The following is a 72,089-nucleotide window of genomic DNA, read 5'->3' on the forward strand; positions in this document are numbered from 1 at the left end:
CCTCACGCATGGTCCTCTTGGGAATAGGTTTTCTCCCCGTGGTTCCTATCTCCAATGCATCCGTCCACCATCCTGTCGTTGTCCCAATGTGCTTTCTCGCTCCATGTCTATTTTTTTTTTTAAATCTCTTTCCTTTGATGTAATTTGAGGTACACGTTTGTCAAATATCAAAGTCGTTTTTGTGGTTATGAAACAATTGTGGGGGGAAATACAAAACTGAAAAGGGGAAGAAAAAAATGGCTGTTTAAAAGCTTTACTTTATTGAGTTGTTTCATCAACTGGTGAGAAAGCAAGTGAAGGGTAAACAGTTTGGTATAAAGGCGCCGCAGGCTCTCTGTCACTGTGTCTGTGTAGATGTTTCAGTACGATTTGTTGTCGCCTGTTTTGGGAAGGTCCATACACCCACTCCGGGAGTCTGTCAAACCCCCTCAAAGTGACAGTGGATCTCGTTGAAGAAAGTGGGCGTTGGAGAACCGAACCGGTAGAGTTTTTTTATGAGCTACAGCAACGAAGAACTCATCCTTTCTCTCTTTTTTTTCTTTCTCATTTGCTTGCACCAGAGAGTAGTCGGACTTGAAGATGAGTACATCATGGTTAGAAGTACATTTTTCCCATTGGACCATGTGAGGAAACGTCCGATCAATATTCCAACTCCTAACATTGGAGGACGTGATAACTGGTTACATTGAACTGCTAGACCGGGAATGCACTATTGATTGGTAAATGGGGACTATAAATAAAGTTTAAAAGGATAAATAATTGTGCCGCGTGATTGTCTTCGGGGGTTGTCTGAGTGCATGGTGCTACCTCACTGTGGGAGGTACTTAACGACACACAGCCAGACACACACACACACACACTTCTCTCTGCCCACCCCTCTCCCTCCCTCTTCTCTTCTCCCTCCAAAGGCAATAATCTGTCTATTACTACTGACTGCCCTGCTTAATGGCTCCCTGAGCTCCAGAGGGGGGGGGGGGGGGGGGGGGGGGGGGGGGGTGGAGGAGGAGGGAAGGAGAGAGAGAGGCTGAGAAACGCGTTGGAGGAAAGATGGAGGGGGGAGGAAAGAGGGATGGTGCGAAGAGATATCCCACTGGGCACACACTGGTTGAAGCAACGTTGGAATAGACGTTGAATGGACGTCTGTGCCCAGTGGGATAGACCTGCTGAGAGGTGCCAGGGGAAAGATGGAGGGAGAAAAGAGGAGGAGAGACATGCTGAGATATGCACAGCGAGAAAAGAGCAAGACATGGAGGAAGTAAGAAAGCACAAAGGAGGCAAAAAGACGACAGGAGAACAGGAATAGGAACAAACATAGACGCAATGGGTGTGTGAGTGCGAACGTGCATGTGTGCGTTGTGTCACTGGGTTTCAGACGGGGGAACAGAGAAGCACTGTGATGCAGCGACCTCAGCACTGGTGAAACCCGGAGGTGAATTGAGGATGTACATGATACCTTTATAAGCAGCGACCTCAGCACTGGTGAAACCCGGAGGTGAATTGAGGATGTACATGATACCTTTATAAGCAGCGACCTCAGCACTGGTGAAACCCGGAGGTGAATTGAGGATGTACATGAGACCTTTCTAAACAAATCCTTATTGAGTCAAAATTTCCTCCATCGCCCCTTTTCCTTTTTTCTTTGCTGTGGCTTTTAATAGCATTGCCATCGATGTGAAGAGCGGTTGCTAGGCAACTGGCTGGCGTCTGGAACGGTGTGTGATCGGCGCCTCTCGCACTGTCAGACAGACAGAGCAGTGAAATAGCCCAGGACTGTGAGTGTGTGTGTGTGCGTGAGTTGACTGACATTCCGCCTTGCATCAAAAACCTCTCATTTTCTTTTTCAGTTTCGATGAATATATTCATGAGTTCCATGTTTTTATTAACTCATGTCACAGATTAGCTGAACGAACAGCTGATGACGCTCTTTCACACTCCACACTGCTTGTTGCCACGAGCCCCGTTTATACCTGGCGCTAACACGCCATGTTCTAATCTTATCACATTTTGATTGTCGCCACGTTTTTAGACGGGTGTAGACAATTAAAATACTTATTGTGGTCTGATTGGGAACCAGTCTTTTCGGACCACCCCCCTGAGGTAGTCAGAGATGCGTTGTGTCTGGATATCTTACAAGTGTAGACGGACCGTGCTTCTACGTCTGTGTTTGGGGTTTTAGGCTGGGTTTCTGTGTAGCACTTTGTGACATCGGCTGATGTGAAAAGGGCTTTATAAATCGATTTGGACAGTGAAACTATTTAAATCATCAGTATCCATCCCTCTAAAACCATTGACTTATGGCATCAGTATTTAAAATAAATAAACGAATAGGTGTTATTTTGAAACAATATATGTTAAATGATTTGCCTACAGGGAAATCTGGTGACAATGCAGACACAGTGGACAGGTAAGGAGACACATTTTAATGCCATGAGTAGCTGCAATGGCTAATATGTGGGCCCAATCAGAATGTTGACAATATCAGGACAAATGACGCCCGTTAGCACCAGGTATAAACTGGGCTGTGAATGCATCTCTATTAGCCTGTTCGATTAAGTCAGGTGTCTGAGACGTAAAGTAAATATATCAGGTATGTTTCCTCGTCAACACGATGCTGGAGTCACACATTAGACAACATTCCTACAGGTCACCTTCACAATTCCGTCACAAAGGCAAGAAAAATCCTGCAGAGATCCCGTGGGACTTTTTAGTCAGGGTGGTCTCATGCTCAAGGGGGCACCATCTCGTAATACTCATAACAACAAGACAGATGATAATGTCGGAGGATACAACGCCACAGAAGAAAACCTGAAAGATACCTGTGAACAACTAAATGATTATCAAAAAGCACAACCTGTACCATACTTGTCCTTGTGTAAGTGTATTTGGCAAAGGAAATGACAATAGTGACATATCGTGATGAGCTTTGATGACATCTAGAGGAGGTTCACTGTTATTGCAGCCAGGCCTTTGTCCTGGTCACAGAGATCCAGTATAATGTGTGGTACTTGAAAATAAGTGCTGTAAATGTTCAGCTATTACAAACCCTAGAGCTTGTGGTAGAATAGAATGTATGTAAAAATGTAAAGAGAGTTAACCTTATGAATATAACTCCACACAGAGAGAGAGAGGGAGAGAGAGAGAGAGAGAGAGAGATAGAGAGGGAGAGAGAGTGAGTGAGAGAGAGAGAGACAGAGAGAGAGAGGGGGGAGAGAGAGAGAGAGGGGGGGGGGGGAGAGAGACAGAGAGGGAGGGGAGAGAGACAGAGAGAGAGGGGGGAGAGAGAGAGAGAGACAGAGAGGGGGGAGAGAGAGAGAGAGAGACAGGGGGGGAGAGAGACAGAGAGAGGGGGGGAGAGAGACATAGAGGGGGGAGAGAGAGAGACAGAGAAACAGAGAGAGAGGGGGGGAGACAGAGAGAGAGAGGGGGAGAGAGACAGAGAGAGAGAGGGGGAGAGAGACAGAGAGAGAGAGGGGGAGAGAGACAGAGAGAGGGGGGGAGAGAGACAGAGAGAGGGGGGAGAGAGACAGAGAGAGAGAGGGGGAGAGAGACAGAGAGAGGGGGGGAGAGAGACAGAGAGAGGGGGGAGAGAAAGAGAGAGAGACAGGAACAGCAGAAACAAAGCAAGCACTCCTCTTTTATTTTGTCATTCATTAAATCATTCATCATCACACCTCAACAGTCAACAACACGTCCCTCTCTCGTTCAGGTATCCCAGAACGTCACAGAGTGAGACAGATCGAAGACATCCGCCCGTCAGTCTGTAGTTTGCTCGGTTTTTCTTGGTTGGTCTGTGTTATATTAACAAATATATATATATATATATATATACAGATATTCCGTAAAGAGAATGATAATAACAATAATTAATCATTATTTCAATTATAACAATAATTTTAATAAATACTCTGAGCGTTCTTAACCACACAAGAAGAATAAGGATGAGATTGGCTCACCCCTCTACCTATGGGATTGACATCATCCCATACAAATAATAACACTAAACACACACACACACGCATACACACACATACCTACAAAACACTCCCAGACACAGCCAAGTAAATACTTGTATGTAGCCTTGATCAACTGTGCCATTAAAAAGGGGTGTTCTTCATCGTCTTTCAGCAACCAGACAGTACGGGTGCGCTCACGGGCCTGCGAGAGAATCCAGAGTTCTCTCGATTCGCCGTCCACATCCCAAGCACCCTTGTGTCAAGTCCTTCACAATCTGTACTCTTGTGACACGGACATGTCAATGACATGTCCATATCATGGCTCTTTAACCAAAGATTGTGCCCTTTTCCCCCTTCAATGATGCTGTATCACTATCCAGTAGGTAGAGAAAGGAAGTCAGGAGTACGGAATGTGGGAATTTGTTTTTTGTTGTTGTAGAAAATAGGTAGTATTCATTAACCATTTATTGCAAGTGGATTTACCCTCCTTTCCCATGGTCCTCCTCTGCTCTCAGAGGACCTGCTGCTGTTGTAGTAAACTATCCATATAGCAGAGTGTATAAGGGGCTCTATACAAACCAGTGATGATCGGTGAGAGAGAGGACATTTGCTGAGAAACTCCAGGTTAGGATGACATAGAGTTTCCCATTTACAGCAACTTTCCCCAAATTCCTTCGTTTTACAGAAATCCTGGTTCGAGGATTCTCGCATTTCCTGCTTTTTCCAGGAATTTTTCAACCAGGGTTTCTGGTAAAACCAGGGAATTTTACCGGACATTTTGCAACCCTATGAGGACGTAAGGTAAAGAATGAGGGGGAGAGAAGCGTGTTTCGGCTCTCTTACTAGGGATTTGCTAGTTCTACAGTACATCCTTCACGCTAAAATAACATGCGGTCACAAAACACAAGCACGCGTGCGCGCGCACACAGAGTGCACCCACACACACCCACAATTCGACCAAACCAATAGAAAATGCTGTGCTAAACAGGTTATGGCTGGAATGGTTCAAGCGTGGAGAAGAATCAAACTCATTCGCCTACACAGGGCTGAGGAAGCAAAGTCCTGTCCATTGTGCTGTGGAGCTTAAAATGGCTTCCCTGTTCCTGTCACGGCCTTTGGGGAGAGGGGGCAGGACAGAGACCATCCATATACAGCAAGATGCTATGTGGAGGTGAGGGAGGTGGACATTAGTTCTATAGAAGGGGACGCTCAATAAGAGGGCAACTTACGCACTGATTTGGAAGTCGCTCAGGATTGGAGCGTCGACCTGCCATTGACTACATGTAAATACGAAGGAGGGGCAGCAGGGTTCACATGGCACCCAGAGGTGCTCTCGTAACAAATCAGGGCACCCCCCCCCCCACCCCCCCACAAAACAACTATTAACATGGACACTTCAAGGGCACTCCCAAGAGTCAGCGTACAATGATTCCAACCCCGATGAGAGGTGTGAAGTGTCGGCCACTGGCGAAGCTTCAGCCCTAGTCTTTGGGGAAGGAGAGAGCAGAGACAGACGTGACACCTGTGTCGAGAGAGGCAGAGAGTCCACGGAGTGGTGAAGCAGAACGAGTCCCTACTACAGGAAATGATGGATAGGGATGAGCACTTAGAAGTGTCTGCCTAGAAGCGTAATGGCTTACATGTTCCTTTTTGAGGACGGGTAATATATACGGAAGGTTAGGAGGGCACACTGGTCACTAGGGCACTAAAGGTTTGGACTCTAGAGGCTGCGGAGTGGTCACTTAGAGGAATGTTGTCCCACACTGGGCGGCTTTGGAAGGGACACTAAGACAAGTTCTGTCCCGGATGCTTGGGTGTGTACTAGGAGCACTATGAGACTAGGAGGGCACAAGGATTAGGAGTGACCACCAGGAGAGAGGTACAGCCCGCACAAGTGGGCTTCAGAGTGGACACTAGGAGAAGTACTGTTCGCAAAGGGATTGGCTACCAGGAATAAAGTGGGCGTACTAAGGAGTCTTTGAAGTGTGCACTAGGAGTAGTGTTGCCCATATACGGTAATGTTGCAGAGTGTGGCTTAGCCGTAGTTCTGTCCACAGAGCTGTGCAGCCTGGTCCTGTTCACACAGGGGCACGGTGCCGTCCAGATCCTGTCCATCCACGTCCATGTCCATGAGGTTGGGCCTGACCGCGCCGGTGCTGGCACTGCTGTCTCCAGAGCCCAGGGGACTGTCACAGCTGCTGCCCGGGGATGAGCTCAGGGTCCTGGACAGGGAGCCCAGCTTCCAGGGGTCCGGTCGCACCCTGGCTGGGGTGGGCCGAGGCCGGGGGGCGAACTCCAGGGTCTTGGGCCTCTCCAAGGGGCTGATGATGGTCAGGGGCTCCAGGACCGGGACAGGGACAGGCGGAGCGGGGGCCTTGCGGCGGAGGACCCTTGGGAAGAGGCTGGAGGGGTCAGAGAGTCGGGGGATGTCCAGGGTCTCCCTGTAACCTGAGAGAAGAGAGAGAAATACAGATACCAGAGGGAGAGAATAGGAAGAGAACAGGGGAGAACAATATGAACACTTGGTTAACAGGGATGGGCCATGACAGGCCATGTCTTATTTTAGGTTAAATTGTAACCCCCTTCCCCCCAGTTGGGTCATGGATGTCCTTTGGGAGGGTGGACCATTCTTGATTCACACGTGAAACTGTTGAGCGTGAAAAACCCCACAGCGATGCAGTTCTTGACACAAACCGGTGCGCCTGGCACCTACTACCATACCCCGTTCAAGGCACTTAAATATTTTGTCCTGCCCATTCACCCTCTCAATGGCACATATACACAATCCATGTCTCAATTGTACCAAGGCTTAAAAATCCTTCTTTAACCTGTCTCCTCCCCTTCATCTACACTGATTTGAAGTGGATTTAACAAGTGACATCAATAAGGGATCATAGCTTTCACCTGGGTTCACCTGGTCAGTCTCTGTCATGGAAAGAACAGGTGAGCAGCCTAATGTTTTGTATACAGTGTATTGCTTCCTTTTCTTCAATTCAATTAAATTAAAGCTCATAGTGACATCATGCTTTCCCAACACACTCACCTGCATGTAGGGGGAGGGTGGGTGGCCCTGGCGGGGGCGGCATGGGCATGCTGCCGTCCGAGGGGGTCCTGCGGTGCCCTAGGGTTTGGGCGCGGGGGCGTATCGCCCCGTCAGAGGGGGTGCGTCTGTGCCCCCTGTTCATGTTTGCAGACACGTGGGTGGGCGTGAGGGACTGGTTGGGCTCCCTCTTGAAGCTCTCTGCCCTCAGATCCAGGAGGGGGTTAACCGAGGGGACGGGAGGCGCCACGGGGAGGGAGACGCCCACTCCAGGGGTCAACGCCAAGTCCTCAAGGTCCGAGGGAAGGAGGGATTTGGTGGAGTTGCAGTCTGAGAGGGAGGAGAGGGAGAGGAGGGTGACGGAGGGAGAGGGGTCCGTGCAGGGGAGAGTAGAGTCGCGGCGACGGGACAGCGAGAGGGACAGGGCGCGGCTCGGGGGAGAGGTGCTGCGACGGAAGCGACCCGTTCGCTGGAAAATGCTGTCCTTTTTCTTGCGCTGCTCCTCTCTAAGGTCCTGCTCGTCCTGTTGGACCTAGACACACACACACATGGAAACGGGTCAGTTCTTACTGGCATCTACCTTACAATCTACGGTTGCATCTTGCCAACTGACACACACTAGACCTTGTAAACTCCCTGGTGTCGAGTGTAAACCCTTATTCAGTGTATAAAGATCATCTCTACAGCAGATGGCAGGATTCAGGATCTCTTCCCATGGTTTGGGTCATTTTGTCCTTCTGGGTGTGTTACAGACCCATTTCCCTCCCTACAGTACCTGTAGTCTCCCCAGCTGTAGCAGGTCCAGCCCCAGACCTACAGAGGCCAGTAGGGAGGCACAGCCAAGCAGCAGCAGGTCACTCTTCTTCCTCTGGCTGCAGCGCCGCACAGAGTCCTGGTAACCCACCCCGCTCCCCATCCCGGGCCCCGCCCCGCCCAACGAGGGGCCTCCCTCCTCCACAGACCCGTTACTGCTGGGCTCTGGGGGCATCAGAGACCCGGGCGACTCCTCCAGCTCACAGTGCTCCTCTGTCAGAGAGAGAGAGAGAGAGAGACAGAAAGATAGAGAAAGAGAGAGAGACAGAAAGATAGAGAAAGCGAGAGAGATAGAGAGAGAGAGAGAGAGAGACAGAAAGATAGAGAAAGAGAGAGTGTGAGAAGGAGAACAAAGCATTTCAATCAGTCACGAATCCGACGGATTTTGTATCCACGGTAGGTTTCGCAACCTCTTTTCTGTTGCAGAAATGGTGATACACGAAGAGACCCACCCATTTCATTGAGGCTAGAGAAGCCGGCGGTCATGGGGGCGTGTTTGGGAGACTTGCCCAGATTCGGGGCACTAGAGGACCACACCTTGCATCCGTCGCCCAGCGACTTCAACCTGCAAGACGAAGAAGATTGGGTCAATACTATTAACTGGTACCATACACCAAACACTCGCCAGAATAATGTTCAGAGATGATTCTGACGTGCAAATGAAACAAATCTGAAAGGGTAGCAGGCAGGTGAGGGAATGGGGCTATCAAGGGGCTGTTTTTGGACCATGACTGTTACCTGTCCTCTCCGCCCAGTCTATCTCTCTGGAGGGTGGAGCTGGGGCCCCAGGTGCGTCCCTTCTTTTTGCTAGCTGCCAGGTCCTCCTTCTTACACACAGCACTGCGGCCCCACGTTTTACTGCCATCGCTGGGCGTCACTGAGGGGCTCAATAACACAGTTATTGTCATTACAACACCACACATCATCAACAAACTCCCGCTGTGCCGTGAGCATAACAAAATGCAGTTCTATCCACTTGAATACCAGATCTAGGGAGGGAATCCACAACATTGGTTCGGATTATATTGAGACAATGGCATCCCCCACAATTGAATAACCGGTGTTAACTTTTTGGTGTGTCCTCGGTCCTCCAGTCCCCCTCAACCCCTGACCCTGTCTCCCCCGCAGACCAACTCACGTCGTATGGCCCTGAGGCGGGGTATGACCCCTGGGCTGGCTGGAGGTGTGGTGCTCTCACTGCCCTGGGGCTTCCTCTTATCCACGCTCGGAGACGCCTGCACTGTGATCTTATGCTCAAAACCTGTGTACATACACAACAGGGAGGGATTACAGTCAAATGATTGGCAGCAAGAATTCCGGTAACTTTCCACCAAATTGCTTGGTTTCACAGAAATCCTGGTTAGAAGATTCCCGGAATCCGTGAACCCTCCAACCGGTCTTTCTTAAAAACCTGTGAATTTTGGGAAAGTTACTGGAATTTTGCAATCCTAATAAGGATAGAAAGAAAAAAGAATGATGCCCTCCCTATTCAAGTAATAGGATAAGTGCTTGGGTGCAATACCCTCTATCACACACCAGAGGGCAGACTGATGCTGTTGCTATCTCTGCCCAGCTTGAGCAGTCTGCTCTTCTTGAAGTGGCCCTTGCGCTTCTTGACCCTGGGCTTCTCCTGGTACATCTGGTGGATGATGATGTTGAGTTCACGCTCCACGATATCGATCTCTCTCTCAGCCAGCTCCTGCTCTCTCCTCCTCAGCTGCTCCTCCTGCTCCCTCTGCTCCTCGGCCGCACGAGCCAACGCCTCCTCCCAGGAACGCAACTCCTACAGGAGAGGAGAGGGGCATATAAAACAAAAAAAATGTAGATGTGGTGTTACAGCAACATAACACCCTGTCGAGGATCATTCACGTTGCCAAGGCAACGGCACTTTCCCACTTGCACTTTGTGGGGGATGTTGACAACATGCCCACGTGACCGTGGGGGCTCTTCTCACCTTCTCCTTGGCCCTGAGCTCGTCAAACATCTGCTGGATCTCCAGCCTCCAGTCCTCCTGCAGAGAGTGGAAGGACTCCAGGGGCATCTGAAACATGGCCGACTGTTCGATGGCCAGCAGCCGCATGAGGATACTAGTGAAGGACGGGCGACTGTGGGGGTTAGGGCTCCAGCACTCTGGGGATGGGGAGAGGAGTCAATATGGCTTAAATGTACACTACCGTTCAAAAGTTTTTGGGTCACTTAGAAATGTCCTTGTTTTTGAAAGAAAAGCAAATATTCTGTCCATTAAAATAACATCAAATTGATCAGCAATACAGTATAGACATTGCTAATGTTGTAAATTACTATTGTGGCTAAAAACGGCAGATTTTTTATGGATTATCTACATAGGTGTACAGAGGCCCATTATCAGCAACCATCACTTCTGTGTTCCAATGGCACGTTGTGTTAGATAATCCAAGTTTATCATTTTAAAAGGCTAATTGATCATTAGAAAACCCTTTTGCAATTATGTTAGCACAGCTGAAAACTGTTGTGATGATTAAAGAGACAATAAAACTGGCCTTCTTTAGGTTAGTGAGTATCTGGAACATAAGCATTTGTGGGTTCGATTACGGGCTCAAAATGACCAGAAACAAAGACCTTTCTTCTGAAACTCATCAGTCTATACTTGTTCTGAGAAATGAAGGCTATTCCATGTGAGAAATTGCCAAGAAACTGAAGATCTCGTACCGAGCTGTGTACTACCCCTTCACAGAACAGCGCAAACACGCTCTAACCAGAATAGAAGGAGGAGTGGGAGGCCCCGGTGCACAACTGAGCAAGAGGACAAATTAAGCTGCTAGTTGAGGACTTGTGAGGCGTCTGTTTCTCAAACTAAACACTCTAATGAACCTGTCCTCTTGCTCAATTGTGCACCGCGGCCTCCCACTCCTCTTTCTACTCTGGTTAGAGACAGTTTGCGCTGTTCTGTGAAGGGGTAGTACACAGCGTTGTTTCGAGATCTTCAGTTTCTTGGCAATTTCTTGCATGGAATAGCCTTCATTTCTCAGAACAAGAATAAACTGACGAGTGTCAGTAGAAAGGTTTTTGTTTCTGGCCATTTTGAGCCTGTAATCGAACCCACAAATGCTGATGCTCCAGATACTCACTAACCTAAAGAAGGCCCGTTTTATTGTCTCTTTAATCATCACAACAGTTTTCAGCTGTGCTAACATAATTGCAAAAGGGTTTTCTAATGATCAATTAGCCTTTTAAAATTAATAACTTGGATTAGCTAACAGAACGTGCCATTGGAACACAGGCGTGATGGTTGCTGATAATGGGCCTCTGGTATGTAGATATTCCATTAAAAAGCAGCCGTTTCCAGCTACAACAGTCATTTACAACATTAACAATGTCCACACTGTATTTATGATCAATTTGAAGTCCTTTTAATGGACAGAAAATGTGCTTCTCTTTCAAAAAACAAGAACATTTCTAAGTGGCCCCAAACTTTTGAACGGTAGTGTAAATTCTCAAAATAACCAAGTACAGTGGTTGTCTTCTAGATGTACACGTCTCCCCACCACCTACACCACTGAACAGACCCCATTGCTCTGTAGCACCAATTGCCCTCAGATCCCAAACCATTGTTTATAGACAGACAGATGATATTTCAAGTCCAAGGATGGGCTGAAGTAAAAGAGAGAGGAGATGAAAGAGGGGAGAGAGAGCAGTAAAACAGAGAGTGGACACGGTAGAGGGGTGACAAAGGAGAGATTAAAGGATGAACGGGGATAAGACAAAGGAGAGGGAGAGAGGGATGAAGCGAGAAAGAGCATTAGGAATAGTGGAGAGAGAAGTGGAGCAAGAGCCTATGAAATCGCCAGTTGGCTGACTGGGAGGGGAACCTACAGTAGTCTCACTCTGACCACCAACAATAATAGACTGACAGGCTGACAGGAAGCCATCTTGGTTCTAATCAATAGGTGAAATTGGGCTGACAGGAAGCCATCTTGGTTCTTACCCGCCAGCAGGAGTGCGAAGGGCTCGGGGCAGGTGGAGGGGACGGGCAGGGTCAGTTTGTTCATGGCCACTCCGTACGCCACGGCCAGCGCATCTATCTCACGGTACGGAACCTCTCCTGTTAGCAGCTCCCATAGCAGCACCCCGAAACTGAGAGGGGGGGTACAGCTTCAAATCACTGGCACTGGTCATGATTGTACAGGCTATTAATATATTAACTTAACACAAACTTTATGTTACCTACTAAACTCAGCAAAAAAAGAAACATCCCTTTTTCAGGACCCTCTTTCCAAGATAATTCGTAAAAATACAAATAACTTCACAGATCTTCATTGTAAAGGGTTTGAACTCTGTTTCTCATGCTTGTTCAATGAACCATAAACAATTAATAAATATGCACCTGTGGAAAGGTCGTTAAGACACAAACAGCTTACAGACGGTAGGCAACTAAGGTCACAGTTCTGAAACTTTTTACTGCCTTAGGCATGCTGTAAGGAGGCATGAGGACTGCAGATGTGGCCAGGGCAATAAATTGCAATGTCTGTACTGTGAGACGCCTAAGACAGCGCTACAGGGAGACAGGACAGACAGCTGATTGTCCTCGCAGTGGCAGACCACATGTAACAACACCTGCACAGGATCGGTACAGCCGAACATCACACCTGCGGGACAGGTACAGGATGACAACAACAACTGCCTGAGTTACACCAGGAACGCACAATCCCTCCATCAGTGCTCAGACTTTCCTCAATAGGCTGAGAGAGGCTGAAATGAGCGCTTGTAGGCCTGGTGTAAGGCAGGTCCTCACCAGACATCACAGGCAACAATGGGCACAAACACACCGTCGCTGGACCAGACAGGACTGGCAAAAAGTGCTCTTCAATGACAAGTCGCGGTTTTGTCTCACCAGAGGTGTTGGATCGGAGGGTGAAGGCTAGGGCCATTCCCCACAAGATATGTCCGGGAACTTGCAGGTGCCTTGGTGGAAGAGTGGGGTAACATCTCACAGTAAGAACTGGCAAATCTGTTGCAGTTCATGAGGAGGAGATGCACTACAGTACTTAATGCAGCTGGTGGCCACACCAGATACGGACTGTTACTTTTGATTTTGACCCCCCCTTTGTTCAGGGACACATTATTCCATTTCTGTTAGTCACATGTCTGTGGAACTCGTTCAGTTTTTATGTCTCGGTTGTTGAATCTTGTTATGTTCATGGAAATATTTACACATGTTAAGTTTGCGGAAAATAAATGCAGTTGACAGTGAGAGGACGTTTCTTTTTCTTTTTTTTTGCTGAGTTTATATATTGAGGAAGTAAATTTCCCTGAGGGTATGAATAGTTGAATTATTGAAAGAACAAGGACACTAGCCACTGACTGTGGGTGTTGCACGTGCACCGTGCTGTGTGTACGACATGTCCCACAGTAACAACAAACGGTACAGTTTACATGAGTGTTGTACCTCCAGACGTCGCTGCTCTTGGAGAACAGGGAGAGTTTGATGACCTCGGGGGCCATCCAGGCGTAGGTGCCCGCCGCGCTCATCTTGGTGGTCTGGTGCCACTCCCGTGCCAGGCCAAAATCTGTGATCTTCAGGGTCCTGCCACCCAGATCCTCCCTCTCAATGGGCTCCAGGATCAAGACTGAAGAGAAAGAGGGAGGAAGGTGGCGAGGAGAGAAGAGCGAGGGGGAAGGGGTGAGGGGGAAAGAGCGACGGAGAGACGGGAGAGAGGAACAGAAAGAGAGAGATGGGTCGAGTTTGATTGGAGGAGTAAAGGTACAGTGTACGTCATGCATACCACGAGCTGTACTACAACCTGTCCTTCAGCAGAGGCCCTTATCCAAAGCACTTTAAACAGCACACCCTACCATCACATACATAGATAGAAGGTGTGGTTATTGACAAAAGCAATTCAGGTTAAGTGTGTGGTTCAAGGGCAGTGCAACCTGGGGATTATCAGCCAGTATCTGACCCTAGTCACCTGGCCATATTCCTCTAATAGGCTGTAGGCCATATCTGTCATCAACCTGTATTTTCCTCAGGTCTACACTCAATATATAGCACTATTGGCTAAAGGTATGGTCACATCAGTGTTCAGGTCTCTGCCTCACCGACGTTATGCACTATACCCAGCACCTCCGTTTTGAGAATTTCCACACAGCGAAGCAATCATTCCAAAGTCTCTAGGTGACTTGGGTGAGTCGCTTTTCCCCCTGTTGGACTCCCAGCGTTGGCCTATCAACAATCTCCTGTCCTCTCTTCTCCCTGCACTTCCTCCTCCATTTCCGCGTGAGGGCTGGCTATGGAAATATCTGGAGTGTACACTGTCCACAGTGCTGGGAGGGAGGGAGGGAGGGAGGGAGGAGGGGGTTTGTACTTGCTTATCTACAGGCGTATGCAAAGGGAGGCGGAGAGAGGCACAGCACACAGCGAAGTCTTTGTTTAGACGCACGCACACACACACACACACACACACACAGAGAAAGAGAGAGAGAGAGACCTGGCTCACGTGACACAGGTGTGCCTCTAAGATTCATTATTATGCTGACAGGCAGCTAATGTCCAAACACACACAACTAAAAGGTCATGTCAAGTACAGTACATACAGTCTATATTGAGTCTTCAACTGTTCATGGCATGACTATATAATGTGCTTTTGTTAATCTCCTGATGGCTCCACTCTTCATCAAATACCATTCTCACATTTTATTTCAGGTCAATCAACAATGTTCTGGGTTCAATGGCATGATAACATACTGTATATGTCACAAGAGCACTTAGGCAATATTGCCTGTCTGTCGGTCAACATGCACATTGGTGTTTGTGCGTTTGTGCGAGTGTGTGTGTGTATGTGTGTGCATGTGTTCTTCATGTGCTTGTTATGTTTCACATGCGTGTGTGTGTGTGTAGCCTCCACCCAAGTCTCATCTGAGGGACAGGGAATAGGGGATGGCTGCTGACATTGATAATAAGCCATTGTCATCCCCCAGCTCTCTTTTTCTATTTCAATACCAACTGTCTCTCTCCCTGTGAGGGACAGTTGTCTTCCCATTGCTGGATGGGCCTTGTGTGTTTGTGTGTGCGTGTGTGTGCGTGTGCGTGTGTGTGTATGTGTGTGTGTGTGTGCGTGCGTGTGTGCGTGCGTGCTTGCGTACGTGCGTGTGCGTGTGTGTGTGTGCGTGCGTGTGCGTGTGTGTGTGTGTGTGTGCCTATGAAAGATGGAGAGAGAGTAAGAGAGAAAGAGAGAGAGAAAGAGAGTGAATGAGTGAGTGAGAGAGAGAGAGAGAGAGAGAGAGAGAGAGGGAGGGAGAGGGAGAGGGAGAGAGAGAGAGAGAGAGAGAGAGAGAGAGAGAGAGAGGGAGAGAGAGAGAGCGAGAGGGAGAGAGGCACGAATGTGTGTCTGTTTGCATGTGAAACTGAGGGTGTGTCTGTGTCTGTCAGAGTCCATAAATGTGTGTGTTTGACTTAACACAGCATTGCTTTTGGTGTCTGACTACAGTATGTGCGCTGTACGTCACAGTATGTGCGCTGTACGTCACAGTGTGCACACAGGTGGGGCGTGCTAGTGTTTGTGTCTGTGTATCTCAGTGGAGCTTGAGAGAGAGAGAGAGACAGAGAGAGAGAGAGAGAGAGAGAGAGAGAGAGAGAGAGAGAGAGAGAGAGAGATCATGTTTACAGATATCTATGATCAAAGCAGAGGCACCTGCTCTCCACTAGCTCTCATGTTGTCCCCATGTCTTCCGCTCCAGCACAACTCTTCACAGCGTAAGCATACTAACAGCTTATACAAATACTGAAATATTTACACTTCTACTGTAGCGAAACTTGAAAAACAACACAGCGCTGTTCCTGTTCATACATATTATTCACTAAGTGGTAAAGTATTCACGTCCTGCATGGCAATAATGTCGACATCAGTTACTGGCACCCAGAAAAAGACTAAGTGCCATCAACATTTTTCTAGTGCCCATTACCTTCCTCCGCCACAGCCCAGACCTGAACCACCCCTTTGTTCTTTCCCTTGATCCCTCCTTCCCTCCACCCCCCCCCATCCCCAGCCACTGGACCCTGACCCTCATCAGAGAGCAGAGGAATGCTGTGAGTCAATCTTTACACAGAGGCCTGATAAAGGCTAACCGTGGAGACTTAACCTTAGTGATCAGCCTTTAAAGGGGGCCATCTGCCATTTCTACATGGAGGGTCATTCTTTGCATCCATAGCTCTGTCTATGAATTTGAGAGTGGTTACATTTCTCCAGCCCCGTCCCTCAGCTGTTTACCAAAACGGAGAGAGTGCTTTGTTAAGGTTAGTCATGACAACAGGTTATGTTAAGTACAGGTGGCTGATACACATTGGAGGTGGAAGGGCGTTTGAGAAAAGTCCAAACGTTTAATGCTGTACTATTATTATGTAGCAGTGTTTTTTATTTTATATTTATTTCACCTTTATTTAACCTGGTGGGCTATTTGAGAACAAGCTCTCATTTGCAACTGCGACCTGGCCAAGATAAAGCAAAGCAGTTCGACACGTACAACAACAGTTACACATGGAATAAACAAAGATACAATCAATAATACAGTAGAATAATCTATATACAGCATGTGCAAATGAGGTAGGATAAGAGAGGTAAGGCAATAAATAGGCCATGGTGGCGAAGTAATTACAATATAGCAATTAAACACTGGAATGGTAGGGTGTGCAGAAGATGAATGTGCAAGTAGAGATACTGGGGTGCAAAGCAGCAAGATAAATAAATAAATACAGTATGGGGATGAGGTAGATTGGATGGGCTATTTACAGATGAGCTATGTACAGGTGCAGTGATCTGTGTACTTGGTACTGTCTGTTATATTAAATTTATATACAGTTGAAGTCGGAAGTTAACATACACTTAGGTTGGAGTCATTAAAACTCGTTTTTCAAACACTCCACAAATTACTTGTTAACAAACTATTGTTTTGGCAGGTCGGTTAGGACATCTACTTTGTGCATGACACAAGTCATTTTTCCAACAATTATTTACAGACAGATTATTTCACTTATAATTCACTGTATCACAATTCCACTGGGTCAGAAGTTTACATACACTAAGTTGACTTTGCCTTTAAACAGCTTGGAAAATTCCAGACATTGATGTCATGGCTTTAGAAGCTTCTGATAGGCTAATTGACATCATTTGAGTCAATTGGAAGTGTAGCTGTGGATGTATTTCAAGGCTTACCTTCAAACTCAGTGCCTCTTTGCTTGACATCATGGTCAAATCAAAAGATATCAGCCAAGACCTCAGAAAAAAAATGTAGACCTCAACAAGTCTGGTTCATCCTCGGGAGCAACTTCCAAATGCCTGAAGGGACCACGCTCATCTGTACAAACAATAGTACGCAAGTATAAACACCATGGGACCACACAGCCGTCATACTGCTCAGAAAGGAGACGTGTTCTGTCTCCTAGAGATGAACATACTTTGGTGCGAAAAGTGCAAATCAATCCCAGAACAACAGCAAAGGACCTTGTGAAGATGCTGGAGGTAACAGGTACAAAAGTATCTATATCCAAACTAAGACAAGTCCTATATCAACGGAAGGAAGAAGTCACTGCTCCAAAACCGCCATAAAAAAATGCAGGCTACGGTTTGCAACTGAAAATGGGGACAAAGATTGTACTTTTTGGAGAAATGTCCTCTGGTCTGATGAAACAAAAATAGAACTGTTTGGCCATAATGACCATCGTTATGTTTGGAGGAAAAAGGGGGAGGCTTGCAAGCCAAAGAACACCATCCCAATCGTGAAGCACAGGGGTGGCAGCATCATGTTGTGGGGGTGCTTTGCTGCAGGAGGGGCTGGTGGACTTCACAAAATAGATGGCATCATGAGGAAGGAAAATTATGTGGATTTATTGAAGCAACATCTCAAGACATCAGTCAGAAAGTTAAAGCTTGATCGCAAATGGGTCTTCCAAATGGACAATGACCACAAGCATACTTCCAAAGTTGTGGAAAAATGGCTTAAGGACAACTAAGTCAAGGTATTGGAGTGGCCATCACAAAGCCCTGACCTCAATCCCATAGACAATTTGTGTGCAGAACTGAAAAAGCGTGTGCGAGCAAGGAGGCCTACAAACCTGACTCAGTTACACCAGCTCTGTCAGGACGAATGGGCCACAAATTCACCCAACTTATTGTGGGAAGCTTGTGGAAGGCTACCCTAAATGTTTGACCTAAGTTAAACTATTTAAAGGCAATGCTACGAAACAGTGTATGTGTATGTTGAGTGTATGTAAACTTCTGACCCACTGGGAATGTGATGAAAGAAAATAAAAGCTGAAATAAATCATTCTCTCTACTATTATTCTGACATTTCACATTCTTAAAATAAAGTGGTGATCCTATCTGACCTAAAACAGAGACGTTTTACTATGATTAAATGTCAGGAATTGTGAAAAACTGAGTTTAAATGTATTTGGCTAAAGTAAACTTCCAACTTCAACTGTATGAGTAACTATTAAATGGGATTGACAGTTGTGAGTGCTACACAGCTTAACCAGTTAGTCTACTTGACTTTAGTGTGGAGTAACTTTAATGTGCAGTGTCATCAACCTCAGTTGTTATGGTAACCAGGGCAGAGGTCGTGCTCTGTCAGACAGGAAGCTAAGGAGCTGAGACTGAGACAGAGAGATGACCCTGGGAGAACTAGGCAGAGTTGACAACCCAGTTAGCAACAAGCATAGTGGCCTCACTGACCTGGACACCCCTATGCTCCTCTTCCCCCTCTTACTCTGTCATCATCCCTCCATTACTCTCTTTCTATCATTCCCTACCCTCACTTTCTTTTCCTCCAACCTTTCGTTCACTTCTACCTTCGTCCCCATCCCTTCCTGTCCTTGTTACTGACAAGGAGCGTATGGCTGAGCTCTTTGAACCACCACTTCATTAAGTCAGGATTCCTATTTAGGTCAGCCATGTCTCCTTTTAATTTTTTTTTTGTTGCAAATAGTAGATCAGCTTTAATATTGCAGATAGATTATGGCTTCTATCCATGGAATTGTCTGCATCATTCCCATAATTTCACTATTTTTCCCCTGCCCTGCTACACAGCTTCTCCCTGCAGGCGGTCACTGAGTCTGAGGTGCTAAAGGAGCTCCTTAGACTTTGACCCCCCCCAAAAAAACATCTGGGTCAGATGGTTTAGTTCCTTTCTTCTTTAAGGTTGCAGCCTCTATCATCGCCAAGCCTATCTCTGACCTTTTAACCCGGTCTCTCCTCTCTGGGGAGGTTCCCAGGAATTGGAAGGCAGCCACGTTGCATCCTTTGTTTAAAGGGGGAGTTCAAGCTGATCCTAACTGTTATAGGCCAATTCCTATCTTGCCCTGTTTATCAAAAGTGTTGGAAAAATGTGTAAATAATCAACTGACTGGCTTTCTTGATGTCTATAGTATTCCGTCTGGTATGCAATCTGGTTTCCGCTCAGATTATGGATGTACACCTTAAAGGTCCTAGATGATGTCACCATTGCCCTCAATTCTAAGCAATGTTGTGCTGCTATTTTTATTTACTTAGGCAAAGCTTTTACTACGATAGACCTTGTGGCTTGGCTAAGGAGTATTGGTGTCTCTGAGGGGTCTTTGGCCTGGCAGTGTGTAAAGTCAGAACATCTGCTGTCTCAGCCACTGCCTGTCACCAAGGGAGTACCCATAGGCTCGATCCAAGACCCCACACTCTTCTCAATTTACATCACCAATATACACTACATGACTAAAAGTATGTGGACATCTACTCATAGAAAATCATAAAAATAAAGAAAAACCCTTGAATGCGTAGGTGTGTCCAAACTTTTGACTGGTACTGTACAGGTACACTACCGGCTAAAAGTTTTAGAACACCTTCTCATTCAAGGTTTTTCTTTATTTGTACTATTTTCTACATTGTAGATTAATAGTGAAGACATCAAAACTATGAAATAACACATATGGAATCATGTAGTAACCAAAAAAGTGTTAAACAAATCAAAATATATTTGATATTCTTGAAATAGCCACCCTTTGCCTTGAAGACAGTTCTTGGCATTCTCTCAATCAGCTTGACCTGGAATGCTTTTCCAAAGGTCTTGAAGGAATTCCCACATATGCTGAGCACTTGTAGGCTGCTTTTCCTTCACTCTGCGGTCTGACTTATCCCAAAACATCTCAATTTGTTTGAGGTCGGGGATTGTGGAGGCTAGGTCATCTGAGGCAGCACTCCATCACTCTCCTTATTGGTAAAATAGCCCTTACACAGCCTGGAGATGTGTTGGGTCATTGTCCTGTTGAAAAACAAATGATAGTCCCACTAAGCACAAACCAGATGGGATGGCGTATCGCTGTAGAATGCCGTGGTAGCCATGCTGGTCAAGTATGCCTTGAATACTAAATAAATCACAGACAGTGTCACCAGCAAACCACCCCCACACCATAATACCTCCTCCTCCATGCTTTACGGTGAGAAATATACACGCAGAGATCATCTGTTCAGCCACAGCGGTTGGAACCAAAAATCTCAAATTTCGACTCCAGACCAAAGGACACATTTCCACCGGTTTGATGTCCACTGCTCGTGTTTCTTGACCCAAGCAAGTCTCTTCTTCTTATTGGTGTCCTTTAGTAGTGGTTTCTTTGCATAAATTTGACCATGAAGGCCTGATTCACACAGTCTCCTCTGAACAGTTGATGTTGAGATGTGTCTGTTACTTGAACTCTGTGAAGCATTTACTTGGGCTGCAATTTCTGAGGCTGGTAACTCTAATGAACTTATCCTCTGCAGCAGAGGTAGCTCTGGGTCTTCCATTCCTGTGACGGTCCTCATGAGAGCCAGTTTCATCTAGCGCTTAATTGTTTTTGTGACTGTGTTCCATATTGACTGACCTTCATGTCTTATAGTAATGATGGACTGTCGTTTCTCTTTGTTTATTTGAGCTGTTCCTGGACTTTGTCTTTTACTAAATAGGGCTATCTTCTGTATATATGCCCCCCCCCCTCCCCCCCCAACTTGTCACAACACAACTAACTGGCTCAAACACATTAAGAAGGAAAGAAATTCCACAAATTAACTTTTAAGAAGGCACACCTGTTAATTGAAATGCATTCCAGGTGTCTACCACATGAAGCTGGTTGAGAGAATGCCAAGAGTGTTTAAAGATGTCATCAAGGCAAAGGGTGGCTATTTGAAGAACCTCAGATACAAAATAGATTTTGTTTTGTTTAACACTTTTTAGTTTACTACATGATTCCATATGTGTTATTTCATAGTTTTGACGTCTTCACTATTATTCTACAATGTAGAAAATAGTCCAAACAAAGATAAAGTAGGGGATCTGAAACTTTTGACCGGTAGTGTAGGTGGGGGTAAAGTGACTATGCATAGATAATAAATATTGAGTAGCAACAGCGTAAAATAAGGGGGGGGGGGGGGGGTCAATGGAAATAGTCCTGGTAGCCATTTGATTAACTGGTCAGCGGTCTTATGGCTTGGCAGTAGCAGCGGTTATGGAGTCTTTTGGATCTAGACTTGGTGCTCCAGTACCGCTTGCCGTGCAGTAGCAGAGAGAACAGTCTATGACTTTTTGTAAAAATGTTACCCCTTTTTTCTCCCCAATTTCGTAGTGTAAAATTGTTGTAGTAGCTACTATCTTGTCTCATCGCTACAACTCCCGTACGGGCTCGGGAGAAACGAAGGTTGAAAGTCATGCGTCCTCCGATACACAACTCAACCAAGCCGCACTGCTTCTTAACACAGCGCGCATCCAACCCGGAAGCCAGCCGCACCAATGTGTCGGAGGAAACACCGTGCACCTGGCAACCTTGGCGCACTGAGCCCGGCCCGCCACAGGAGTCGCTGGTGTGCGATGAGACAAGGACATCCCTACCGACCTACGACGCTAGGCCAATTGTGCGTCGCCCAACGGACCTCCCGGTCGCGGCCGGTTACAACAGAGCCTGGGCGCGAACCCAGGGTCTCTGATGGCACAGCTGGCGCTGCAGTACAGCACCCTTAACCACTGCGCCACCCGGGAGGCCGTGGCTGGAGTCTATGACAATTTATAGGGCATTCCTCTTTCAATTCATCCCAAAGTTGTTTGATGGGGTTGAAGTCGGGGCTCTGTACAGGCCAGTCAAGTTCTTCCACACTGATCTCGACAAACCATTTCTGTAATGACCTCACTTTGTGCACGGGGGCATTGTCGTGCTGAAACAGTAAAGGGCCTTCCCCAAACTCTTGCCACAAAGTTGGAAGCCCAGAATCGTCTAGAATGTAGTATGTATGTAGTATGTTGTACCGTTAACTTCTTGGTGACAGGGGGGCAGTATTGAGTAGCTTGGATGAATAAGGTGCCCAGAGTAAACTGCCTGCTACTCTGTCCCAGATGCTAATATATGCATATTATAAGTAGTATTGGATAGAAAACACTCTGAAGTTTCTAAAACTGTTTGAATGATGTCTGTGAGTATAACAGAACTCATATGGCAGGCAGAAACCTGAGAAAAATCCAAACAGGAAGTGGTAAATCTGAGGGTTGTAGTTTTTAAACTCAGCCCCTATTGTAGATACAGTGGGATATTGGTTATGTTGCACTTCCTAAGGCTTCCACTAGATGTCAACAGTCTTTAGAACGTTGTTTCAGGCGTTTACTGTGAAGTGGGACCGAATGAGAGAGGAATGAGTCAGGTGTCTGGCAGAGTGCCACAGGCTCTGAGGCGCGGTCACGAGAGAGTTAGCTCTCATTCCATTGCTTTTCTATAGACATAGGAATTCTCCGGTTGGAGAAGATTTATGATAAAAACATCCTAAAGATTGATTCTATACTTAGTTTAGCATGTTTCTACAGGCTGTAACGGAACTTTTTGAACTTTTCGTACGACGTTCGGCTGGACCTGAATGAGCTTTTGGATTTGTTTACCAAACGCCCTAACAAAAGAAGCTATTTAGACATAAATGATGGACATTATCGAACAAAACAAACATTTATTGTGGATCTGCGATTCCTGGGAGTGCATTCTGATGAAGATCATCAAAAGTAAGTAAATATTTATAATGCTATTTCTGACTAATGTTGACTACCCAATATGGCGGATATCTTTTTTGGCTGCTTTGTTGTCTGAACGCTGTACTCAGATTATTGCATGGTTTGCTTTTTACGCAAAGTTTTTTTGAAATCTGACACAGCGGTTGCATTAAGGAGAAGTATATCTCTAATTCCATGTATAACACTTGAATTTTCGTCAACATTTATAATGAGTATTTCTGTAAATAGATGTGGCTCTCTGTACAATCACCACATGTTTTAGAACTACTGAACGTAACATAAATATGCACTTTATTGAACAAAACATACATGTATTGTGTAACATGAAGTCCTATGAGTGTCATCTGATGAAGATCATCAAAGGTTAGTGATTAATTTTATCTCTATTTGTGCTTTTTGTGACTCCTCTCTTTGGCTGGAAAAATGGCTGTGTTTTCCTGTGAGTTGGTGGTGATCTAACATAATCGTTTGTGGTGCTTTCGCTGTAAAGCATTTTTGAAATCCGACACTGTGGCTGGATTAACGAGAATTCTATCTTTAAAATGGTGTAAAATACTTGTATGCTTGAGGAATTTTAATTATGAGATTTCTGTTGTTTTGAATTTGGCGCCCTGCACTTTCACTGGCTGTTGGCGAGGTGGGACGCTACCGTCCCACATATCCCAGAGAGTTAAGATTTCCCTTCACTAGAACTAACGGCCTAGCCCAAACCATGAAAAACAGCCACAGACCATTATTGCTCCACCAAATTTTACAGTTGGTACTATTCATTGGGGCAGGTAGAGTTCTCCTGGCATCTGCCAAACCCAGATTCGTCCGTCGGACTGCCAGAGGTGAAGCATGATTCATCCCTCCAGAAAATTTCCACTGCTCCAGAGTCCAATGGCGGTGAGCTTTACACCCCTCCTGCCGACTCTTGGCATTGTGCATGGTTATCTTAGGCCTGTGTGCGGCTGCTCGGCCATGGAAACTAATTTCATGAAGCTCCCAACGAACAGTTATTGTGCTGACGTTGCTTCCAGAGGCAGTTTGGAACTTGGTAATGAGTGTTGCAACCCGAGAACAGATGACGCGCTACGTGCTTCATCACTTGGTGGTCCTGTTCTTTGAGCTTGTGTGGCCTACCACTTCGCGGTTGTTGCTCCTAGACGTTTCCACTTCACAATAACAGCACTTACAGTGTACCGGGGCAGCTCTAGCAGGGCAGAAATTTGACTAACTGATGTGTTGGAAAGTTACTGAGTTCTTCAGTAAGGCCATTCTACTGCTAATGTTTGTCTATGGAGATTGCATGGCGGTGTGTTCGATGTTATACACCTGTCAGCAATGAGTGTGGCTGACATAGCCGAATCCACCAATTTGATGAGGTGTCCACATACTTTTGTATATATAGTGTAGCTCAGGCAGTAGGAAGCTCTCACATCCATTTATATGCAGATGATTGTCTTAAAAGCTCTACAACAAAGCTTTCTTAGTGTCCAACAAGCTTTCTCTGCCCTTAACTCTGTTCTGATACCTACTGCAACCCTCATCCTCCACATACGACACCCATTCTGCCAGTCACATTCTGTTAAAGGTCCCCAAAGCACACATTCCTGGGTCTCTCTTCTTTTCAGTTTGCTGCAGCTAGTGACTGGAACGAACTGCAAAGATTCACTCAAACTGGACAGTTTTATGTAGTTTTGTGGTGTCTCTCTTTGTCGTGATGTTTTTTTTTGGCCTACATTTTTTATTTTAATGGTAGGCCGTCATTGTAAATAATAATTTGTTAATTGACTTCCCTAGTTAAATAAAGGTTCAATACAAATTCAATAAAAAGTCTCTCCCTCTCCTTCTCTTAGTTAATCTCTCCACCCCCTCTTTCCCTTTCCCTTTCTCTCAGCCCTCCCTCCCTCCCTCCCTCCCTCCCTCCCTCCCTCCCTCCCTCCCACTCCTTCTCTCTCTCTTTCTCTCCACAGAGGAACAGGTGTAGCCTGCAGGGTGGAACAGCTGTTGCCTCCAACGAATCAACCCCCCCCCCCACCCCCACCACTATACAGCCCCCCACAGTCCACTGCTCCCCGACATCCCTCCCAGCTCCCCACACTGCTACCTGCTGGTTCTACAAGTCTAACAGTGCAGAACACTGAAGCATATTTTACCTGCGATTGCCCACCTCAGTTGAATTTCCAGATCGAAAAACATTCTTCAAGAAATAGGGTGCCAGATTTTCTCTGTTGGAATTTCTATATGGTGGGAAGGGGGATTTCTGAGCCAAGGGTTTTGGACTAGCTAAAAGTGTAGGTGAAAGACGGGGCTGTGAGCCAACCAGGTAGAATGATTGGCATGGCTGTGAGCCAATGTGAGAGTGCGAAGGGCTCTATTATCCTTGTACTCCAATAGAGGTCTTTGATACAGTCACTGCCCCCGCCCCTCAGGGCCAGTTTGTGGGACTCCGTTTCCACTTCACTGCAGATCACAGCACTGCTGACAAAGCCCCCCACCCCACCACCCCTTGTAACCACCCAGCCATCCCCTAGTCACCCCCTTATCTCCACCCCTCACCCCTCGCTCCTCCCTGCCCCTCCCATGTCTGTCTGCCATTCCAGCTGTCGCCGCCTAGGATCAACTCAGACTACCCACACTGGGGAGGTTTGATGGAGAGAAAAAAAGAGAGATGGAGTGAGAGCACGAGAGAGAGTGAGAGAGGGATGGGTATGGGTATGGGAGGGAGAGTAAAGGCTTCCACATGCCTCGCATCTGAAACAGTCTGTGCATATATGATGAAGACATTTTGCAACGTTTTTGTTCGTTTTGGTCTATGGCAAGGTTTTTTTCGGCTTTTCGTGCACATTAAAGCCAGTATACACTTCCTCAAAATAGTCCGAATGAATCTAAGATAACTCAAGAAATCTGTAATTAATGTAGATGTTTTTGCAGAGGATGTATTAGTCGCTCAAAATCTATCAAAGCTTTTTGGTGCAGTATTTCTCAAGTCAAAAAAGTGGCATGAAAACAAAACGTCTCTCGTTGAATGACAACAAACACTTCCTTGAAGAATTCCTACTGTTGACCAATCGCTGACGAAGGGGCATAGACTTCGGTTACAGAGCTTCGGCTTGCCTCAGGAAAAAAAAAGTGTGTGCCTGAACAGCCGAAAGAAATATTGCCGAAGAACAAAAAGTCAATTTTTTGGGGGGGTCATAATTTATGCACACACTGTTTAGGATGGGAAGCATACGGAGGTCTTTAAGGGAGAGGGACAGAAGAAAGGGACAGAGAGGAGGAGGAGATGTGGGGGAGGGGATGGAGATAAGAGGGAAGGAAGGAAGGAGGCAAGAAAGAGAAAAAATGACAAGAGCGAGACAGGAATGAGGGCAAGGGCAGAGGGATGGGAATAAACTAGCAGACAGGATAGTGGGGGAAAGGAGGATTGAGAGAGTGAGGGCAATAAAAGGGGAAGATGGCGAGGAAAATGGAGTGAGACGGGCAGAGGATTAATGGCGTGAGAAAGAGAGAAGTAAAGTCGACGAAAAGGGTGAAGGAGTGAAAGAGATGACTGGGAGAAGAAGCTCTTTTGTTGTTGTTATCTTGCTGGTAGGATATTCTTCATGTCTTGATGTCCCTCGTGGGTCTTTCTTTCTGTCACATATTCCTGTTCTGACACTCTAAAGAGAAACCATACGTCAGTCAAGAACACGAACCCATCTCACAAAACACTACACTGCGATACAAGTACAGTATACAGCCCTGCTCTTAATTGTGTATGGTACCATAGCCCGCGGGTCCAGTAGGCTAGGGGAAGCTTTCCCTAAAGTAAATTGAATTAAATTGCCAAAAGTATATCGTCTAATTAGCCCACTACTGTCTATACAGAAATACATTTAAGGATTCAAAATAGGCTTCTAATGCATGATTTGGACACAGAGGCTCAATAGCTTCTTTAAAAAAAAAAAAGTGGATTGTTTTCTATCGCATTGCCTACAGTCGGAAGGAAAGACGACAGCGTGCACATTTTGGGCAGCGTGCGAGGCAAGTACCAAGCATACGATTAACGAGATACGACAGTCAAGCGAAAGGTACATAGGCCCAGCCAGTCATATCGCAATATTTCCAAAAAAATACAATCGCGGGAAACGATAGTTGGAATGCAAATGGCTATGGCGGTAAATAAGGCGCCAATGATAAGACTCTAATCTGGGTTTTTAGTTGATCTGTTTGTCAGTGTCAGCAGAGTAGTGCAGGCTACCATGTCATTTGTAGTATTTCAAAAAGGTTTTGCCCGTGTCTCCAGTTGTAATAGCGTAGAGTAGGCCTCACAGGGATAAACTGCAGTACAGTGTAGAAAAATGCAAAACCTTGAAATGTGTTTATAAAAGAAAGCAAAGAAAGGAGAAATGTATCTGATATACACTATAGCCGAGGCCTACTCTATACGGTTATACGCACTCAGCCACGCATCTTTTTTTTGTTGCCTAACAGGGATTGAGTTATATTTTTAGCCTAAATTATGACTACAGAATCTACTCATCACATTACATAAGTCTTCAAATGCGTTGATGCGCGGTACACCTTATTATAAAGGTGCATTTTTTGGGGGGAGGGGCGAAAATTTTGCCCCCCCAAACTTGAAACTCACCCGCCGCCTATGGATGGTAATTTACAGAACGCCAGTAACAACATCAGCAAAATTGCTGCACTTTGCCTGCTTGGATATGCAGGTTGTACCTAGTCTGCTCCCATGTCATTGATACCCCTGGTTGGCTCCAGTCGTATAACCAGAGGCCATTTGGGTTCTAATCCTGAGCCATGCTGCGGCACAGTTTCACCCTGGAGGCATTCACTTTGTCTCCACACAAATGCAACTGCCAAATTCGTTTTGACCCAGGCAGCCTGGCTCTCATGAAGGATGGGGGCATTGAGACTGCTTTCCCCCCAGTATGTGGAGTAGGACTGCATCAATATTTGTACAATCGGGTTTCGAATTCAAGTCGTATTTCACTCACCACCTCAAACATATCGAGGTGAAAATGACATGGTTTAACCAAAGACAAGAGATCTCTTAGCATTTGAGCGATCCATTTGAACCTCCCTGTGCCGTCTATTGGAGACACAAACCATCGACACCAGGAAATCCATATACATGTTGCCTGGACTGAGAGGCTAGTCTTAGGTCCGCCAAGCTCTGCAACGGAGCAGGGTCAACGCACAAACACGCTGACATACAAACACAGTCCAATGTTCATTCCACACAGTTATATTAGCCTTTATTCTGTAACAGCCTGTCGTTTTCGACCTTTTCGTAGGGTCGACATGTCGTTCGAGGGCTCGGTCCCCGTGCGGCTCAGCTGGTAGCGAATGGTGTTAGCAACGCCAGGGTTGTGGGTTTGATTCCCACGGGGGACCAGTATGAAAAAAAACATTGAAAATGTCTGCACTCAGTACTGTAAGTCGCTCTGGATAACAGTGTCTGCTAAACGATTAAAACGTAGCTCTACACTACATTGCCGTTTATCCCTGTGAGGCCTCCTCTAGCTGCAGTGTTTATCCCTGTGAGGCCTACTCTAGCTGCAGCGTTTATCCCTGTGAGGCCTCCTCTAGCTGCAGTGTTTGTCCCTGTGAGGCCTACTCTAGCTGCAGCGTTTATCCCTGTGAGGCCTCCTCTAGCTGCAGTGTTTATCCCTGTGAGGCCTACTCTAGCTGCAGCGTTTATCCCTGTGAGGCCTACTCTAGCTGCAGCGTTTATCCCTGTGAGGCCTACTCTAGCTGCAGCGTTTATCCCTGTGAGGCCTACTCTAGCTGCAGCGTTTATCCCTGTGAGGCCTACTCTAGCTGCAGCGTTTATCCCTGTGAGGCCTCCTCTAGCTGCAGTGTTTGTCCCTGTGAGGCCTACTCTAGCTGCAGTGTTTATCCCTGTGAGGCCTCCTCTAGCTGCAGTGTTTATCCCTGTGAGGCCTACTCTAGCTGCAGTGTTTATCCCTGTGAGGCCTCCTCTAGCTGCAGTGTTTATCCCTGTGAGGCCTACTCTAGCTGCAGTGTTTATCCCTGTGAGGCCTCCTCTAGCTGCAGTGTTTATCCCTGTGAGGCCTCCTCTAGCTGCAGTGTTTATCCCTGTGAGGCCTACTCTAGCTGCAGTGTTTATCCCTGTGAGGCCTACTCTAGCTGCAGTGTTTATCCCTGTGAGGCCTCCTCTAGCTGCAGTGTTTATCCCTGTGAGGCCTACTCTAGCTGCAGTGTTTATCCCTGTGAGGCCTACTCTAAATGCAGTGTTTATCCCTGTGAGGCCTACTCTAGCTGCAGCGTTTATCCCTGTGAGGCCTACTCTAGCTGCAGTGTTTATCCCTGTGAGGCCTCCTCTAGCTGCAGTGTTTGTCCCCTGCTCATGACCTTTCCATGGGGCCTGGAGTCGCTTGGCCCGTCCGTCAATATTCACGTGCACCCTCTCAAGCCTCGCCAGGCCACTGTCTCACGGGACACACGGGCAACAAAAAAACCATGAACAGGACATCGTATCCGAACCAGTAGTCCAAGCGAAACACAGGATGATAACATTCTCCTTTGTTTTCAAAGAGGACACCCAGTGTCCAACCTACTGTACTACGGTTGGTCAAGAACTCTGGCTCAGGGGACACACAGTGCAAGGCCCCCTGTGTTTGGCCTGCCTTCTCTCAGTCCCCCCGCCAGTCCCCGGGAGTCCTAGGCCCAGTGCTAGACTGGCCAGCAACAATGCCCTTCTAACAGCAGTCGCCACACACAGCCTGGCCAATGTGCATTGTGCCAGCTTTCTGGCACGAGCGTGCGAGCGTCTGTATGTGTGCGTGCATTCGTACGTGCGCGTCCGTCTGTGTGCAGCGTGCGCTCTCTGTTGTTGCTCTGTTGTCGCGTGAGGCTGGCAGAGGGAGGCTGGGTGCCATGGTTGCCCTGTTAACTGGGTACTGTACAGTATGTACGTTGGCATTCTGGGAATGTTATGAATGCAGGGAAATGAGCAACTAGGATGTACCTGAATACATGCCAAATTCCTCAAATCATTGAATGAGCGGAAACTGTAGAGAAGGCCATGGGGTTGGGAAGCTGTGTAGTGTGACCTGTGTCCTCACTAGTTTACTGGTAGCCATTGGCCTCATCTCTTATCTGTTTATTGACCTGTGTAGACAGTACCAGTGTGTGTGTGTGTGTGTGTGTGTTGCAATCTGACTGACCATTGATCGGTGTCATTTCAGACACACTGAGCTATTCTACTTTCCCCTGCTATCCCTCTTCCACTCTCTATCCCTCTCCCATTCTCTATCCCTCTCCCATTCTCTATCCCTCTCCCATTCTCTATCCCTCTCCCATTCTCTATCCCTCTCCCACTCTCTATCCCTCTCCCATTCTCTATCCCTCTCCCATTCTCTATCCCTCTCCCATTCTCTATCCCTCTCCCATTCTCTATCACTCTATCCCTCTCCCATTCTCTATCACTCTATCCCCCTCCCATTCTCTATCCCTCTCCCATTCTCTATCCCTCCCCCATTCTCTTTCCCTCTCCCATTCTCTATCCCTCCCCCATTCTCTATCACTCTATCCCTCTTCCACTCTCTATCCCTCTTCCACTCTCTGTCCCTCTTCCACTCTCTGTCCCTCTCCCACTCTCTATCCCTCTTCCACTCTCTATCCCTCTCCCACTCTCTATCCCTCTTCCACTCTATATCCCTCTATCTCTCTCCCACTCTCTATCCCTCTTCCACTCTCTATCCCTCTCCCACTCTCTATCCCTCTTCCACTCTATATCCCTCTATCCCTCTCCCACTCTATATCCCTCTATCCCTCTCTATCCCTCTCCCACTCTCTATCCCTCTTCCACTCTATATCCCTCTATCCCTCTCCCACTCTCTATCCCTCTTCCACTCTATATCCATCTATCCCTATCCCACTCTCTATCCCTCTTCCACTCTATATCCCTCTATCCCTCTTCCACTCTATATCCCTCTATCCCTCTCCCACTCTCTATCCCTCTCCACAACTCTATACCTCTATCCCTCTCCCACTCTCTATCCCTCTCCCACTCTCTATCCCTCTCCCACTCTCTATCCCTCTTCCACTCTATATCCCTCTCCCACTCTCTATCCCTCTCCCACTCTCTATCCCTCTCCCACTCTCTATCCCTCTCTATCCCTCTCCCACTCTCCATCCCTCTTCCACTCTATATCCCTCTATCCCTCTCCCACTCTCTATCCCTCTCCCACTCTATATCCCTCTATCCCTCTCCCAATCTCTATACCTCTATCCCTCTCCCAATCTATATCCCTCTATCCCTCTCCCAATCTCTATACCTCTATCCCTCTCCCACTCTATATCCCTCTATCCCTCTCCCAATCTCTATACCTCTATCCCTCTCCCACTCTATATCCCTCTATCCCTCTCCCACTCTCCATCCCTCTTCAAATCTATATCCCTCTATCCCTCTCCCACTCTCTATCCCTCTCCCACTCTATATCCCTCTATCCCTCTCCCACTCTCTATCCCTCTCCCACTCGATATCCCTCTATCCCTCTCCCAATCTCTATACCTCTATCCCTCTCCCACTCTATATCCCTCTATCCCTCTCCCAATCTCTATACCTCTATCCCTCTCCCACTCTCTATCCCTCTTCCACTCTATATCCCTCTATCCCTCTCTCACTCTCTATCCCTTTCCCACTCTCTATCCCTCTTCCACTCTCTGTCCCTCTATCCCTCTCCCACTCTCTATACCTCTATCCCTCTCCCACTCTCTATCCCTCTTCCACTCTCTATCCCTCTCCCACTCTCTGTCCCTCTCCCACTCTCTATCCCTCTCCCACTCTCTGTCCCTCTCCCACTCTCTATCCCTCTCCCACTCTCTATCCCTCTCCCATTATCTATCCCTCTCCCACTCTCTATCCCTCTCCCATTATCTATCCCTCTATCCCTCTCCCACTCTCTATCCCTCTCCGATTATCTATCCCTCTCCCACTCTCTATCCCTCTCCCACTCTCTATCCCTCTATCTCTCTCCCACTCTCTATCCCTCTATCACTCTCTATCCCTCTCCCATTATCTATCCCTCTACCCATCTCCCCTGTTCTCTCTGTGTGGCGCTTTCATCATGTTTATCAACTCAAGGGCTCTAACTGAGCTTAACAGAGAGGGAATACAAACATCTGTTTGCAGTATTCCCCTGTTCTCACGGTGCCTGTGCTGAGTCCAAGGCCTTACTCCGAGCCAAAACAGTAGTAAGACAGGACACACTGACACGACTACTCACAGGATAGGCCTCATTTGACCTTGTTCATTCGTCTGTCAGCTAGTTCTCTTTACAACCATTTGCTATGTTCAACGAATTAGTCCACCACCATTGGTTGATTGGTGAGGCGTTTTGGTTGGGAACATACAGATGTGTGGAGTAGAGAGAGAGGTACTAGAGGAACTGTATGACCTTGATTCTGTAGAACACTCTGACCCCATCCCCACCACTTTCTCCATCCCTGTATCCCTCCCTCCCTCCATCCCTCCCCCAACCTTGCCCGCAGGGCAAGCACATTCTTTATCCTTTTCTCTACCCATCCATCCCTCCGTCCTGTCATTCAAGGTCTACAGTCGACCTCACTCCCTCCGTCTCTGCGTCGTCCGTCCTCTCCGCGCCCCCTTCCCCTCAGTGACTCCTGTCATTGTGAGCCCAGCTCTGCCTTGGCTTGTTGTGTGAGAATGGGGTCATTGTTGCTGCACTCCCAGTGAGTGTTCCCTGCCCTAGCTAGCGAGCACCACCGTGTCCCTCTGTCCCACCTCCATACACACACACGCGCGCACACACACGCACGCACACACACGCACACGCACATACACATACACACACACACTCAATCATCAAGTTTGCAGAAGACACTACAGTGGTAGGCTTGATTACCAACAACGACGAGACGGCCTACAGGGAGGAGGTGAGGGCCCTCAGAGTGTGGTGTTAGTAAAATAACCTCACACTCAATGTCAACCAAACAAAGGAGATGATCGTGGACTTCAGGAAACAGCAGAGGGAGCACCCCCCTATCCACATCGACGGGACAGTAGTGGAGAGGGTAATAAGTTCCTCGGCATACACATCGGCGTACACATCACGGACAAACTGAATTGGTCCACACACAGACAGAGTGGTGAAGAAGGCGCAACAGCGCCTCTTCAACCTCAGGAGGCTGAAGAAATTTGGCTTGTCACCAAAACCACTCACAAACTTCGTATCACCGCCTGGTACGGCAACTGCTCCACCCAGAACCGTAAGGCTCTCCAGATGGTAGTGAGGTCTGCACAACGCATCACCGGGGGCAAACTACCTGCCCTCCAGGACACCTACACCACCCGATGTCACAGGAAGGCCATAAAGATCATCAAGGACAACAACCACCCGAGCCACTGCCTGTTCACCCCGCTATCATCCAGAAGGCGAGGTCAGTACAGGTGCATCAAAGCAGGGACCGAGAGACTGAAAAACAGCTTCTATCTCAAGGCCATCAGACTGGTAAACAGCCATCCCTAACATTGAGTGGCTGCTAACATTGAGTGGCTGCTGCCAACATACTGACTCAACTCCAGGAAAAATGTATGTAATAAATGTATCACTAGCCACTTTAAACAATGCACTTTTATATGTTTACATACCCTACATTACTCATCTCATATGTATATACTGTACTCGATACCATCTACGGCACATATGTCAGAGTCAAGGCCCGCGGGCCACATCCGGCCCGCAAGAAGGTTTTTTACGGCCCCTGGGATGATCTTGATTTATTATTAGAACCGGCCCGCAGCAAGCCGGCAGCCCGCAGATCTTTTACACGCACCAATACTACATTTCCCACAATGCAAAGGTGACGCACCGAGCAGTAGGCTGCTTCATTTCAATATTTATTGGCACAGCAGTCGTCAGCATCACAGTAAAATTAACTTTCAGATACCCATCAAAAATGGCAAAACGGAAGGTGGATACTGAGAACCGGGGGTTTCAAACAAGGTGGGAGTCGGAGTATATGTTCACGAAGGTAGCTGGAAAACCTGTGTGTCTTCTGTGTGGAGAAAGTGTGGCGGTACTGAAAGAGTATAATCTGAGACGACATTATGAAACGAAACACGCGGACAAAAACAAGAATATGGACATGGAACAAAGGCTACAAAAGGCAGAGGAATTAAAACGAGGCCTCAAATCTCGACAGGCTCTGTTCAAAAAAGCCAAATCACAAGGCCAGGCTGCTGTCAAGGCCAGTTTTATTTTGGCAGAAGAGATCGCTAAATCAGCCCGGCCATTTACGGAGGGGGATTTCATCAAAAACTGCATGATTAAAGTTTGTGACGAAGTTTGCCCAGAAAAAAGGCAACTCTTTTTAAATGTGAGTCTGAGCAGAAACACCATTGCCGAGAGAGTAGACCAGTTGTCCATCAATCTAAAAGAGCAGCTTGTGAAAAAGGGAAAAGATTTTATTGCATATTCCTTGGCTGTGGATGAGAGCACCGACATTTCTGACATTGCCCAGTTGTCAATTTTCATCCGCGGAGTGGACTCCAACCTAAGCGTGACAGAGGAGTTTTTGGCTTTACGTCCTATGCATGGCACAACTACGGGGCATGATTTGTATGAAGAGGTGTCAAGATGTGTAAATGAGATGGAGCTGCCTTGGGAAAAACTTGTGGGTTTGACAACCGACGGAGCACCTGCGATGTGTGGACACAGGAGCGGACTGGTGGCGAAGATACGGGAAAAGATGCAAGAGGAAAACGCGACAGGTGAGCTGACAGCTTATCATTGTATCATACACCAGGAAGCGTTGTGCGGTAAAGCCTTGAAAATGGAGCATGTAATGAGCATCATCACGCGCACAGTTAACTTTATCAGAGCCAAAGGTTTGAATCACCGCCAGTTCAAGGCATTTCTGACGGAGTTAGAAACGGAGCATGGTGATTTGCCTTATCACACAGAGGTGCGATGGCTAAGCCAGGGAAAGGTGCTTCAAAGATGTTTCGAGCTTCGTGAGGAGATTTGTCTGTTCTTGGACAGCAAAGGGAAAGACACAACACAACTCCGAGACGAAATGTTTCTGTGTGAAATGGCTTTTCTGTGTGACATTACGAGTCATCTGAATGCAATAAACTTGCAGCTGCAGGGTCGGGATCGTGTCATCTCTGATATGTACAGTACAGTGAAGGCATTTAAAACCAAACTGACTCTGTGGGAGACGCAGATGCGGAAAGAAAATTTGAGCCACTTTCCCAGCTGCCAGACCATGAAAGAGAAGCTCTCTACCAGTGCGTTCCCGAGCACACAGTTGGCTGATAAAATAGGTATGCTTGCCGCTGACTTTCGACGCCGATTTGCTGACTTTGAAGCACAAAAAAGCAGGTTGGAACTGCTCGGTAACCCATTTGCTGTTGACGTGGAAAGCTCACCACCAAACCTCCAAATGGAGTTGATTGACCTCCAATGCAATGATGTACTGAGGGCAAAATATGCGGCAGTGGGTGCTGCGGAGTTCGCCCGTTTCCTCCCCGGCACAATGCCCCAGCTGCGCATCCAGGCTGCTCAAACGTTGTCTATGTTTGGCAGCACATACCTGTGTGAACAACTGTTTTCTTTGATGAACCTGAACAAAACATCACACAGAAGTCGACTTACTGCTGAACCCCTCCACTCAATTCTGAGGATTTCTTCAGCTCAGAGCCTTACCCCGAACATTGATGAACTTGTGGAAAAGATGGGACACCACCAAGTATCACCCTCAACCTCAAACAAGTGAACATTACTGTGCAATCACATATTTAGAGTTTTTACTCAGTTCAAGTTTAAAAGTTAAAATTTAATATTTGTTTTCACTGCATGTTACTTCTCCTTAAACAAAGTGTTGTTTTTGATTAATAGATTTTTGCACTTTATTTTTTTGTATTTCAATCCAATTATATTTTTAAAATATTTCAGTTGAGTGGATGATAGAAAATTGCTATTATTGTTTTTTCTTTGAAGTAAATTTAGCCCACTTTTGCTAAAATAGAAAATATAGTCTACTGATGGTGCCTTGAATACCGGTTTCTTTCATTTAATGTTCATGTTATGGGGATATTTATATAAAGGAAATTTGTCTTTTGTGTCTGTTGAAAATTAAAGATTACTGACAGAGCCATAAGAAAATATTGCTTTATTTATCTGATCATATTGTAATATATTTGTTAGGTTTTCAGTAGGTTCAATTAGGTTCACTAGACTATATGCGTCATTTAAAAATTTTTCAATGAACATTCGAACAGTCCGGCCCTCGTCTTGTAGCTGATTTTTTTATTTGGCCCTCCGTCCATTTGACTTTGACACCCCTGATCTACTGCATCTTACCTATGCCGTTCTGTACCACTCATTCATATATTTTCATGTACACATTCTTCATTCCTTTACACTTGTGTGTATAAGGTAGTTGTTGTGAAATTGTTAGGTTAGATTACTCATTGGTTATTACTGCATTGTCAGAACTAGAAGCCCAAGCATTTAGCTACACTCGCATTAACATCTGCTAACCATGTGACAAATATAATTTGATTTGATTTGACACACACACACACACGCATGTAACACGTGTACATCCAAAGACATGCGTGCGAAAGCATTCAGACAGGGCCCTTGATTCATTCATTCATTCAATTGAATAAGGTGTTCTGGTGCTGGACAATATTTTCCTACTCCTGCCACGACGATGAATCAAGTCACGGCTCTTCTAGCGGCAACATCCCTCTTTCTGTTGTGCGGGAGAAGACAGAGAAGACAGGCTACTCAGAGAGAGTCCAGCCCAGTCATCCACCGACCGTCAGCCAGGCTAGTCTATCTCTGATAGGGATTAGCAGCTACTGCTAGCCATAACGCTAATCCTTCTCTCAACAAACACACATTCAAACGCTTTTCAGTGGCACGCCATGCACTAATCCCATGAGTAGCCATTAGGGAACACGTATTCATATCATAGCGGAAGAGATACCGAAATGTAAGATGATGACGCTCGACATTTCGGTCCAACTCCATCTAACCAAGTAATATCCAAGTTACGGGTTCCCGTAATAAATGCTGAATTATCAAGTGGAGGGAAGAAACGACGGCAAACTGGACATGCCAGCTTGCAGACTCAAGGCCCCACTATTCAGGTGACTGTTGAACGTGTCAACTTGCTCTCCGTTTGAAGTGACAGCGCTCAAAACAGCAGCAGGTACCGTCAACCACTCACCCCCATCTTTATGATGCCTATATACAGTGTAGCAGCCTCTCTCGTTCAGTATCTTAATTGTCAAACAGCTTTCACAAAAACTCCCAAACAGAGGCTACAAACATGGGTTTTTAAATGGCATTTCCTTGGTTCCTTTCCTTCTTATCGACTTATCGACAAAAGGACTTGATTGGTGAATCCTCAGAGATGGGTATCTCCATCTCTAATCTCTAATCTAATCTAAATCCAGTCCTTTCACCTTTCTGTGGTTGCGCAGGAAACTGGGTCACGGCACAGAAGCAACCATACAGTTCAAGTCGGAAGTTTACATACACCTTAGCCAAATACATTTAAACTCAGTTTTTCACAATTCTTGACATTTAATCCTAGTAAAAATTCCCTGTTTTAGGTCAGTTAGGATCACCACTTTTTTTTAAGAATGTGAAATGTCAGAATAATAGTAGAGAGAATGATTTATTTTGAGCTTTTATTTCTTTCATCACATTCCCAGTGGGTCAGAAGTTTACATACACTCAATTAGTATTTTGTAGCATTGCCTTTAAATTGTTTAACTTGGGTCAAACGTTTTGGGTAGCCTTCCACAAGCTTCCAACAATAAATTGGGTGAATTTTGGCCCATTCTTCCTGACAGAGCTGGTGTAACTGAGTCAGGTTTGTAGGCCTCCTTGCTCGCACACGCTTTTTCAATTCTGCCCACAAATGTTCTATAGGATTGAGGTCAGGGATTTGTGATGGCCACCTCAATACCATGACTTTGTTGTCCTTAAGCCATTTTGCCACAACTTTGGAAGTATGCTTAGGGTCATTGTCCATTTGGAAGACCCATTTGCGACCAAGCTTTAACTTCCTGACTGATGTCTTGAGATGTTGCTTCAATATATCCACATAATTTTCCTCCCTCATGATTTCATCTATTTTGTGAAGTGCACCAGCCCCTCTTGTAGCAAAGCACCCCCACAACATGATGCTGCCACCCCCGTGCTTCACAGTTGGGATGGTGTTCTTCGGCTTGCAAGCATCCCCTTTTTCCTCCAAACATAACGATGGTCATTATGGCCAAACAGTTCCATTTCTGTTTCATCAGACTAGAGGATATTTCACCAAAAAGTGCGATCTTTGTCTCCATGTGCAGTTGCAAACAGTAGTCTGGCTTTTTTTATGGCGGTTTTGGAGCAGTGTCTTCTTCTTTGCTGAGCGGCCTTTCAGGTTATGTCGATATACGACATGTTTGACTGTGGATATAGATACTTTTGTATCTGTTTCCTCCAGTATCTTCACAAGGTCCTTTGTTGTTGTTCTGGGATTAATTTGCACTTTTCGCACCAAAGTACGTCCATCTCTAGGAGACAGAACGCGTCTCCATCCTGAGCAGTATGACGGCTGCGTGGTCCCATGGTGTTTATACTTGCGTACTATTGTTTGTACAGATGAACGTGGTCCCTTCAGGCGTTTGGAAATTGCTCCCAAGGATGAACCGGACTTGTGGAGGTCTACATCAGAGGTCTTGGCTGATTTCTTTAGATTTTCCCATGATGTCAAGCAAAGAGGCACTGAGTTTGAAGGTAGGCCTTGAAATACATCCACAGGTACACCTCTAATTGACTCAAATTATGTCAGTTAGCCTATCAGAAGCTTCTAAAGTCATGACATCAATTTCTGGAATTTTCCAAGCTGTTTAAAGGCACAGTCTACTTAGTGTATGTAAACTTCTGACCCAGTGGAATTGTGATACAGTGAATTATAAGTGAAATAATCTGTCTGTAAACAACTGTAAACAACAACTTCCAACTTCAACTGTATGTATCTGTATACAGTAAGCTCATTGGGACACAGTCATGTAGGTTGTAGTGTCTTAGCTCTTACTACTCATGTCTATAATAAGAAAGACTCCCGATACAAGGGGGAGTGAACTGGAGATTCACATTTAATGAAGCTAGTTAGTACAAGAATAACTTAGAGCAACACTGCACATGACCAAGGGTTCTTCATTATGAAAGGGGACATCAGTAATTAACAGAACAGAACATAGGTATATATAACGTATACCTACCTCTGCAGTATAGAGGGGTCTGTCTGACCCGTGTGTGTCCATAGAAACATAATCTATAGAAAGGGCTTAGAACCTCTAACCCGCTGCTAGTCCACCCATTATAGCATCATTGACTTGAATGGGGAGGTCTGTTCTATAGATTATATTTCTACGTGAGTTACAGTAGCCAGGTGATCAGTAGTACAGTATTTCGTGACCGGATGCTGAGTCATGCCCATATACTGTACAACTCAATGCAGTGGCAGCAGACACGTTAGCCATGACAGGGTAGAGTTTCCAAGACCTCTTTCTGAAGACCCATTAACTAGGGCAGGTTGAATTTCAACTTGGTCAAATCCCCTGATCAGTAATGTTTTGAATTGAATGGCTATCAACTAGGGCCATGTTTTTGAGAAATGTGTGGTTAATGACGCGATTGTTCACATGACCACATTCTTAGGGCTTCTCTCGAGTCAGCCTACTATATGTGCTTATAAACTGTTATAACAGTTATATTCGTATTTATTTAGATTTTGCTGCTGGCATGAGAGCCAGCACACGCTTGCCCTGAATCATATGACCCAAGGAGGATTGTGCGCCACTGAGAGAGTGGGCTGACTCTGGATCAGTGTGACAGGTACGGCTAAAGGGACCACGGGACAGCGACCTGCCAACCCACAAACACCGCTGTCACATCACTCTAAGGAGGTCACCGTAATCAGATTATCCCAGTTAGACAGTCAGGCTCACTACTCTAGCCTCAGCCAGGCAAACAACAACACAGAGAGAAAGGCAGAAACACACACCAACACACACACTACAAATACAGTGAGTGGGAAGAGGAGAGGTTTGAGGGCCGGCCAGATAGGTGGGGAAGAAACAGAGAAGAAGCTGTGGGGCCTAAAGCTTCTCCATAACCGCAGTGATGCCAAACGGGCGGCGGTTTGAAGCGGATATCTGAGACCTGTACACCTGGACAATGAGCTGAGGTGTAACCCTAAACTAAGATGAACCACTGTTTATCTCTCTCTCTCTCTCTCTCTCTCTCTCTCTCTCTGTCCCTATCCTTCTACCTCCCCTTCTATTTCTCTTATCTTTCTTCTCCCTCTCTGTCCCTCTCTTTCCTCCCTCATCTTTGTAACCTCTCCTCTCTCACCATCTCTTTCGCTTCCTTCCCTCTCTCTCTTCCTTTCCTTTCTCCTCTCTCTTCCTCCCTGCCTCCCTCCCTCCGGGCTTCACCGAGGCAATGTAAAGATTCATCTTTACGTCATCGTCTGATCACATACTTGAATAGTTTAGCTTTTTTGGGGGGGAACGGGACGCAGAGAAATGAGACTGCGTGACAGATTGAGACACTCTTTTGAAATCATCTTTTTCACACAGAAATAATTCCAAGTGAAGGAATTGACATTTGCGCCGGGATGCTGACAGCTGGATGACTCAACACAGCCCAGTGTCGTGGAGGCAGCTCTGTGTTGTTGCCAAGGCTTCGCCATCCAATACCCATCTGATCCCTATCATCACAGCTACTGAGGGAGGGGCAGCTTTTCACATGGCGGCTCTCGCCTACATCATGGCTTCACAAACCGGGGAGCGATTAGGAACAGTACGGAAGATCTGTGAGCCGGGTGTTTTTAAGCTACAGACACTCCAGATCATCTCTCTCCTTCACAAATCTCTGGACTCAGCATCCTGTAGCCTCAACTCGTACCTTTACGCCCCATCCCCCATACTCACGTCACACACACAGACAGGCCCACGTACACACACACACACTAACACACAGTGTACCCCCCCCCCCCCACAATACACCAACAACTGTGACTTTAAACAGCAAGTAGTACAAAGGACCAGAAATAGCTTGGTGAGCTGCAGAGCAGAACTGCTGTCCTTGAGGAGGGGTGGTAGAAAGAGGAGAACGAGAAGAGAGGATGGGAGGAGGGGGGAATAAATGCCAGGGGAAAGATGGCAAAGAGAGAGAGAGCCAGCTCTCCAGGGCTGATCTTACCCTGCCATTCTCAACTCAACGGTCTGTGTGTCAAACAGAAGACCTCTCTATTTAATTTCATCCACACGACACTTAAATGAACCCATCAACACGAGGGTTAACAGTATGTATTGTACTGCACATTCTGTAAGTGTCCACTCATCCATCCTCTGTTAAATGAATTTCATATACTATACTTCCCTTAACTGGAGACTGGAACGAAACTAGGCAATAATACTGTCTGTCTACGGCCTATGAGGCAATCAACTGTGTGTGCATGGCTGATTCAACATGCAAACAAACCAACGGAAAGAATTAACGCGTTCCCATTCTGAGTATGATTTGCCCCCCAAATGTTTTATATTTTACATGAAATAGGAAAGGACTCATTTGGAGCGAATGATATCTTTGAGATGGCAGACTGGAGTGGGAGACGAGTGTTGGCATACTCACTGTTGCTCGACTTGAGGTCTCTGTGTATAACCGGTACAAAGGTCTGATTGTGCAGGTAGTCCATTCCTGTGGCGATCTGCACGGCCCAGTTCACCAGCACCCTGGGGGGTACCTTCTTCCCAGCTAGGGCTCTGTTCAGGGCCCCCCCGCGGGCGTACTCCATCACCAGGCAGAGGTTGGGCTCTCGCAGGCACACCCCTATCAGGTTGATGATGTTGGGGTGTCTGAGCATCCAGAAAAGCCTGGCCTCTTGTCGTACGCTTTCAGCTGTGGCGCTGATGTCCTCGTCCGGGTCCTGCCTGGCAGCTTTAACTGCCACCTCCTCCCCTTTCCAAATCCCTCTATACACCTTCCCAAACCCCCCCGCCCCGATCACCTCCTCCAGCACCAGCTCCGTGAAGTCGATCTCCAAGGGGCACCCCTCAGGCACCCCACCCGCCACCAGCCCTCCTGCGGTTAGCTGCGGGTAGCAGCCGGCGTCCCTCCGAGTAACGTAGTTGCATGGGAAGATGCCCACCTTGTCTTGGATCTTGCCTGTCCACCAGCCCTCGTCCCCGGACACTTTGGAGTCCTTGGAGAGGACCTCCAGGAGGTCCCCGCGCCGCAGGGTCAGCTCCTCGTCTGCCGTGGCCTCGTAGTCAAACACGGCCGTCCAGTAGGGGTTGGAGGTGGTAGAGCCGCCCTGGTGGCCAGGGTGGGAGTCTGAAGAACCAGAGGAGGAGTTCCAGCTGCTGCCATTCTCAGCCTGGACAGCTGTAGCAGCACACACCGGGGGAGCGGGGGTCATGTGCGGGGGCATGGAGGAGAGAGGGGGGCCATAAGGGGGGCCAAGGGGACCAGCGAGCACGAGGCCAGGGGGAGGAGGGTCGCAGCAGCCCCCACAGCTGGTGCAGGGCAGGGGGGCTGCTGTGCTGCTCGCTCTGGCATACGGGTCCATGGCTGCCCAGCTGCTGGTCAGCGGTGTGGGCCTGCCCTCTGTCAACTCACACACAAAATCCATGCAGGGCCCATCAGCTGAATCCAGGCCTCCTTAACCAGAGGTGTGACAGATCAGTGGACAGGCAGGCCAAAGCTCCACTGTCCCATCACTGGCCCCGTTTACTGGGGTAGTTCCAGTTCCTGTCACCAATCATGTGTGTGTAGCAGTCTGTATTACCATGTATAATGCAGTGTGTATTAAACTAAAAAAAAATTCAGAATGGCACAAATTCCCCGATATCAGGGTACTCATGTCAACATGTTTGCTTTCAGAGCATATTTGATCCCAAATTATACGAGTTCACTTTGGGGTGACCCATGGCTATCCCTGAGAGAGGCTACTGATTATTCTCCCATGTATGTTCTAGAAAGCTACCAGAGAGTCAAGGCTGGCCTGGGAAAAATCCCAAAGTAGACCATGTGTTCCCTCTTCAGTACTGTGAGATGAGGTTCTGGTGGATGGGATAGCTTTGCGCTGCTCAGGAGAGCATGCTCAGGATCTGAACATGGGTCTCTGTAACATCCCACACTGCTTTTACGACTACTGTAGGGGGGCTGTGGGAGGGGGCTTATGATCCTCAAAGCATCTATTGCTATTTCATATTAGACTACAAATTTGATTTACTGCGTCCCTCTCAAGACTCAGCAAGAGCTGGATGGTCTCAGTTGACCACAAAAGTTTATTCTGGTTTCTTACTATTTTTATTTCCTTTGAATTTTTTGCCCTGATGAATAATTCACGGCCAACGCTGCACTTCATTTCGCCTCCCTGAGAACAGATCCTGACACCGAGATTTAAAGAGGCAAACTCACTCCTCTCCCTGGAGATTATGAGAGGCCAAAGACAGTGAGGAAGCCACGCGACAGTTAAAGGAGATCCCACATCTAAATCGGCTATTTATAAATCAATTGCACCACGTGTAACAAAACATTTGTATTCTAAATAGTTTCACCTGTGTAGTTGAACATCCTCTGAGCAAGGATCGTTGTTATTTCCAATCAAGCGCAGCGCAGCAAAATAGCGCTTGTCTGACATCTCGTTATTACAGGGTCATTGGCTTTTTGACAGCGATGAAAGACCCTTGTCTTGACGTCGTATTTCGTTGAAATGTCGATTGAAATATTACCCTACTTTGCTGCTGCCTCGTCTTAAGTCCTGCACGCCTACATCGATCAACGTATACACCCGTTGAATGTTCTTAAAAAGCCTACTCCTCCATTTTTAGATGGGGAATTACGGCGGACAGTGTTCAGGCAAACATCATTGAGTGACTGTACATTTTGCACCTTAGTAGTCAGCGAACATCAATGATTGATCGTTCGTCTTGTTACATTGTCCGGCCTAAATTCTGCGCTCTGTAACGTTTCAATAAACACCATACAGTGAGCGTTCACGAATGCGCGAGTTATCGCGACAGAAACGTATACATACAACGTGTACAGAACAGTCTGTTGTAGCCATAATTATCTTCGCGTCGATTTTGTAGGCTATACGACGATGCTCATTCATAACATCTGATACATTTGTAATCATAAGCAATAGCCATGTCTAGTTATATGGACACAATGTTGCACATTTCAGTTATTTGTGATCAAATAACAAAAGCAGCACCTGCTGGCTCTTAACGAATATATTTCAGTGCTTTTCGACACCTTCACACGCTATGTTAGAGACCGAAATAGCCTACAGTAATAATACATTATGTGTTTTGTGAAATCATTTGACTGTAATTCCAATTGCAAATATTTGTGTATCTCTGATTCGAGTTGACGTGATAAAGAATAAGGCGATTAATCGTCTACGGTAACGTGTTTTCTTTGGCTTTGATAGACAGATGCACCATCATCGAGGCAATAATAATAACAATAATAATAATAAGAATAACGTAACAGGTCTAATAAAAGCCTAATTCTTCCTTTTGGTGCAACATTGAATTATAATCCTGTCTTTATGCGTATATAGCGTCTTGTCTTCTGGTTCAAATAAACCAAATATGAAATTTTCAAATATTTACGGAAAAAAAGCCTGACCACTGTTCATCACAACATCCATTGACATTGTCGCATGGGCGTGTGATCGCATCCAAATATCCACCATCAGATTCCATAATCCAATTCCACAAAATGAATAGTCTTGGAGTCCTTGCTCATCTGGGTCAGTCGGTTGGCCACTTGTCCTTCACAATCAAATCGCTTTTTTCTCCAAAAGACGTGCAATTTCTAGACGGAGCTGTCAGTCTCTCGGCTGACTTTGTATCCAAATACACCGGCTGCACTGGGGGTGGAATATGCCGTTGTATTCTGGGTAGTGTAGTTTCTTGAGGAGCCTACATACACATAGGCCTTTATATCTCATAATTTGGACATCGCTTGGACGACCAAATTAACTTTAGCTTCATTTTGATTATAAAAAATCGGGTTTAAAAATAGTCTAACTGTAATACTTATTTTTATGGGTGACCTTTAGGGTTAAGGCATTGCTTGACTGTACAACAACATCCTATACTGGTCATTGTCAGTTAACCTTGGTCATTAGGCTGACGTTTTGTGGACCAGTGGGTTGAAATACTTTTTCATGGTGTGTGTGTGTATAACACTGTGTAGCCTGTGTGTGTCATTGGCGCTTGTGTGAGAGAGCATGCATGTGTGTGTCTCCAATTATCACACAGCATACTGTCTAGGAACGTATACAGCTCTATTTTATTGCAATTTACAACAACAAGCTTAATGCATTACAATCCCATCACAATTTGGTAGATGTTTATCACGCAGATATCCGGAGACAATACAACTTAACACTGACTAAATGGAACCTTGGCTCCACACTGCCCCCTGGTGATTAGGATGGATGACACCTAGACATTATCAGGGGCACCTTCACTTTCTGCACCTTCCCTCTCTAGGGCTCCATTGGCTCCCTCACCCAGTCCACCTCTAGCCTCCCATACATGCTCTCCAGAGGGGTCCATGGTGTGGCTGTTGACCTGCCATGGCAGGGGCAGCCCATGGTGGAACTGGAAGGGGGGGCCTTTCCAATGATGATCTGGCCCAGGGACACCTGGCTGACCTACCTGGTCTGAAGAGGGGACAGGGTGCAGGGGTAGCGCTGGACAGCCCATGGGACATCCAGAGGGTCAAGAGCGGACAGTCTGGTCCTCTGTGGAGCGGAAGCCATATATGGTTGTATAGGCTCTCCCTCCAGTTGGAGTCCCTCTTACCCTTGATGGGCTCCAGTCTGAAGTGTTGTGGCCTGCTGTCTGGAAGCTGCACCAGACTAGCCTCCTTGCTCATCCCCATGGAGCTCACCCATAGTCACTGGGGGCCTTGATGGAGGGGAGCTGGCTGCACAACTGCTTACGGGGCTTGGATTTCTTGTAGACATCTTTTTATTTTTTTATTTATTTAACTAGGCAAGTCAGTTAAGAACAAATTCTTATTTTCAATGACGGCCTAGGAACAGTGGGTTAACTGCCTGTTCCGGGGCAGAACGACAGCTCGGGGGTTTGAACTTGCAACCTTCCGGTTACTAGTCCAACGCTCTAACCACTAGGCTACCCTGCCTCCCCTATGAGGGCGGGGTCATAGACTTGTACGTGTACTTTCTCAGGGATCTCCACAATGCTCTCCCACTTGGCTGTGGACTGAGAGAATTTGCTGCATTTCTTTGGTGAGCGGTGTGGGCGCTTGAAGTCGTCGTTTGGCAGGCTGAGGCCTGGCTCCTCTTTCGGGGGAGAAGATTCATGGGTACCCCCCAAGGGACCTCATAAGAGGGAGGTCAGGAGTCCACATGTAATCTGTTTACAGAGAGTGGAAGACAGAAATAGACAGTAAAATAGAAAGAAGAGAGGAGAACGAAAGGGATGGGAGAAATAGGGGTGAGACTGATAATGATTGAGCTAAAAAATAATACATTAAATAAATATACAAAAATAAACTATTACTTGATGAATCGTGTCTTGCCACACCATCACCCAACACGTCTAAAGACTTCCAGGGTTTCTCTCCATGAAACACGAAGATTACTAATTAGGGCATAAAATCAGCATTTGCTTCCTCCTGATTAAAATCAGAATTTTTCCATCGGCAGACGCTGCCTGCTTAGTTAGCACCAGCAGCACTGCCCTGGAAAGCAGAGGCCTGATTGGGTACTGAGGGATGAGAGTGGTAGCTAAGCGCCCTGGGTACAAGAAGAGAACCAGTCAGCTTGGGAACCAGTCAGTCACTGTGTTCACTTTCATAGCATATTGAGGAACTAGTTTGAAAATAATATTATATGTTTGTAATACAGTACAAAGCCATCATGTAAATTATGAACATTGCCATTGTGCACTGGAAGTAACGTGTTGACAATAATATATAAGCAATTAAACAAATGCACTGGGTAGGACTCATATTGGGCCTCATAGTTCCAGTGTTCTTTGCTGTGAACTCCAAGAAGGGCCCTGAGGAGAGAGAAAAGAAAGGGAGGGGGGGGGTAAATCAAATTGCATGTCAAATACATTTCCTCTATTGAAATGAACTGAAACAGAGTACAACCCAAATGTTTAGTTTCAAAATGACACTGGGAAGAAAAGCAAACCGTACTGCAGTCCCTGTGTAAAATATGACCTGGACAGCCTTCTGCCGATGGATTTGGTGGGAGCGTCTGTAGATCTTTCGTGCTCCAGATCATCAATACAGTTTTCTATCCTGCCGTTTATGGAGCCTGTGGTTGTGAGAAGGGTTGGGAGGGGAAATACACAAATCATAAATAAGACTCTTGCTAACAAAACTGGTTGATTTGTGAAATGTCAATTACTCTCAGCTCGCCCAGCGCCCACAGGTTGCGTACCCCTCCAGGGCCATCCAGGAAGAGCTGAGGAGGAGGTTCCCTCTGCAGCTCCACTCCTTCACCCAGCCGTCCAGGGAGGAGGTGAGCAGCTTGTGGGTGCTAGGCCTCATGAAGACCGCGGAAACTCCTGCAGCAGGCTCCTAGTATCCCAGCTCCACACCTGAAGGGAGAGGAGATTAATGACACACATCCAAGCATCTCAATTTATTTGAGTCATTGTCAGCCTTGCTGATTTAACAATAAAACTTTCAGATTGTTTACTCTTTAGGAACATACAGTATATAATTGTGTGGGTATCCTTTCTGCATAAGACATTGTTTCATTTTTGTTTATCTCCTCTTTATTCTCTCCCCTTCATACCTGCACAAATCCAGTCATGTCGCCTATATAGAGGTCCTGTACATCTGCGCCCAGTCGGGCGACACACAGCGCAGAGTACCCTGACCAAGGCCCCTGACCAAGGCCCCTGAGAGCCCTGTACTATTTCTTCCTCACAAAGTCAAAGCTCTTGATCCCGCGGTTGCAGAGCGTGTAAAACGTGGACACCTGTCTCCCCGTCACCAGGCCACTAACGACAGTGTCCCTCTCCAAGGAGCTGCAGTGCCAGTCCAGCACCTTAACATCCCCAGGTGGGTCTGCACAGAGGTCAGATGTCAGGGAAAACAATATGGTCGCTACTTATCAGTCCAACCAAGGTGCGGGAATTGAGTAAAAAAAACAGGATGTGTCAGAGAAGTTGAAGAGAAAATGATTTTTATCTTAAAGAACAAGAAGACTGTAGTGCTTCCTAACAAAACGTTTGAATATCCCACCCATCTGCAGAGTAGTCCAGAAGCCCCAGAAGGTGATGATGCCCATGCTGCCAGTCAGCAGCTCCCCAGACACTTTGCAGTAATGCATACAGAGCACAGAGCCCAAGCAATTGGCCCGGTACAGGACCGCCATGCCCTGAGTTGGGTCAGAGAACACATGCAGAGAGAGGTCATCGCAGGCCCCAACGAAGACCCGCTGGCTAGGCACAGAGACCAAGTACTCCACCAGGTAGCCGCTATCCAGGGGCAGGCTCAGGTTGTGCCTCAGATCCCCTCGCAGGTTCTCTGTCCACACTGAGGGAGGGAGGTAAGAGTTCATGGTTTTGCAGTTTTGAGGTTTGTGCTAATTCTATTTGAGTATCATGCAATGGCATACCGCCCTGGAACTAATTGCCCTGGTCTAATAGGATCAATAAAATATTAATGTATGGCACTGCTTTTTATTATACACAGTATTATCTTTGAATTTACATCTGTAAATCCCCATTTAATGCCCCCTTCTCTCCCGATGCCGAGGTCATGGCGTGTCCCCATTGGAAGCCCACCACCACAGTGCCACGGAGGCTTGAGTTGGTAGTGAGGCACTGTATGTAGTTCTGTGGAGTATCGGAACTGCATGGCGGGAGTAGCATCCAGACACAGGGCTATCTCTTCCTCCACCACATCTTCATCAGGACCACACGCTTCCTGTAAATATGCACGGGAAATGGTCAAGTCCTCGTAATGGCGACGACGATGATGAGATCATGGTCACAAATTAGATTTGGATGAAGATCACGAAGACCAATGGGAGTTCTAATCCGTTTCTTATGGGATAGTAAAACAAGTCCCATGACGACGGAGTCAGCTATGATAAACGTCAAAATGTCAAATCAAGAGCGAGTTGGACAAGACCTTTATAGTTTGTTTCAGCTGCGGAAGAAAAATATTTACATTCTGGAACAGTCCTTCTCATTGAAGTCATGCTGCACCTTATCCCCTTTTCACTTCGACTACATCATCCCTGTAATTGAGGATGATTTCCACTCAGTTTGCGATTCACCTGTGTCAATTGAAGAAATTGGAGAGGCTCTGAATTCAATGAAAAATGGGATAGACATTCTATAGACAGTTTTGGTAGTTACTAGAAGACCCTATTTTTAATACGTTTCAAGATTGCATTGAAAATGGGTAAATGGTCTCCACTTATTTCACTGATTCTGAAGCCTGATAATCTTTCTGGTAAATGCCAAAAGATTAAAGAAAGGAATAGATACCATTATAAATTAGACTCAAACAGGATTTATGAAGGGCCGTCACATAAGCTCTAACATTTGTTTAGTCTTGGACCTTCTAGATTAGTCAGATGCAATTTACTCATATGTTGTTGTCTTATTTTTGGACTTCTGTAAAGCCTTTGACACAATTGAACATTAATTTCTCTTTCGGTCTCTTAAACTTTTTGGTTTCGGTGAACATTTTATCAAAGTCATTCACATGTTTTACAAAGATATAAATAGTTCTGTGTTACTAAATCTTAATACATCCAAAATATTCCGTATCAACAGAAGTGAATGACAGGGATGCCCAATTTCACCCTTTGTATTAATTTTGGTTGTGGAACTTCTATCTCTAGATATTCTGAATAATGGAAATCAACGGCTTAATCATTTTTAACAAAGAAATACAAATTTCCCAATTGGCTGATGATACTACTCTTTTTTTTAAAGACAAAGACCAGGTCGTCGCCCATGCCCTTAATGCTATCACTGCACTCTCTATTAAAACTGAATGTTTCTAAATATGAAATCTTATGTTTATATGACTCTGATGATAATGAAATAGAAAATATTCCTGTAAAGGACTGTGTTAAATATTTAGGAATATATCTGTCAAAAAAAACCAAAAAAAAGTCAGACAACATATGAATTTCTCTCCTATCATTAAGAAAACCAAGAATATATTGAATAATTGGCTACAAAGGGATCTTTCTATACTTGGGAGAGTGATTCTGTCCAAGGCAGAGGGACTGTCTCGCTTTGTGTACCCCTCATTATCTTTATGTGTAAATCCCTCTACCTGTAAAGAGATCAACAAGACTTGACTTCAAAAACAAGTCAGTCCTCTCTAATAAAAGAGGTGAAGGCGGTCTGGAAGTGTTGGATTTTGTGACATAAATAACACTTTCAAGATCAATTGGTTGAAAAGATGTTTGGTCAATACTGAATTCGTTTGGTCTTTCATTCCAAACAATGTGTTTAATAAGTTGGGATGTCTTCCATTTTTACTGAAATGTAATTATATTCCTGAAAGATAAACCCACTAAATTGGCTAGGTTTCACCAATAAGCTTTAATGGCCTGGAAAATATGTTTCCTGCACAATTTTCCCCACATAAAGCTCTTTTGTGAAATAATTCAGACATAACTGTAAGGAATAAATCATAACTGACTTGCCTAGTAAAATAAAGGTAAAATTTAAAATAAATAAATAAATTGTTGTTGATGTTTTTGAGAAGAGGGGTAATATTCTTGCATATGAACCATTTCTACTTTGGATGGGTTTCCAATACCTTTCAGAGAGTTTATTTAAGTGATCAAAGCCATTCCCAGTGGTCTAACTACACTAATGAAAACTCATCTTAGCTTTGGTGATGATCACAGAGCTTCTCCAGAACTCAGTTTGGAAGGCGTGGGCTTAACTTGAGAAATCCTTTTTGTAATAAATACATAAGACAAATTTTCCATTCATGGAACCAACTTACGCCTAGAGGAAAAAAAGTATGGAACATGCTTATTCCTGATGTTGTCTGGCTTGGTTGATGCCTTACAAACATTGTATACCAAACCAATTTAAGGAAGTGCACTTTACATAAGATATATCCATGTAATTCTATGTTGTCCAAATTTGTGGCTATTGACGATATCTGCGTTTTCTGTGAAAAAGACAGGACAAATCTTACTCACTTGTTCTATGAATGTAAATCTGTGATATAATTTTGGGGAAACCTTGCAGAATATTATTTACCATTTTGAACACTACCCATATTTTTGACATGAAGGCTATAATATTGCAATGATAACAAGACCCTTGAAATGATTGTAATTTTTTTAAATACTTTATACTAAATACATTATACACAAACAAAAATTCCAGAATTCTATACCAAAATTACTAATATTTTTGATTGAACTGAATCATCTGAATCATCCCCAGTGAATAACAAAAACAATAACATCTTCCTGAATCATTATAATGAGATTCCGAGTGAATACAATTGCACTATAATTGTTTTTATTTATTATCATTTAAGTATTTTATTTTTTGTATGTATTTAGTATTTTTTTTATTTTTTATTTTTATACCTTCATAAAAACTTTAAAGTTTATAACTGTGTTTTGTTTTGTTAGACATGTTTGATGTTGCGATGTAAAGTTGTTGATAATTTTGTATTATGAATTAAAAAAGATATATATTTAAGAAAAAGTATATAAATAAAAATCTATATAAAATCAGACTACATTATTATATTTCCTTGAAAAATTGGCGTATTATGACGTGGCAATAATGTAATGCAGCTTAATAGTAAAACGACACCTTTGCGTCACAGTGGTTGGCAGGCATATAAAGTGGAGAGGATGGGATTTGTGTTTTCAGATCATGTCCAAAATAAAATAGCCAAACGCTGTATGCCACTATTTGTGTTTACGTGTAAAAATGCTTTGATTATAATCGACTGCCACAAGGTTGCGCTATTAACTAATAAGTAGGCTCCAACTCTATAACCAACAACCCCAAATAGACAATGAACGTGATGCGAAATGATTTACAGGCAAATGTAGCTAGGTACTGTTATACCACAAAAACACAACTGCCTATTTCTGAGCAGCGCTGTTGTTTCTTCGAGACATTGCTGCAACAGCACTTATTGCATGTTTTTTGCAATGAACATTACTAACGCGTCTATGTTATGGTTGTAGAACACTGCCCTTCACATGTTACTATCGGTACTACAACAACCATGCTCGCACAGGCGCATTGCGGCGTGAGATCGTTTGCTAAGCGCAGCGCGGTGGTTTCGCCTGGCTTGTGTGATCGGACTCCCGAGAGGGCATTCCTGGCAACGTTTGCGAGCGAGATAGAAACAATCAGTCCACTATATTGTTCGATCAATGTTTCCCCTCGGATTGGGGATTTCTAACGGGATATAAGTTCGTCGAAAGTGCGAGAACGTCGAGAGGTAAGAAAACACTCCCAAGTCGTATTTCAAAAGTAGTTTTGAGTAATAGTTCGGGCTCCTCAACAAACATTGAAAAGTGGCGAGTCGGCTAGCGGGGTAAACGTTTCGCTACCATTGCTCACTGCTTGCAACTGGCCAGCGGAGAGCTATAACTTCATTCCTGCTATGCAGCCAACAACTTGCATACCACGGGTTCTTTTTTTGAATCATCGTTGCACCTTTCCAAACACGCAGGGGATATACGTCTCACCTAGACCCATATTAATCCGTTAACTAGTTAAAAACACGGTACATCGGCCTCAGAAATCATGTTTTATTAACTAAAAAAAAAAGCCAGATCCTTCCTGGTCCGCCGTCTTTCCAATACGCAGGCGCATAGTAATTTTCGCATACTCCGGGTTTGTACTTTCTCTACTTGATTTAATCACACTTGTAAAGGCCAAGCGGCTGTGGTAAACTGACAAGTTCCAGACAATGGAACAATCGTCTCCTTAAGTGAAACGCAACATTTGGGAATGTAAACCAAGCCTAGTTTGATCGACCTTAGAATTTTGAAAAGTGCTGCAGTAGAAAGTTGCTAATGTGGGTTCATTTTTGTTTTGATTGAATTGCCTACAAAACACACTGTTTTCTTTAGGGGATTTGTGTTGGGTAGTTTATACGTTTCGTGTTTGGCAGCCTACGACAAAAATGTTTTGGTGTTGTGTGATTCGTGGGTAAAATCTTACGAACGAGCTAGTTAACTAACTAGGTCACTGAAAGTGGTTGTGCCTAGAATGGGTGACTCTGGCTAGCATGCTAACTAGCTAGATCATTTTATTAACTAAAGCCCTCATAAGTGGTCTTACTGATTTTCATTCAATCAATCATCTTTCATTCAATCATAGAAACTTAAACCTCCAAAGTTCACCAATATTTGCAAGCCATGCTGACCTGTTTGCACACATTAGTGTCAATGCTGATCAGCTGTCATTGTGACATGTTAAGGTCAGTTGTGCCTGCCACCTGGGGGGTGCAACGTCTACATGTCGTATATTAGTCCAAATGCCTGTGCACTGAATGCCGCAGGAAATAACACATCAAATATTAGGATAGACCTTTCATGCAGAGGGCAGCATAGATATGACGGTGCTTAACAATTTATTTTGGTTGCTTTCTCTCCGTGACTAATAGAATAACGATAATGTCAGTACCGGCGAGAAAAGGTCAAGTCCACTAACTTCCCTGCTTTCTGAGAACAGAGTGTTTCAGATCAGCTCATTAATGTTACACTAATCACGCCTGCAGTTTCCTCGGGGGCCTATTCACTCAATTTGAAGGAAATTACATTAGAAAGGCAATGCGTGCTTGTGAAGTTCTGAATACCACAGTTAAAGTTGATTAACCACGACCAGGTGCCTCTAATTCCAACTTCAGATCCCCTCATTCATCCCTACTGCTTCAACTTTACAGGTGCCTATCACTGAACGATAGTGTTTTAATTGAGACACTTCGTTTTTGGATAATTTCCATCAGGGAATTTCTATCAATGTCTCACAACAGTGTTGAAACTAACCAATACACATTTTAGTACTATTTTATTTCTTCATTCTGTGCTGTGAAAATATTTTGACTAAAGTTCTTGAATCAAAACCTGAACTTAGAAGTGATATTATGCCATTTACATGCTTTGGGATATTTATTTAGATGTCTAGTTATTGTTGTTGAATTGCTAAATTTGATAGTTATATTTTGGTTTAGTCCGTTTCATATAGGCTACTGTATGCTGCCTTAATTGCCTTTCAAAGATAACATTTCTGTACGGCTTTAAAATAATTAGTGACTTAAATCACCTCTGGAGAGAAAAGCTTAACTTTAAAAAATTATAATAATGTAAAAGCAGCATGTTTTGGTTGAACAAAATGTTATATTTATTATGTTAATTCTCTGTGGTTACTTGGGACCCCGTAGTAGTGCTTCCCAATGTAGTTCCATGAGGAACCGTTCAAAATGATCTTGATGAATATGCCGTAGTTTCTTGCTGTCTCTATGATTAGGCTTACATTATAAATAAAGTAGAAAGACTGGGTGACCCCAGTTGCATTCTAACCTGTAAACCTAATGATTCACGCACCCCTCTCATTGATGACTCATCGAACTCATGTGTTTTTTTTGTTGTTGTTGAAGATAAAGACCAATGATTCAACTGGTTCTCAAGGGTACACTCTTACATGCTGACCAAACCGGCAATGCTCACATGTTTATTTTTGTTCACCCACACCAGAAGCGGTCAGGACACGCTGGTTGAAATATCAAAACAAACTCTGAACCAATTATATTCACAGGCCGAAAAGCATTAAACATTTAAGGCAATTTAGCTAGCTTGCTGTTGATAGTCCTGGTGTTGCTAGCTAGTTTGTCCTGAGATATAAACATTGGGTTGTTATTTTGCCTGAAATGCACAAGGTCCTCTACTCCGACAATTCATCCACAGATAAAACTAGAAACCTCATTTGTTTCTCGTCATCTCTCCTCCTTCCTACATGCTTCTTTTTCCTTTTTGGACTTTTATATGGCGGTTGGTAACCAACTCTACGGTGCATTACTACAACCGACAGGAGTGTGGATGTCAGTTCACCTTTCAATCACCCACGTGGGTATATGCTCCTAAAAACCTATAAGGAAATTTGAGAGGCAGGACTTGCAGCGCATCAAGCGTCAAATAGAACCAACTTCTATTTTAACGCCTAGCCATGCAGACGCTCGCTGTCGCTGCAATGATTGAATAACATGTATGTGTGAATGTATTTTTGCAACCCTCACGCCCCCCGACGCGAGCGGTGGGGTCAGCATGTTACTCAGCTGTTGAGTTAAAACAATTTTCATCAAATGAAATGAACATGGCTTGAGTGTCGGGTGTCTTCTCTAAAAGTAGACTACACAAGCCCTATCGATTTGATTTCTTTATCTTCCACTTAGTATTTTTCCGTTTCAGCTATTCCAACAGCACAGTTTGAGTCTTAATAACCACCACACGGGTAGTCCTCCCTCTGTTTTGTCATTTTTAGATCTATACTGTTTCTTGCCAGGTTTCTCCCTGACCCCTGGGGACGTCCTGGTTAAATAAAGGTTAATAGAACTGCACGGCGTCACATAAGATGCGGCAGACAGACAGACTGATCCATCATGCTCATTAGTGTAGCATCACAGCTCCGAGAGGAGGAAGCAAGCCTCGGGCTAGGGATACCATCTGGCCCTCATCATGCTGGAGAGAGCATCGTACGTTTGTGCATTTTTTTCTTTTGTCGTTGTTGATTTGAGCACATATCGCTTACATCCAGAGTAAATAAATAAAGTGTTTATCTGCGATTGATGTTGTGATCTTACAATATAAATACACGGTATGCAATCGGCATTAACCCACCTGCACCGGTGTTGCTCACAGAATCTCTTTTGAAGTATTGGCCGTCCCTTGAAGCCCGTCTGTGACTCAGCATGTATGACAGTTTCAACAGTTTGAGTTATAGAAAAAAGGAGCAGGATGTTCGTTAAAATTAGGATCTACTTTATGGCTCCTTTACTGTCATAAAACATCATCCCCCTCTCCTCACTCCCTCAGGCACGAGCCCCCGAGGTGTTTTATAGATTCACTTTTCGGATAGGGAGGGAGAGCGAGCACTTCTCCCAGACCCAGTGGTTATTCCCCTGCAGGCTTTCCCCAGGCCTGTTTGACTGGGGTAAATATAGCCTGTTGGTTTTAGCTGGAGGATAAACACAGATGTTGAGTAGACCTTCCTCGCCACAGAACAGTGTCCTCCCTGCACTGAGAGAGGGAGAAATGTCCCACTGTCCACAAAGCTTTTAAACAGAGTTATAGGACTTAGTAAGGTTGCTGTTAGGGCTATACGTCTCTACAACAGAGGTTTTTCTGCATGAAAGGGGGCTTAGGTGGTGGGTGTGGTAGGGTGTTTAGCAATGGGTGGGCGGAGAGGCTGAATTTTATTGATTTTCTTTTTTTTACCAATTTCCTGCAACTCCACAAGTCCATGTAGCAGATTGTGGACCCTAACAGATATTTATGTATACTGAGCCAAAATATAAATGCACCATGTAATAATTTTAAAGATTTGACTGAGTTACAGTTCATATAAGGAAATCAGTCTATTTAAATAAATTCATTAGGCCCTAATCTATGGATTTCACATGAATGGGAATACAGATATGCATCTGTTGGTCACAAATACCTTCAAAAAAGGGTAGGGGCGTGGATCAGAAAACCATCTGGTATCTGGTGTGACCACCTTTGCCTCATGCAGTGTGACACATTTCCTTCGCAAATAGTTGGTCAGGCTGTTGATTGTGGCCTGTGGAATGTTGTCCCATTCCTCTTCAATGACTGTGCAAAGTTGCTGGATTTTGGCGGGAACTGGGACACGCTGTCGTAGACGTCGATCCAGAGCATCCCAAACATTCTCAATGGGTGACATGTCTGGTGAGTATGCAGGCCATGGAAGAACTGGGACATTTTCAGCATCCAGAAATTGTGTACAGATCCTTGTGACATGGGGCCGTGCATTATCATGCTGAAACATGAGGTGATGGCGGTGGATGAATGGCACGACATTGGGCCTCAGGAACTCGTCACGGTATCTCTGTGCATTCAAATAATTAAGCAATAAGGCCCGAGTGAGTGTGGTATATGGCCAATATACCAAGGCTAAGGGTTGTCAACATTAGCAAGCCAGAAGTAGTAGATGAAGCAGAATGTGAATTCGTTCCTCCCTCTCTCCCTGGTTTTAGCTTGCAGCTATCGCTGTGTAGCTGGCTAGGTTTAGGATATTTACTAGCCCATACCAGTGAGTTGGCAATGTTAGTGACCTATGGCAGTACACAAACAAAATCTTGCTCACTTATTTTGCCAACTAGAAAGAAATAGCCACAAAGTCATTACAAAACAGAGGAAGACAATAGCAAGCTATAGCAAGCTAATGTTAGCTGCTACCTCTTCAACAAGAAACAACTGTGATCAACATTGATCCTATGTTCAAAAAATAAACTTTCTCATTGAGCAAAATCCACAATCTACCCCTCCAAATAATGCCTGGCTCCAGGGTTACTAAGAAATGCCACCGGATCCGCGTTCGGATCCATGGCAGAAGCGTCTCATTACAATGTAGCTCGCACTAGGCAGGCCTTATAGAAAACTCCCTCTGAGCAACAGACCGGCCCAATTACATTCCGTTCCTAAAATCTGCCATCAGTCCAGTGTATGGAAAATCTTCGAGATGCCCTAGCCCATAGCAGATGTCAGAATAAAATTCTGCTGGAGGTGTCGTATAAACCCGTGCAGATCCATTCGACTAGCCATCCACACACACAATTTTGGCCCCAGCCATAAGGCTGTATACAGTAAGTGACCTTCGTCATGGCCAAAACTACTCTTTCCCATAGGCTTGTACAACCGTTGAAGTCGGAAGTTTACATACACCTTAACCAAATACATTTAAACTCAGTTTTTCACTAATCCTAGTAAAAATTCCCTGTCTTAGGTCAGTTAGGATCACCACTTTTTTTTAAGAATGTGAAATGTCAGAATAACAGTGGAGCTTTTATTTCTTTCATCACATTCCCAGTGGGTCAGAAGTTTACATACACTCAATTACTATTCGGTAGTATTTCTTTTATATGGTTTAACTTGGGTCAAACGTTTCGGGTAGCCTTCCCACAAGCTTCCCATAATAAGTTGGGTGAATTTTGGCCCATTCCTCCTGACAGAGCTGGTGTAACTGAGTCAGGTTTGTAGGCCTTCTTGCTCGCACACGCTTTTTCAGTTGTGTCCACATTGTTTCTATAGGATTGAGGACAGGGCTTTCTGATGGCCACTCAATACCTTGACTTTGTTGTCCTTAAGCCATTTTGCCACAACTTTGGAAGTGTGTTTGGGGTCATTGTCCATTTGGACCCATTTGCGACCAAGCTTTAACTACCTGACTGATGTCTTGAGATGTTTCTACAATAAATCCACAATTTTCCTCCCTCATGATGCCATCTATTTTGTGAAGTGCACCAGCTCCTCCTGCAGCAAAGCACCCCCACAACATGATGCTGCCACCCCTGTGCTTCACGGGTGGGAGGGTGTTCTTCGGCTTCCAAGCCTCCCCCTTTTTCCTCCCAACATAACGATGGTCATTATGGCCAAGCAGTTCTATTTTTGTTTCATCAGACCAGAGGACTTTTCTCTGAAAAGTACGAGCTTTGTACCATGTGCAGTTGTAAACCTTAGTCTGGCTTTTTTCTGGTGGTTTGGAGCAGTGGCTTCTTCCTTGCTGAGCGAACCTTTCAGGTTATGTCGATATAGGACTCGTTTTACTGTGGATATAGATACTTTTGTACCTGTTTCCTCCAGCATCTTCCCAAGGTCCTTTGCTGTTGTTCTGGGATTGATTTGCACATTTCGCACCAAAGTACGTTCATCTCTAGGAGACAGAACGCGTCTCCTTCCTGAGCAGTATGACGGCTGCGTGGTCCCATGATGTTAATACTTACGTATTATTGTTTGTACAAATGAACGTGGTCCCTTCAGGCGTTTGGAAATTGCTCCCAAGGATGAACCAGACTTGTCAAGGTCTACAATTTTTTTCACTGAGGTCTTGGCTGATTTCTTTTGATTTTCCCATGATGTCAAGCAAAGAGGCGCTGAGTTTGAAGGTAGGCCTTGAAATACATCCACAGCTACACCTCCAATTGACTCAAATGATGTCAATTAGCCTATCAGAAGATTCTAAAGCCATCATTTTCTGTAACTTTCCAAGCTGTTTAAAGGCACAGTCAACTTAGTGTATGTTAACTTCTGACCCACTGGAATTGTGATACAGTGAATTATAAGTGAAATAATCTGTCTGTAAACAATTGTTGGAAAAACTACTTATCATGAACAAAGTAGATGTGCTAACTGACTTGCCAAAACCATAGTTTGTTAATGAGACATTTGTGGAGTGGTTGAAAAACAAGTTTTAATGACTTTAATTATATTGAAAGTCAAGTTCTTTTCTTCAATAGAGTGATCAGGGGTATGCAGCTATAGTTTTTCACAGAAAATACACTCTATATACATAAGTATGTGTACACCCCTTCAAATTAGTGGTCTTGGCTATTTCAGCCACACAAGTTGCTGACAGATATATAAAATCGAGCACACCACCATGCAATCTCCATAGACAAACATTGACAGTAGGATAGCCCTACTGAAGAGCTCAGTGACTTTTAACGTGGCACTGTCATAGGATGCCGCCTTTCCAACAGGTCCGTTTGTATAATTTCTGCCCTGATAGATCTGCCCCAGTTATGCTGTTATTGTGAAGTGGAAACGTCTAGGAGCAACAATGGCTCAGCAGCAAATTGGGAGTCCAGACAAACTCACAGAACGGGATCGCCGGGTGCTGAAGCACGTAGCGCGTACAAATCGCCTGTCCTCGGTTGCACACTCACTACCGAGTTCCAAACTGTCCCTGGAAGCAACGTCAGCACTATAACTGTTTTTCTGGAGCACACAAGTCTAAGATCACCATGCACAATGCCAAGCGTTGGCTAGAGGGGTGTAAAGCTCCCCGCCATTGGACTCTGGAGCAGTGGAAACACATTCTCTGGGGGCGGTGAAATCATGCTTCACCATCTGGCAGTCCGATGAAAGAATCTGGGTTTGGCGGATGCCAGGACAATGCTACCTGCCAGAATACTTAGTGCTAACTGTAAAGTTTGGTGGATGAGGAGTAATGTTCTGGAGCTGTTTTTCATGGTTTGGGCTAGGCCCCTTAGTTCCAGTGGGATATCTTAATGCTATAGCATGCAATGACATTCTAGAGATGATTCTGTGCTTCCAACTTTGTGGCAACAGTTTTGGGAAAGGCCTTTTCCTGTTTCAGCATGGCAATGCCCCCGTGAAAAAAGCGATGCCCATATAGAACTGTATTTTTTTTAGATTGGTGTGGAAGAAATTGACTGGCCTGCACGAGCCCTGACATCAAGCCCATAGAACACCGTTGGTATGAATGCAGACTGCGACCCTGGTCTAATCTTCTAACATCAGTGCCCGACCTCACTAACGCTCTTGTGGCTGAATGGGAGTCTCCGTGGTATTCCAACATCTAGTGGAAAATCTTCCCAAAAGAGCAGAGGCTGTTATAGCAGCAAAGGGAGCGCAAACTGTGTATATGGGGCGGCAGGGTAGCCTAGTGGTTAGAGCGTTGGACTAATAACCGGAAGGTTGCAAGTTCAAACCCCAGAGCTGACAAGGTACAATCTGTCATTCTGCCCCTGAACAGGCAGTTAACCCACTGTTCCTAGGCCGTCATTGAAAGTAAGAATTTGTTCTTAACTGACTTGCCTAGTTAAATAAAGGTAAAATAAATAAATATTAATCCCCATGATTTTGGAATGAGGTGTTCGACGAGCAGGTGTCCACATTCGCTTGGTCATGTAGTGTATTATTAGTGCAACGCATTCGGCAGAAAATAGCGTTGTTCATCAGATGACAACAGAAGTGCAGCACTTACACCAGTAAATTAACTCATGAAAAAGCAAGGTCTTTTTTTTTTGATGCAAAAAAACAGAGTCCGATACATTTCCTAATGTTTTGCTTCAGAATTGTTCTACTTCATATTCATCATCTCCAGCACCACCCCAACATCAACATATGTGAAAATGGTACGTTTCTAAGGTTTAGTCGTAGAGAAGGGTTTCCAATGACGTCGTATGATTTGCTGTGATTTTGACCAATTGCGAGTAGGCGTTGCCTGCTAATTGGTTGACGTCATTGAAAGCACGTATCTTTCTCTACAAAACATAGAATCGTGCCATTTCCACATATGTTGATGTTGGGCTGGTGCTGGAGACGGTACATATGACATTTCCCTTCAATCTTTCATTTTCCCCGAGGAAAAGTAGGCAACACAGAGAAAAGTACCAAACAAAAGAAAACGACACATTAGTCGGAGCGCTGTCTGCTGATCGAGTACCCCTTAGTGAATTCTCAAGGGCGCAGAAAAGGCAACTGAAGCACAAAATTAATTTGAGCAGATATTGAAATAAGAAGCATTTTTAGGAAAAACAGCAAGACATTTCTGCGCAGGAAAAAAAATCTGAATTCTGCATTAACGCGACCCCCTGTGTTGTTAGGTTAGATACGGTAAGACTAAGGAAAACATCTTCACACCCCAAGAGCCACATGAAAGAATAGGTCTGCCTCCTTGAGGTCATCTCAGAGTTCTCACGCTGTAGTCAAGGCCAAACATGTAGGAGTGACTCGGTCAGAGAAGGCTATAAGCCCAGGCCTGGAATAACAAATGTCAAGCTAAAATGCCCTTGCTGGTGTGCTGTTTTTAACATGAATTGATTTCTGACCCCTTATACCCTCCTTGGTTCTAATTAGGTCATTCACATTTCGAAACCGATGCTGTGCTGAATCAATAGAACAGGTAGATGAGCAAATCACGCATGCAGATCCCCTGGCAAAGCATTTCCCCAACCCCTTGGGATATGTGGGTGCAACTGAGGCCCCCCTTGATTTGTTGTTCCTCACGTTCTTATTGTCTTCTGTATTTGCCTCTTCTGTTTCCACGAGAAGCGCTAGCAAGCCTACCTGTCTTTATTTCACCCGTTCTCTAGCTCTCTCTCAAACCGTGTTCGTGCACATGGAGCCGTAATGGACAGGGCAGTGTGCGAGTTAAGATGCGAGGGGACTTCCACAAAGAGCCCTGTCACGCAGAGAGTGAAATGTTCTATAGAGGAGGAATTCCTGGATAAAGGGAAAAGGAAACAGCGGATTCTCTCTCTCTTTTATGTGTTGAGGAGGGGTCGACGTTAGACTTGTACGCCCCCCACACATGGTCGGGATCACCATGTTGTCACTCATTGGTAGAGCTCCGAGAAGTGCAAAGCTGCTTCGACCCAGGTTACTTGAGTGAATGACTGGCAGCGTATGATGGAGCTGCACGTGATTGTGTTCAGGAGTGTTGAAGTGACGTGTGTGTGTGTGTCTGTGTTTGCATGCTGGTTTGCTCACTGGATGAAGAGAGGGCAGCGGGACATCTGATCTTTGCTCGGTACCATCTGTGTTTCATTGGGAGATGAGTTGTTTGGCTCTTGCTTGCCCTGGCCCTTCCCATTGTGTGAGTGGAGGTCCGGCTTGAGGACAGGAAGTGAGTGCGCTCAGGGAAGTAAGTGAGTGTGTACTGGTCTGTGTGGTCAGGGCGATGACTGTCGCTATGAATCAGACAGTAGGCATGACTAGAATCCACCTGGTCAGGATATAATAAAAGACATCCTCAACTATTCCATTTATGGTTCAAGCAACGTTTTTAAGTATGCATTGATAACATTTTGGAAAGGATGAATGGGTACAACCCAACAACACCAGGAAAGCTGTGGTCATTTGCTTAATTCCACTTCCTCTGTCTCTGAGGATGTTTCCGTTTTGGAGCTGGCCAGTCACCCCCCCCCTTCATTCTCTATTTTCACTCTCCCTCTCTCTTTTGCTCTGGAATGTGTCTGGAGGCATGCGAACGTCCCTCCCACCCTGTATGCGTTTGTGCAGTCCAGTCCACCTCCCCACAGTTCCGATTCTGTCTCCACTGTAGAGTCATTGTTTTAATGTGAAGTGGGTGTAGCATGTGGTCATTCCACGAATGCCATTTGGACAGATTTTATGGTACTGTACCAGTGTGTGCATTTTTTCCTCCCCATTTCGAAATCCGATTTGGTGTGATGGTGCTGCTGCAAAGGCTATGTGGTTATACTATATAGTATGTTCAGGAAGAGAAGGGGGTGTTTCTGAGAGAGACGCAGGCTGTTTGTTGTTTCGGCGGGTGGGGCTGTTGTCTCTCCTAATGATGTGTGTGTGTGTGTGTGCATGTCTCTCTGGGCCAGTGGCGGTACACTAATGATGACAAATGTCTGTGAATATGTGTATGAGAGAAAGAGAGAAATAATTGTGCACTGTTGACACCTTTTTATTCCTTGTCCCCTAGGAGTGGGCCTGAGAGTGATGGCGTGAGGGAAGTTGTGTTTTTTTCCCTCTAGAACAGTAGACCCTGTTATCATCGTGGGAGAGATAGATTGGCTAATAAACCCAGACAGAGAGGTGGCGGGACGGAGAGGAGGGCGGATGAAAGGAGGTGTAAAAGGATGTCTGTAGCCAGCCCAGAGGCCAAACCGAGCCAGCCCAGAGGCCAAACCGAGCCAGCCCAGAGGCCAAACCGAGCCAGCCCAGAGGCCAAACCGAGCCAGCCCAGAGGCCAAACCGGCCCCTACAGTAAGGGTGTAACGGTACACGTATTCGTACTAAACGGGGACCTCGGTTCGGGTCCACACTGTGAACCTGAATGAATACATCAAAAGTCATCAAAAAAATACACTAGTCCTATAAGCTATACCTACGCTGCGTTCTATGCCATTGCAAATGATCTGCAAAAACACTGTAGGTTATTCCGTTAAAACAACTACAGCCTATACACATGTTGTAATCAAAATTCTAATCTTAAATGGCACATTTCAAACTATCCTTTTGCGAGGCGCAGCCGGGAACTAGTTTTGTACGATGGGGGGGGGGGGGGGGGGGGTTGATAAATCAGAATAGGAGGGTCCTCCATCATCGTTTAACTCTCCAGTTTGGGAACATTTTGACTCCGTAGTAGATTACAACCGCGATGGACAGAGAGTTGTGGATAAAACACGAGCAGTATGTCGCCGCTGCTCTGAGAATAGCGTATGCGGAGTGGCGCGTGTAGCTTGTTGTTGTTGTTGGCCAATCAAAGCGGCACTACATTGATAGTGCCTCGAAGATGGAGTTAAAGTTAAAGGAGAAGGACATGCTACAGCGACCAAGAGCCAATTAGGCTGCTACTTTAATAATCTGAATCGAGATGTTGTTATTGGTAACTGTAGGACTGGTAGAAAGCGCAGGCAGCCTCAAATAGCTTAGCTAACTAGCTTCTCGGGTGTATAGCACACAGCCATGCAATCTCCATAGATAAACATTGGCAGTAGAATGGCCTTACTGAAGAGCTCAGTGACTTTCAACATGGCACCATCATAGGATGGTCCGTTCGTCCAATTTCTGCCCTGCTAGAGCTGCCCCGGTCAACTGTAAGTGCTGTTATTGTGAAGTGGAAATGTCTAGGAACAACGCCCAGCCATGAAGTGGTAGGCCACACAAGCTCACAGAACGGGGCAGCAGAGTGTAGTGTGTAAAAAATTCTGCCCTGGGTTGCAACACTCACTACAGAGTTCCAAACTGCCTCTGAAAGCAACGTTCGTCGTGAATGTCATGAAATGGGTTTCCATGGCCGAGTAGCCGCCCACAAGCCTAAGATCACCATGCACAATACCAAGCGCCAGCTGGAGTTCTGTAAAGCTCGCAGCCATCGGACTCTGGAGCAGTGGAAACTCGTTCTCTGGAGTGATGAATCACGCTTCACTGTTTGGCCGTCCGGTGGACGAATCTGGGCTTGGCGGATGCCAGGAGAATACTACCTGCTCGAATGCGTAGTGCCAACTGTAAAGTTTGGTGGACGAGGAATAACGGTCGGGACTTTTTTTTGATGGTTCTGACTAGGAAAATCTTAACGCTACAGCATACAATGATATTCTAGACAATTCTGTGCTTCCAACTTTGTGGCAACAGTTTGGGGAAGGCCCTTTCCTGTTTCCGCATGACAATGCCCCCATACACAAAGTGAGGTCCATACAGAAATGGTTTGTCGAGATTGGTGTGGAATCGCCTCAACCCCATCGAACACCTTTGGGGTTGGAACACCGACTGCGAGCCAGGCCTAATCGCCCAACATCCGTGCTCGACCTCACTAATGCTTGTGGCTGAATGGAAGCAAGTTCCAACATCAAGTGGAAAGCCTTCCCAGGAGAGTGGAGGCTTTTATAGCAGAAAAGGAATGTCTTGTTTGACGAGCAGGTGTCCACATACTTCGGGCCATGTCGTGTACGTAATCATGTTGGATGATAAATTACCAACCTATAACAAGCTAGAAGTTAGTCTATGGTTGGTTGCCGTCTCTGTCTCTCCTCCCTCCACCTCGTGTCACTCACTCACAGTACACACAGCGCAAGGCCACGCCTTTCTGCCTGTTAGAGCGTCTCGCCCCGGTGATTTATCAGCTCTGGTTAACAAAGTAGCTTACAAATTGACTTCTGCTGCTTCCCTCACTCTGACTTGACCGGGTCTGGATCTGACCAGATCTATACGGAACTGGTCTAGTTATCCTCGGGTCCGTTCAGAACGGGTCTCTAGTGTATATCGGATCCGGGTGGGAAAGCCCCAGGTCCATTTCGGAATGTGTCTGACTTTTTGGACCCGTGAAGTCCTCCTCCACTTTAGAGGCCCAACATAACAATCCCTGTCACAACAGACAATGCAAGGAACATTGTGAATGCTGTCACAGAAGCTGGACTTGGGCCACAAATGGGGTGCTTTATAATTTCGCAAATAAAGTTTGCCAAATAAACCAAAATGAACTATAGTAACTGTTGACATGAAAGACACATTGGAGGAGGAGAGTGTGAATGAACCCCTAGAGGAAGAAGTGAGCGGCTAGAATGAATGCGTGAGTGGAGGAAATGTGCTGTTGTCCTTTCCCTGTTCTTCTCCTGAGAGGGAGAGGGTGTGTGCATGGTTTAGCAGGGCAATTCAGTGGCTCCCCTCCCATCGGGCTGAATGGGAGCACTCTGAAAAGGGTGAGGACAGGACACGGACAAACACAGAGCATGTATTGTCTATCACAGTAACCAGGTGACACACACACTCTGAAGGTCACTTCCATTACTCCACCCCTAAATAAAGCGGGCTTGGCCCACTTACAGAATCACAAACACTCAGCTAGGGATGTGGCTGGTCACAACGTTTCTTCAGCGGTCTCGCGTTAATTGACCATTAATAACAAACACATTTAGCCTCCCCTGGCGTCCACACACAGCCTACACGCCACCGATGCAGACCTTTGGAACATCTGCATTTTAAAATGTCTAATACATCCATGTAATATAGCCTACACCTTCACAATAAATCCAGTATCTATTTTAGACCGATCTAAAGCATGATGTGAAGAAAATGTAGTCTGTTTCAGAAGGACAGAATAGCATACTCTGAGTTGTCCTGATCTGGCTATGCCAAATGGCTGTGGGCTACACTAGTTCGTTCAGCAGACAAGATTTACTTAGAATTCCATGGCATTATTTTATAGTATGAAGAATACAACAGGGACGTAAACTAGTCACCTTTTCAGGTGTAATTTGCCGTTTTGAATCCAAAATAGGTGTTCTACGTGATTCGTGTCGATCCGATGGGGGGGTTGGATCACTACTGGCTGTAAGTGAACGAGTGATGCGCGTTTGGAGAAATACTGGCTGTATCCAAGGCTCAGCCAATCAATCGTTCACTTAACAGTAGAACGCAATGCAGCCAGCGATTTAAAAGAAAGAAGAGACGATCAACTTACTTACTAGTTGCAGCATCAGGACGCGCTATGGAAAGGCATCTGGTCAGTTACAGCAGCTAGCTGGATCGAATTCTCCGTTAGCTAGCCAGAGAAATGTTGAGCAACAACAACTCATCTGATCAAGTAATTGAGTTTATGGTGTGAAAATTAGCTGGCTAGTAAAGTCAGGCAGCTAGCGTGATCTAGCTAACGTCACAACATCAGATGAGCTAACGTTAGTAACTTAATCAATCCGCTATATTATTTACCGGTATACGACCCCTTGCCGCTCCTCAAGTTATAACACGTTGGTTGCTTACTTGACCCTGGCAATCTGTGTGAAATGTGAACTAGCCAACGAGCTAACCACGCTCTGTTAACCACATACTGTGAAAACATTTAGTTCATTTTCAGAATGAGAGAATTAGGTGACAATGAGGCGTTGCTTGGTAGACAAGTGGATTCAGGGATCAAGTGTAGCTGGAGCTGGGCCTGACTTAAACTGGATGCCACTATAGATGTGGAAGGAACACCACACACTTTCCCCTCTTTCTCACTTTTGCTGGCACATTGTAGAACAGATGTCCACAGGCAGAAAGTGTACAATGTAAACATGTGCAGTGTAGCCCAAACATAGTGTTTTAGTTGTGTTGAAGTTGACAGTAACACATGTGTGAGTGAGGGAGGGGGGGGAGGGGGGGGTTGTACTCCGTGAATGTTATTTTTCCACATGTAGACGTGTGCACTTGATCGATGTCAAAAGTGGCCACTATAATAGAGCAAATTCTATTTCTACTTTTTTTTCCCATGTGTAATATTTATGTGTGGTCACAAGCGTTCTATTATAAAGGCTGTCATGGCTAACTGCAATATCATATTCTTTGTTGTGTAATTAGTTTCCCCCCAGCAGGGATTTTTTGCATGTTTCAGTGCAAAAAAAAAAAGTGTCACCTTTTTGGGCCCTCAGCAGTTTGCATCCCTGATACAATTGAACAAAGCAGAATAAAATAACGGATATTTTCTCCAACCGATTTGAGGGATGCGGCTATTCTGTGTTGAGCGGTTAACAAGAAATAGGTATTTCTATATGCTTAATTTAGAGTTGTTAATGTAACTTTAGTTGTTATAAAAACGTTGCGTATATATGTTTTGATTTTTAATACATTGTAATTCTGAGTGACGTGACTCTGATGATTTAAAAACCGTTGCTTAATGGGCTGTGCTTAGTTTTTTCCGCAGGCTGTACACACTACATCAGTCTCTCATTCACAATTTGACAAGTGCTTGATGAGCCGAGAATTTCACGGTGGCATTCCCTTTGTGTGGCTGTAATGCACCCTAAAAAAAGAATGTAAATATAGTAGGCCTAACCTATAGAAAGCTGATGGCCTCTACTAAAAAGAGGAGGATCCCACCACGCTGTTTTCTTGTGCAATCGCATAGCCTATAGAAATGTTGTGCAACATGATCTCATGGGCTCTCATGAAGTGTTAGATACATTTTTCGATTACATTTGCATTGATGTCAGAGAGCTGAGAGGGACAATGGAGCCCTGCGTACCAGGCAGCAGCATCAAGAGCTGGGAGAAGCCTAATTACCGTGACTAAACGGTCACGTGGAATTTGACTGCCTTCATGATCGCCAGTGTGGTGGTAATACGGTCACCGCTACAGACCTACACCCAGCGTCCTCGCCACTTAGGCATGAGCCTCTCCGCTTTGCCCTCTCAAAGTTGCATGAATTCACTCTACACAGACACCTAAAACTCGCACACACCTGCGTGCATTCACATTTACTTTCATGCAGTTCTCTCTTTTGCAAACCCTTGGACACATTAACACACACACACACACACACACACACACACACTCACTCTGTTGTGTTTTTCCAGTGGTTCCCATGTCTGGATTTTACTGGAATGTTGGCATCCACACGGGGAGCCTCTAGGCAGTGTCTTTCTCTTGTTTTCTCTAGCCCCCCCCCCCTCTTCACTCTCCTTTTCTCACTCATTAGACAAATGGTTTCACTGAGGTCAGGCTACATGCTGTTGTCTGTTCAGTGGGACGTGTACCTGTGTCTTTGCAAGTGCATGGTCGTGTGCTCATGAATGCGGCACCACCAGGCCGTAGGCTCACACCATACTACCCTTGGCTAAACGAGCGGGTTTATTGCGTCAGAGGGACACACCTTTACCGGGCCATTACTGACCGAATTCCATTTCAGAGATGCCTGAGATGGCTCTGGAGGGGGGGGAGACCTTCCCTTTGATGCTGTGAGTTTAGAATCAACAAGCAGACATCAGTAATCGTGGCTGCTCTGTATTAGAAACACATGCTGCAGAGAGGAGAGTTTCATTTTAAAGGGGCATCGACCCTTGGACACTGAAGGGTGGGTGTTGACAGCTCTGGGTGGGAGTTCTGTCTCTACATTAGCCTGTCAGAGAAGGGCTTTGTAAGAGCATACAAAGCTAGAAGTACACGCACACACACACACACACACACACACACACACACACACACACACACACACACACACACACACAGAGTGCTCCTCTGCATTGGAAATAGCCACACCTTGCTCCTGGTATCTTTCACCAAAGACTGCCTATATATCACTGTCTGAATAGACCTCAGCTCACCACCTGCCTCTGTTCACCTGGCCAGGACAAGGGAGTGGTGTGTGTGTGTGTGTGTGTGCACTAGGCCTCGTTTGTATGTCTGCGTGTGTAACGATGGTAAAGCTGTGCTGTACCACGGGGAGTGCTTTTTAGCCCCGTTTGCTTGGTTTTAATGCCCATGCTGCATTCTTCATATCTCGTTATAGATTCCGTTTGTAAAGTGTGTTTTTCTTCTTCTAGTGATTCCGTTCAGTCTCAATAGTGCTACTGCACTCGGTTTGCCTTGCTTTGGCAGGCAAGCCCAGACTGCTGCTCTGTGCTCAGGGGTTTCGGACAACCAAGGCAGCTGTGAAGCAGCACTACAGTTACAGTGTATGTTGCCAAGCTGTTTTAGCAACAGCAGGGGAGATGTCTGTGTGTCTGTGTTGTGTAACAGTCTTTGAAGACACATGTGTGAGGGACTAAGTGGGTGTGTCTGTCTGTACTGTGTGTGTGTTTTGCATTGGGAGCTGCATGGGCACAGAGTGTGTACCGAGTGATGACGACACACAAGTTGAACGGTACACAGTTAGCATAACTCTGGTCCCTGGGACTGGGAACAGGCAGACTGGGGAGGGTGAAGGTCTCCACTGGGCCAGCCCGGCCCCAGCTTTCACACATTTAGGGTAGGTGTGAGCGAGGAAGAGCAGGCCCTAGTAAAACCCGTAACACCTGGGTGCAAGGCAGTTGTGGCCATGTTTTTTCTGTGCTTCTCTCTGCATGTGTGTGTCAAAGTGTGTGTATAGGTGTCGTTACACCTAATGAATCGAAAAACCGGGGCCCCCTGTAGTCGCGCTGCTTCACTGGACTCTCGGGGTAAGGCCTGGCAGACACAGAGGAGGGCTCCTGCCAAAACGCCTAGCTTAGTGCTTTTAATCCTCAAGCCAATGGGTTTTTGCTTACCGATCGTGCTCTAGTCCAACTTCCTTTTCGAGTTTGTGTGCGTTTGTTTGCGGCCGTGTTTGTGAGGCGTGTTCGTAAACGCGCTATGTGCACAGCTTGTCTGGTTATTTCCTTGTCGTCAACAAGCTAGCGAAGAGCCCCGAGGTGGTTTTGGAGTGAGCCTCCCCCCGTTGGTTCTTCTACACAAACGGGCAGGCAGACATGTTTATTTACCCTGGTCCCTGCAGGGCTGGCATCTGCCCTGGGAGCCAGTATACCGCATGGAGCCCCAGCCTCGTCTCTTCATTGGTTTCTCCCACTGTGTGTCTGTTTTCCTCGCCGTGCTGGGCTCACAGTTAATGAATACATGCTCGTTCCACAACGTTCTTTTGCATTCTGTCTTTTTCTTTCCTTCTATGTAGACGGTTGGCAGGGTAATGAGTGGTAGTGCCGTGCACGAACTGAACCGCGCGCGCATTGTTAGGACGGCCTATGATTATTGCCAAAGACACTAGCCTACCCAACCCAGCGTCGATAGCCCAATCTGACATTGTGAGTGTGGGGTGCTCACACATCAGTGGAGGTCTGATGGAAGGGAGCAGAGGCTTGGAGGGGCGATTCAGTAGCAAGGGCCCGTCACTGTGGGTTTTACGTCTCGGCGTGGCGCCGCACGGCTCCTCTGCAGAGTCACGCCGGAATTCGGGTCGCCCCTGTTTTCCCGAGCAGCCCCGGGACGTGCTCCATATCGCGCTCTCTTTCTCCACGTCGATCTCTCAGCCTTCCTCTCCCCTCCGCTCCCACCGAGGCTAATGAGGAGCACGTAACAGGGGTAATCTGACGGTAGAGAGGGAAAGACCGGGAGAAAGAGACTGGGGAACAAGGGCGAGGTTTACTGGTGCAAAGGCGGGTTGCCCTGCTTGTGTGAGAGCCTTGGCGAAGTTGTTTGTTCATGCCAAAAGTCTGTTTTTGAAAGTGGGGCTTGGGGAGAGAGAGCACGGTGGACAGCATAGCATTCTACAGGCTGAAAGGGGATCGGGCAGGCGTGAACTTTTTGTCAGCATTTACAGCAACGTCTCCTCCGACGACTTCTTACACCAATTTGTAACACTGAGCCGAGCTAAGTTAGCGTATGGGCCGCGTCGTATTGGGACCTGCGTCATCGCCCTGTCTGTCGCTCCATGTTGGGATGGCACAGCATGGCTCTGTTGGCAAGACAGATGGCCTGGTGCTGGCTACCTCAGGGATGGACTGTCCAGACAGACCCTATTACCATCTCACCTAGGGGTCTCTATGCCATGGCAGCTTCACCATACCTAGAACTAATGACCAAATTCAGATCTTCCCCAACCGCCCTAACCCTAGCTCTGCAAGGACTGAATCGGGATTAGTCTCTTTGGAATTTTCACCTTGCTGCCAACACCCGGGGCTGTCTCTATTTAAAGAAACACGGAACTCACAGTTAACCTAAAAGGATTTGGAGCTGTCTTGCCATAAGCAGTGATTTTTGTTCTCCACAGAGTAACAGGCTGGAGTGGTTGCACTGTGGCTTTGGACACTGGATCCAGCCTTTTGAGTTGGAGTCCAAGGTGATGTGGTCTAGCAGTACAGAGGCTGAGCCCAGCCTGCCCACAGTCAATATTGGCTTTTGTGAGTGCCTGCCTTCTGGCGTGAGAACAAACAAACTGGCAAATGTCTTTTGAGAGAGAAATGGGAGTGAGAGATGGATTTTCTTTC

At 45.8% G+C, this 72,089-nt stretch overlaps 2 protein-coding genes across 3 annotated transcripts in view; one reads left to right on the forward strand and one right to left on the reverse strand.

The window, feature by feature from the left end:
- Positions 1–4,718: 4,718 nt before the first annotated feature.
- LOC139382829 (mitogen-activated protein kinase kinase kinase 10-like) lies at positions 4,719–42,692 on the reverse strand. Its single transcript, XM_071127059.1, has 11 exons — positions 41,517–42,692; positions 13,232–13,412; positions 11,771–11,919; positions 9,761–9,936; positions 9,343–9,589; positions 8,945–9,067; positions 8,545–8,683; positions 8,259–8,371; positions 7,769–8,019; positions 6,997–7,525; positions 4,719–6,401 (listed from the first exon to the last, which is right to left on the reverse strand). The coding sequence occupies exons 1-11, from the start codon at positions 42,514–42,516 to the stop codon at positions 5,989–5,991; spliced, it is 3,321 nt and encodes a 1,106-aa protein (XP_070983160.1). The 5' UTR covers positions 42,517–42,692; the 3' UTR covers positions 4,719–5,988.
- A 9,465-nt stretch (positions 42,693–52,157) lies between these two features.
- LOC139382356 (signal-induced proliferation-associated 1-like protein 3) overlaps positions 52,158–72,089 on the forward strand; it is a 104,991-nt gene continuing 85,059 nt past the window's right edge. For both annotated transcript variants that reach the window (XM_071126335.1, XM_071126333.1), the window contains exon 1: positions 52,158–52,355. The gene's annotated coding sequence lies outside the window, so the exon portion shown is untranslated. The remainder of the gene's footprint in view (positions 52,356–72,089) is intronic.

This window comes from Oncorhynchus clarkii, chromosome 24 (assembly GCF_045791955.1).
Source record: "Oncorhynchus clarkii lewisi isolate Uvic-CL-2024 chromosome 24, UVic_Ocla_1.0, whole genome shotgun sequence".
NCBI classification, from domain to species: domain Eukaryota; kingdom Metazoa; phylum Chordata; class Actinopteri; order Salmoniformes; family Salmonidae; genus Oncorhynchus; species Oncorhynchus clarkii.

Bases quoted from the DNA above. Each gene is read 5' to 3' on its own strand.
- LOC139382829 (XM_071127059.1), bottom strand. From the start codon at position 42,516: ATGGATTTTGTGTGTGAGTTGACAGAGGGCAGGCCCACACCGCTGACC. The intron at 9,068-9,342 runs GTGTGTGATAGA...GTATGTACACAG, and splicing joins CAGCATCAGTCTGCCCTCTG to GTTTTGAGCATAAGATCACA. The intron at 8,372-8,544 runs GTAACAGTCATG...TTCGTCTTGCAG, and splicing joins AGACTGGGCGGAGAGGACAG to GTTGAAGTCGCTGGGCGACG.